At 45.5% G+C, this 72,089-nt stretch overlaps 1 long non-coding RNA gene across 1 annotated transcript; it reads left to right on the plus strand.

Annotated features, from left to right (window-relative positions):
- Positions 1-9,312: 9,312 nt before the first annotated feature.
- LOC138473774 (uncharacterized) lies at positions 9,313-47,880 on the plus strand. Its single transcript, XR_011268908.1, has 3 exons — positions 9,313-9,565; positions 46,786-46,940; positions 47,305-47,880. It is a non-coding gene; the product is annotated as an uncharacterized lncRNA (long non-coding RNA).
- The last annotated feature ends 24,209 nt before the right edge of the window (positions 47,881-72,089 follow it).

The raw sequence follows: 72,089 nt of genomic DNA on the forward strand, positions 1-72,089 counted from the left end.
TTCATATGTAAGAACTATGTTCCAAAATGTGTTAACACTCTGTGTTAGGAAAGATTTCATGTATGTGCAATTTTCCCTCCATTTATGGACCCCCGCAAACTTGTTGCTTTTGTTTGGCTATCCTAACCTAACTTGTTCCAGTGGAGCCCAGCCTTGAGCGGAACTTCCCTGGGCTTTTGCTCACTTGTTATAGGGAAACTGAAACGTCCTTCAGACTGTCAGTACTAGGAAACTATGTTTCCCTTATAATTTGACTATGTTGCAATTTCTTGGTAACTTTCTTACTGTACACAATGTACCTTGCAGTACCATGCAATGGGGTCCCTTTTTTTATGGCCCTGGACACTGTCAGAGGATTTTTTGATGATTGCACGAGTTTGCCTGGGACAAACTAGTGGTAGTAGTTACTTTTCATAATCTTTTACTTCTTTTCACTGAGTTAAACCGTGTTTACCACGTTTGGCTCAAGACTGTTGCCAGGTACGAAAATGGCTGAGCCAAAAAGTATTTTGTACTGTCCCATGGCCATTTTGTCCCTTAACTTCACCCAGTTGAAGCAATTTGGGTTTTCCTTATTTGGTCATGTAACCTCCCGTGAAAACCACTTTAGTGGGCCTCTGCCTGTCATGTATGTGTGCCCAGGAAGAGAGCTGGGACTGTCTCGTCCCAATCCACACTACGGGTGCCAGGATGTCTGGAGTGCCTGTATAACTGAGACCACAGTGGGTCGTGATTGGTCCACGCCTGGAATGCCTGCAAGAGAGCAGATCTTCTTATGGAAGTCCTCTATTTTGGCACAAAGCTAATCTTGGCTAAGAGAAGGGGCACTGCAGCCATTTCAGGCCGATCACCTGTATTCTCACCAAACTACAGAAGGAGCCAAGCCTCCTACACAAAGAAACAGACTTGTGAAACCAATGAAGATGCTTTGAAAGATGTTGGCACCCTTTGCCCTCTGCTGTCCTGCCGAACCCCTGCTTTCTCCTTTGATCTAGAAGGCCTGCCAAGATGCTTCACCTCTTTGGGTAGGGGGAACAACTACTCTTGGTGCTCCCTGCTTACCCACCGAACGAGCCCCTTCGGAAGTGTTCCTGGGCCATCCAGCAAACTGTCCAGCTCTACCTCAGGGTAATCTGCAGAACCGCCACCATCTTGAGTGCATACCCGAGACTTGGGACATCACTTGCTTTTGGTCCTGTGCACTCTCTGCCAAATTTCACAGGCCTAGCTTCTCTGGGTCCTGAATAAGGAGAGTGCATAACACTGCCTGCATCCATGATTCCCGTGCCACTACCTGGTGGTGACGGTCGCTACAGATCTCCTGCTGTTCTGTTCTCCTGTGCCCTGAAGCCAGCTGCAGTAGAATTTTCTTTGTGCCTTCTTCTGAAGCTGAGAAAAGGCAACTGTCCACTGCAGCCACTGAGAGCCAGAGTGCCACGAAACTGCAGGACTCGAACCTACTAGCAACCTTGTCTAAAGTAGCGAAGTTTGGTCCTGACTGTGCCAAGGGTCAGTGAGTACTAGCATCACTTAACGGTGTCCCCCTCGGACAGCCAATCCTTTTTACTCATGATTATCCCTTAAAGGTACTGGAACTTGGCTGGGTTAGCCTGTGCTCCGTAGCTATTCTCCCCTTTTGAACACTGCTTTGTCACCAATGGCAAGGCCTACTCGAATAGTGGGGACCATTTTTTCATCACCTCAAGCCCCTCCTGACTTTCTACAGCCCCTACAAGAAGAGCCACTTTTTGTTAATCAGCTCTATTGTGCGCTTGTACGCACAACTGTACTGTTGAGCATAATCCTCCCCACTTCTTAGGGTTGGACTCAAATTTTAGGGAACAAACTCTGAAGAATTATATAATGCCAATTGTTTACTAACTTAACCCTCTCTTCACCGGTTGTGGTTGTACCCTGTAACTTAATTACATTAGCAAATGTGTTGTATACATATTGTTCAGTGTAAGGATTTGTGTGATAACTGTTTTCTCATTGCTAAAGTTCCTTGTGTCTATTTGGTACGGCCAACAATAAATGTATAGATATTTTTCATATACACTTGTCTAAGAGTAACTTGTGTTTCGTTGCTGTGTGTGCTCATTGTGGGCTTCCGATCACTCGCACCCATTTGGGATTCAGTCTTGACTGCCTGCCAAGATCTCTAGATTGGTCTGGCTTGTCCAGAAGGTTCCAATGTTTCACTAAACTGAGGGTGGTCTCCTAAACTTCTGTCCACCAGGTCAGAGTTTAGAAATCCATCTTAACAGTTTGTGAGCTAGGCTAGCGTTCAAAAGGTTGCAAGGGCATTCAAGTTCAAGTTAACGTTAGGCAATTGGTATGTGCCAAAAACCTTCATCTGAAGCAATTATGATCACACATGTTTAGTGTGTCAATAATATTAATGTTACCTGTAGTGGTGAGTGAATTTCCTCTGAGGTCCTGGTTGATGTCATATATGGAACCGTAGGTGGCATCTTCTGAGATAGAGGTTTCATGAGTGTCAGTTGACAGAGAGAACCTTAGATAAATGCAGTCTAAGTGGTGGGCACTGAGTTCTCTGGTGTCCGAGCTTGTACCCGGACAGTTGGAGTAATAAAGACTGCATACCTACACTGGAACGAGTAACTGTCTTTCCTTGACTCCTGCCTCCACCTCTTAAAAAGTTACCCAGGTACAGCCCAACCGAGAACGTAATGTATTGACAACGAGAGGTTTGAGCCCTATGACCACTGTGGGGGGAGTGGTGAGTGAGCCCAGAGAAGACCCTCCCCAAGAAGAAAGACCCACCAACACAGGCTGTAGTGTTGGGGCAGAGTGACAGAGACTGCAAGGGGTATGTTTATAAAGAGATATTTATATTTATTACAGTTATATGTACATAAGTAATATTGATTAGGGAATAGAGGAGGTAGGCTGCTCAACCCTGCATAAGCTGGAAGAAGTTACCTTTCAAGCAGAGTTCTCTATTCCAGAACACAACAGAGGGCTCGTGTTAACTCCACCACCAATGAAGTGTGACACGTGGAACCATGATAAGGTCAGGCAGGTCTCTCTTCCGTCAGGCGCGCTTCCTTTCACGTCGCTGTGGAGATTATTTCTTGTATGTTAGGGAGAGGGTGTCGATCAGGAACGACACACTTGTTCAATTCACGCATATCTACACATATTCTGAGTTTCCCAGATTTCTTTCTTATGACGACAAGTGGCGAAACCCATTCGCTAGCATCAATGCTTTCAATGATTTCTAGTTCCTCCATTCTTCTTATCTCCTTTCTGACTTCATCACGCAAGGATAAAGGAATGTTCCTCAATTTCTGGGCTACTGGATTATGATTTGGTCTCAACTGTATTTCGTGCACATAACCCTGAAGACATCCCACACCATCACTTCCATCCAGGCCGTGCAGGTGAGTGGGTGAGCCCCCCAGCCTCCTTAGGCCTTGAATCCACTGTCTGTTACCCCTTTAGAGACCCCAGCCCCTCCATACCCTCCAGCGCAGGCCGCGTCCTTCCCCGTGTCTTTCCTGCCTCCCCTTGCGCCCACCCTCGCTCGCTCCCACCATCCCTGATAGGCTGCCTTGATTATCGTGTGTTGCTGCCACCTCGACCTGCACGCCACTTCCATCTGGGCCGTGCAGGTGAGTGGCTGAGCCCCCCAGCCTCCTTAGGCCTTGAATCCACTGCCTGTTACCCCTTTAGAGCCCCCAGCCCATCCATACCCCCCAGCGCAGGCCGCGTCTTTCCCCACGTCTTTCCTGCCTCCCTTGCGCCCGCCCTCGCTCCCTCCCACCATCCCTGATAGGCTGCCTTGATTTCCGTGTGTTGCTCCCACCTCGACCTGCACGCCACTTCCATCCGGGCCGTGCAGGTGAGTGGTTGAGCGCCCCAGCCTCCTTAGGCCTTGAATCCACTGCCTGTTACCACTTTAGAGCCCCCAACCCCTCCATATCCCACAGTGCAGGCCGCGTCTTTCCCCGCGTCTTTCCTGCCTCCCCTTGTGCCCGCCCTCGCTCCCCCCCACCAGCCCTGATAGGCTGCCTTGATTTCCATGTGTTGCTCCCACCTCGACCTGCACGCCACTTCCATCCAGGCCGTGCAGGTGAGTGGGTGAGCCCCCCAGCCTCCTTAGGCCTTGAATCCACTGCCTGTTACCCCTTTAGAGCCCCCAGCCCATCCATACCCCCCAGCGCAGGCCGCGTCTTTCCCCACGTCTTTCCTGCCTCCCTTGCGCCCGCCCTCGCTCCCTCCCACCATCCCTGATAGGCTGCCTTGATTTCCGTGTGTTGCTCCCACCTCGACCTGCACGCCACTTCCATCCGGGCCGTGCAGGTGAGTGGTTGAGCGCCCCAGCCTCCTTAGGCCTTGAATCCACTGCCTGTTACCACTTTAGAGCCCCCAACCCCTCCATATCCCACAGTGCAGGCCGCGTCTTTCCCCGCGTCTTTCCTGCCTCCCCTTGTGCCCGCCCTCGCTCCCTCCCACCAGCCCTGATAGGCTGCCTTGATTTCCATGTGTTGCTCCCACCTCGACCTGCACGCCACTTCCATCCAGGCCGTGCAGGTGAGTGGGTGAGCCCCCCAGCCTCCTTAGGCCTTGAATCCACTGTCTGTTACCCCTTTAGAGACCCCAGCCCCTCCATACCCCCCAGCGCAGGCCGCGTCTTTCCCGTGTCTTTCCTGCCTCCCCTTGCGCCCGCCCTCGCTCCCTCCCACCATCCCTGATAGGCTGCCTTGATCCCGACCAGCTTTCCGATTGTTATTTTCCCACCCCCCACTGTGATTGGCCACTTGACAGACAAATCCGAAATCCCCAGGGCAGCCCTCTGCCCGGCAGCCCCCTGCGGCTAAGAGCCCGAAGGCCAAGGGCAGCTCATACATTGGCGGCTCCAAGTTGTGTCTGCAGGTGTCCGCAGGGGACGCCAAGGAAACCAGACACCAACAAAAACCGTGAGTGTGGCATGGGTGGGGAATAGAGCAATCACTCTACTCCAGAAAACCTCCGTCACTCTATCTTACCTACCAACAACATAGAGTGCCATAATACTAGCATGTCCACACTTAGATGGAAGTATGGATGTTAGCATGTCCACACTTAGATAGAATTGTGAATGTCAGCATGTCCACTCTTAGATAGAATTGTGAATGTCAGCATGTCCGCTCTTAGATGGAATTGTGAATGTTATCATGTCCACTCTAAGATAGAATTGTGAATGTTAGCATGTCCACTCTTAGATGGAATTGTAAATGATAGCATGTCCACTCTTAGATAGAATTATGAATATTGGCCTGCGTCGGATCTAGATGGAATTGTGAATATTAGCATGTCCACACTCAGATGGAATTGTGAATGTCAGCATGTCCACTCTTAGATGGAATTGTGAATGTTAGCATGTCCACACTTAGATGGAATTATGAATGTTAGCATGTCCACTCTTAGATGGAATTGTGAATATTGGCCTGCGTCGCATCTAGATGGAACTGTGAATGTTAGCATGTCCACACTTAGATGGAATTGTGAATGTTAGCATGTCCACTCTTAGATGGAATTGTGAATATTGGCCTGCGTCGCATCTAGATGGAACTGCGATTGTTAGCATGTCCACACTTAGATGGAATTATGAATGTTAGCATGTCCACTCTTAGATGGAATTGTGAATATTGGCCTGCGTCGCATCTAGATGGAACTGTGAATGTTAGCATGTCCACACTTAGATGGAATTGTGAATGTTAGCATGTCCACTCTTAGATGGAATTGTGAATACTGGCCTGCGTCGCATCTAGATGGAACTGTGAATGTTAGCATGTCCACACTTAGATGGAATTGTGAATGTTAGCATGTCCACACTTAGATGGAATTATGAATGTTAGCATGTCCACTCTTAGATGGAATTGTGAATATTGGCCTGCGTCGCATCTAGATGGAACTGTGATTGTTAGCACGTGAAAGTTGCATTTAGAAAGTGTGCCCTTTAGCCTCTCCGTGAATTTAGAAATGTGCCCAACAGCCTCGCTGGCAAATCGAAGTTAGAAGTGTGCCCAAGACCCTCTGTGAAAGTTGCATTTAGAAGTGTGCCCAATAGACACTCTGGGAAGTTGCAATTAGAAGTGTGCCCAATAACTTCGCTGTGATTTCAGAAGTGTGCCCAATAGCCTCTCTGGTAAATTGAATTTAGAAGTCTTCTCAATAGCCTCTCTGGAAAACTGATTTTAATAGTGCGCCCAGTAGCCTGTCTGTGGAAAATTTTAATTTAGAAATGTGCCCAATAGCCTCGCTATGAAAGTGACATTTAGAAGTGTGCCCAATGCCCTCTGTGAAAGTTCATTATAGAAGTGCATCCAATAGACGCTCTGTAAAAAAATGCATTTAGAAGTGTGCCCAATAGCCTCTGGAGAAAATTGAATTTAGAGCTGCTCCCAATAGCCTTTTGAAAATTGATTATACAAGTGCGCCCAGTAGCCTCTCTGTGGAAAATTGAATTTAAAAGTGTGCCCAATATCCTCTATGAAAGCTGCTTTAGAAGTGTGCCCAATAGCCACGCTGTGAAAGTTGCATTTAGAAGTGTTCCCAATAGCATCGGAGAAAGTTGATTATAGAAGTGTATCCAATAGACACTCTGGAAAGCTGCATTTAGAAGTGTGCCCAATAGCCTCTCTAGAAAATTGAATTTAGAAGTGTGCCCAATAGCCTCTCTGGAAAATTGAATTTAGAAGTATGCCCAGTAGACGCTCTGTGAAAATTGCATTTAGAAGTGTACCCAATAGCCCTCTGCCCAATAGCTTCTCTGGTAAATTGAATTGAGAAGTGTGCCCAATAAACCTCTCTGTGGAAAATTGTATTTAGAAGTTCGCCCAGTAGCCTTGCTATGAAAAATTGAATTTAGAAGTTTGCCCAGTACCCTCTCTGGGAAAGTTGCATTTAGCAGTGTGCTCATTGAAAGAGCATATAACCCATCATATCACACCACCACGCTTACTCTCTCCTTACATCACCACTCAACTAGAACACAGAGATACTAAGACACCATTCAATATAACTGTTTTCATACCAACATCCGCCGCTTACTCCACATCATTTTATGTAAGCACTGCTGGTATCACACCCCCAGCCAGGCGTTTTCCTCAGGCCTAACGCAGCCACATCCGTTCCGGATAAATCCTGCCAGAACGAACACATTCTCCTGATCTCTAAACCACCACATCTACCGCTAAGAAGCAGCTATTACACGAGTACCGCACGAGCTGCACACATACCCGGTGCTCACACGCACCTTTTTGACTCTCCGTTCTCTCTCTACTGATCTGAACTTCGGTTCCCAAGGGCGTTCAACCTACCAGCGCCTTCAGACCATACCAATGGTATATAAGGCACTATATAAGTGCAAAATAACATAACATAACATAACATCACGAAAACAGCTTGCATGATCTCCCTGGTGTTCACTTTAGTTGCCACACAACCACTTCCCGGTTTACTCCCATCATTGCTGATGGCAAAGACAGAGTCTTCAATAGTAGAGTCTAACTTGACTTGCAATTTACTCTGGTGAGTCCAACTCAGAAGTGGTGTCCTGCCCACATTAGTGATGTAAACTTTGCCCTTAGATCTCCTATCTTTAAACTTCAATTTTCCCCAAAACCAACCTATATTGTCAATTTTCACTCCACCATAAGCTCTGGGGTTAATATTGGTCTTGTGTAGATATTCATGTTTTTCCTTATTCCATAAGTGTTGTGGCAGCAGCGTGTACTTAGCACTGGTATCAATCATCATATTTAATTCTACACCATCAACTGAAACCATGGCTTTGGGACACTCCAGGACTTCTTCGTCATCATCTCCAGTTACGACAAATACGCATTCTTCACCTTCTTCTCCACAACTATGGCCACTGTCCGAGTTACCTCCTATACAATTTGTGGAAGTATTTCGAAATCTGCAGCACCTCGAATAATGACCTTTACCTTTGCACCTGCTGCAGATGATTTTTAAAGCCGGGCAATCTGGGTCATCGGCCTAGTGGTTAACGCTATTGCACCTGTAAACCCTTCCTTGGCGTCTCCTTCTAGAGTTTGTGGATTGCTTGTCAGGGCTATCTTTCCTGTTTCGGTCATTAACGGACCCCTTATGATTAGACTTGTATGTCCCTTTATCAGGTTGTGATGACCTATACTGCCTACTTGCCACCTTCTGTCTGACGGAGGTATTATTAATCATGGATACAGACTCGGTTTCTTCAGCGTTATTGCAGGATGCTTTGATAGGTTTAATGTTGCTATTCTCAATTTGCATATGTTTCATTTTATTTTCTAATTCGTTCACACATTCTTCGGTATGTTCCACTTCCTTCGCCACACGAAGTACTGTATCCAGGGGTGGGTCATTTTCTGACCAGAGCTTTTCTCTCACTTTTGCACTCCGGCATTCCAGCATAAACTGGTCCCTTAGTCTCTCCTCGACTGCTCATTGAAATTGCATGACTTGGCGAGCTTTCTCAAGGCAGTAATGAATTTCTCGACACTTTCTCCCTCTTCTTGTGTTCTCTTCCCAAATTTGTACCTTTCCAAAATAATACTTATCTTTTTTTCAAAGTGCTTGTCAATCTTCTTGACAGCACGCTCGTATTCACTGATGTCAGCACCTTCTTCCATTGACAGTTCTGGCAGGGTTTCTTATTTCTCCTGACCGGCCGGGCCCAAACAATGTAACAACAGTGATTTCCTTTTTTCTGCACTGCAATTAGGGCCACAGACAACTCCAGCATAGTGCTTAAATGACTTGATCCATCTTTTCCATGGAATGCTAGGTTAATCGGTACCAGGCATGAAAAACGCAGGTGGGGGAACTCTGCTGAATGCCATGGTACAATATGCTGAGCTGGTGATGGATGAACTTAGTACTGTATTCCAGAACAGTGTGTTCTAATTGTCCCGTAATATGCCTGAACAAGTCTTAACATTTATAAGACTCCTTATAATATTGCTGTGAAAGGTTCAGCTCGTATTAGGATTTCTGTGCAACAAACTTCAATCATAATACATGGGTGCATTCCATATGTGATTACTATGAACAGTGCAGCCTGTGGTAGAGTTTTCTTTTTTTTTGCATCCTTCCGCAAATGTGTCCATTAAATTCTACATCCAACAGGCGTACCACTTCCCCACTAATATCTCATCAGCGGCTTCCCTTCGCACGGCACATGCTAGCGAGCAGCAGGAGCGTGTGTATGGCTTTAAGAGGCTTTGTATCAGTGATCCAAAGAAAACAAAGCAGTGCGCATGCGTGCGTGGCGGAGGACAAAAAGCGAAAGGAAAACTGCTGCGGGAACATTCAGCTTTGCGGAAAGATACGAAGAGTGGCGATCGTGCGGAAACACTTATTCAGTCAGTATTTGTTGAAATAATAGTGCGCGGAACGAAGCGCGTTACCTTGTCGATGTACACTCAGGGCCACTGCAACGCTCGGGCATGAGCAGAGCGGCTCCGTGTAAAACAGCTGCCGTAATGAATGTGGAGAAATCCTCATCGCCAATTGTAGTGTTGGGACAGAGTGACAGACACTACAAGGGGTATGTTTATAAAGAGATATTTATATTTATTACAGTTATATGTACATAAGTAATATTGATTAGGGAAAAGAGGAGAGAGGCTGCTCAACCCTGCAGAATCTGGAAAACGTTATCTTTCAAGCAGAGTTCCCTATTCCAGAACACAACAGAGAGCTTGTGTTAACTCCACCACCAATTAAGTGTGACACGTGGAACCATGATAAGGTCAGGCATGTCTCTCTTCCATCAGGCGAGCTTCCTTTCACGTAGCTGAGATGATACACAGGCCAGGGGAAAAGCCCTGCTTAAGAAGGCCTTTGGCGGTCACCTTTCAAGATAATTTTCGAGCCCCCAATCATTTGTAAGCAGTACCAGTCATGTTGCCATTGTATCACCCAGATACAAGCAGGAAGGGAGTATGTGCTGTCAGCTTACCATATTGCCAGAAGTGAGCTGCCATCCAGTGGCACTCATCGCATCCGTGTCAGCAGTTTACTGTGTAGCCAGGATTGAGCAGCAATCCAGTGACACACATAACAATTATGCAGGAAGCACAGACCTGTCATCTTGCCAGTGAGAGTGAGTCTTTGTCTGCTGTTGCAGGAAAGGGAAATGGCCGGAGGTCTGTTCAAGGCCAGTGATCAGGAATAATGACGTCATAGAACATGCAGGAGGCACGTTCGGAATAAAGTAACCTGATCGCGTGTATGCACGGAACGCTTACCACAGCAAGTTCCTGTTAGCGTACAGAAATGACAATGTGATAACCTCTCCATGCTGTTCGTGTGAAACATGAGAAAAGAACCATCTGCGTGCGAGAAGATTGTCTGTATGGATCGTTGAAATGAAATGGGCAACAGGAGTGTGTGCCGTTAAGAGCGCAGAAAAGGAACATCTTCAGGCCCGTTGACATGTATTGCTTTGACATGCTACTGTTAGGTTACAGCAATGTTAAGGACGTAATGCTGTTTTCTCTCGCACCTTGATAAGATCAGATGTCTGTTTATACAGAGGGCAATACGATTAGCTCAGATTACGTTTTTTGTGAAAATATTATGCATAACGTTTTTTTTTTTTTAAAAAAGAGAAAAGAATGAGTGATTGGGTAATTAATGAGTGCGAGATGAAATTTCATTTCTCCATGTGTGCTCTAAACATAGATGTTTACCAATTAAGCGTAATGGGGGATGAGTGAAAGGGAACCCGCTATATAGGTAAAGAGTTAGGTTTCTCTAATGTGATGTTATAGGTGAATTGCATTTAACACAGAAGGGCGAATACTGTGACTGGAAAAGAAAAGTTCCGTTCTTTGAAGCGCATTGGAGCGCATGGAAACAATTGCTAGGACTGATTTTCTATACTCTGGCCTGGTGACCAGATGTATACAAGGCCAACCTACATTGTGACAGGGACAACTCTGGGAAGCTGTAGCCAAACCAGTTCAGGTGGCATTGACAGGCGGTCTAGGCTAATTTCTTCAGAGGCGGTGAGCTTGTAATGGCTTCACAATGAGGTCACACAATGGGAATCAAATATTACACTTAGACAGGATGTATACAAATACAGTTCTTATGTATTGGTCAAAAACCCAATATGAAAAATGACTACTGGCAAATAGAGTTATCACAAAACACTGTTAAATTAAATACATGTATACAAATCAAAGGGGTGGGACGGTCTGGGAATCTCTCTACCAGCACAAACACAGCCCATTGACCTGTTCTTGGGTGGATGGCCCCTGGGAAAGTCTCAACCAAGTTTTTAGCTCACTGTCCCTTTCACAGAGGAGATATATCCCTGCATATCAGTCTTTGTCATGCCCAGGGGCAGTCCAGCACCGAAATGCTAGGCAATTCTTCACTGAACAAGAGTACAAACAGCATCCCTAGACACATGTTTCGGCCTAGTCGGGCCTCATCAGTGAGGTGGTGCTGTGCCTCTCTAAGAACAGTGATCAAGGGGCCCACGTCTGGATTCACCTGGCGACTTAGGGTGAGACACAAAGTTACTTAATATGCAAAACAAAGGGGGGTCTGGCAGTCTCTCTACCAGCACGAACACAGCCCATTGATCTGTTCTTGGGTGGATGGCCCCTGGGAGAGTCTCAACCAAGTCTTTAGCTCACTGTCCCTTTCACAGAAGAAAAATATCCCTGCATATCAGTCTTTGTCCTGCCCAGGGGGAGTCAAGCACCAAAATTCTAGGCAATTCTTCTCTGAACAAGAGCTCAAACATCAACCCCAGACACATGTTTCGGCCTAGTCGGGCCTCATCAGTGAGGTGGAGCTGTGCCTCTCTAAGAACAGTGAGCAAGGGGTCCATGTCTGGATTCACCTGTCGATGTAGGGTGAGACACAAAGTTACTTAATATGCAAAACAAAGGGGGGTCTGGGAGTCTCTCTACCAGCACAAACACAGCCCATTGACCTGTTTTCGGGTGGATGGCCCCTGGGAGAGTCTCAACCAATCACTGTCCCTTTCACAGAGGAGAAATATCTTTGCATATCAGTCTATGTCCAGCCCAGAGGCAGTCCAGCACCAAAATGCTAGGCAATTCTTCTCTGAACAAGAGTACCACCAGCAACCCCAGACACATGTTTCGGCCTAGTCGGGCCTCATCAGTGAGGTGGAGCTGTACCTCTCTAAGAACAGTGAACAAGGGGTCCATGTCTGGATTCCCCTGGTAACTTAGTGTGAGACACAAAGTTACTATGCAAAACAAAGGGGGGTCTGGGAGTCTACCAGCACAAACACAGCCCATTGACCTGTTCTTGGGTGGATGGCACCTGGGAGAGTCTCAACCAAGTCTTTAGCTCACTGTCCCTTTTACAGAGGAGAAATATCCCTGCATATCAGTGTTTGTGTTGCCCAGGGGCACTCCAGCACCGAAATGCTAGGCACTCCTTCTCTGAACAAGAGTACAGGCCTTATCAGTGAGGTGGTGCTGTGCCTCTCTAAGAACAGTGAGCAAGGGGTCCATGTCTGGATTCCCCTGGTAACTTAGGATGAGACACAAAGTTACTTAATAGGCAAAACAAAGGGGGGTCTGGGAGTCTCTCTACCTGCACGAACACAGCCCATTGACCTGTTCTTGGATGGATGGCCCCTGGGAGAGTCTCAACCAAGTCTTTAGCTTACTGTCCCTTTCACAGAGGAGAAATATCCCTGCATATCAGTCTTTGCCCCGCCCAGGGGCAGTCCAGCACCGTAATGCTAGGCAATTCTTCTCTGAACAAGAGTACAAACAGCAACCCCAGACACATGTTTCGGCCTAATCGAGCCTCATCAGTGAGGTGAGCTGCGCCTCTCTAAGAACAGTGAGCAAGGGGTCAACGTATTGATTCCCCTGTTATCTTAGGGTGAGACACAAAGTTACTTAATAGGCAAAACAAAGGGGGGTCTGGGAGTCTCTCTACCAGCACAAACACAGCCCATTGACCTGTTCTTGGGTGGATTGTCTCTGGGAGAGTCTCAACCAAGTCTCTAGCTCACTATCCTTTTCACAGAGGAGAGATATCCCTGCATATCAGTCTTTGCCCCGCCCAGGGGCAGTCCAGCACCGTAATGCTAGGCAATTCTTCTCTGAACAAGAGTACAAACAGCAACCCCAGACACATGTTTCGGCCTAATCGAGCCTCATCAGTGAGGTGAGCATATCAGTCTTTGTCCTGCCTAGGGGCAGTCCAGCACCGAACAGGTCAATGGGCCGATTAGTGCACTGTGTATGTCAGCGACTGCTGTGGTTGTAGCTTTGCTGCGGCTTTCAGGCTCTGAATCGGTTTACTGGTCCTAGGGTATATTGTGTTGCTAATGTATCTTTTGTAAATACATTTGTATGTGTATTTCCTGGTTGGTGACCTTTAGTTTCTGGCCGGTGTCCATCTGCGGTAATTCCGGTTCCAATGCCGGCACTTGTTTGGCATGTTTCATGCAATGGGTTGTGATTGCTGGTGGGAATCTGTGCTGGCAGCATGTGTGTAGATGTGGGATGTTGAGGTGTTTTCTCACACCTGTTTTGTGTTTGTGCTTGTTGATGTGTGGGATGTTCAATGTGTATTTATAAGCCTGTTGGGGTATATTTGTCTTGGCAGCTCGGTTAGTGAGTTAGTCATTGGTGGCGATATCAGATGTTCCATTTACAGGGCCCGGCAAGTGTCTTGTGATTTGTTATTAGTGGTGTGCACTAGATCTGCTGTGGTGGCTGTTGGTGTCATTGTCTTGTTCGTTTTTGTGTGTATGGTATTTTTGTTTGTGAGCTTTTGGATTAATTGGTATATTTAAATAGATATAAATTGCTCAGTTAGCAATTTGGCAAGAAACTGGTAAGACTCATTACTTGAGTTATTTGTTCTCTTTTTAGTGCCTTAGGGGGAGAGGTGTTGTGTGGGAGTTAGTGCATATAAGAAGTTTGTGATTTTGGATGCGCATAAATGCGTGTGATGCTTGTGATGTCATGTAAGGATGAGTTGTAAGAAGCACTCAAAGCACTTACATAGAACGTGGTTGTGCATTACAATTTGGCCCCTCTTTTGTTGATCATCGTGGTAATGTGTTCACCATCAAACTCCTTTGTTCAATTCCTTAAGGAGGAAGGTGTGTTGTGGTGAGTGAGTGTGCTGTGAGGTCATGGTTGATGTCATGCATGGAACCTTAGATGGCATCTTCTGAGATAAAGGTTCCAGGAGTGTAAGTTGACTGAGAGAGCCTGAGATAACAGCAGCCTGGGTGGTAGGCACTGGTTTCTCTGGAGTCCCAGCTTGTATCTGGACAGTTGTAGTAATAAAGACTGCAAACCTACACCGGAACGAGTAGCTGTCTTTCCTTGAATCCTGCCTTCATCTCTTAAGAAGTTACCCAGGTAGAGCACAAGATAGAACCTCACATTAACCTTAAATTCACTATGGCATTTACAAGAATATGTTGGTGTTTGTGTATCTATAAAATGTATTAGAATATCATAGAATATACACAGAACTGTTTCGGAAACCAACTGATAAAAGTACACAACTTCATTTCATGGGTTTTCCCCCACAGTGCCTACAATGAAATCTACCAAATGGCCAGATTTTGAGGGTGGAAATAAATTGTACACATGCGCAAGGTATTGATAATTACGCAGCTGAGACTTACAATGGGAGGATAATTGTTAAAATGTCAATCTGCGAAATCTGCCTACAAAAAAAAGATAAAATATGCTTGATAAATTATGTTGTGTTTCGACAGTTACCCCCATCAGTTGGTGATTAAGGGCATGGACAAAGAACTGGCACGTAATCAAACAACTTGGTGTTCTATCATTTAAATGTATCGTTGACTTTAAGAAGCGCTGGAATTTGATACAACATCTACTTCATGCTAACCCTGCACAAAAGATGGATTCCACCATTACAGAAATGTGTGGTTTACCATGACTCATAGGCAAGTTCAGATGTGACAACTTAAGTGTGTCCGTTAACTGACAACATCAAAAATATTATATCTTAAACGCTTCAGATGTAAATCTTTTAAACATACAAGTGTCATTGTAAACAAAATGTCATCTGGTTGGTTTTACATGACTTTGTTTTGTTATTCCGAATATGGTGAGTGCAGCAGAATCAGTAATGGCGCAGTCTAATTGGGATATCATTTATTTGGAATTAGAAGATTATGTAAGCAGGAAATTCTGTTTGTCCGCAGCAAAAAGGGCCTCATGATTGTTTTCACCTTACCTTATTATGTTAATCTAGAATTTTTATGTGGGCTTGAAAGGGTATTTTAAGACACTTTTCTTTGTTTTGTTATAGGGGGTGACCCCTGTGATGTTCCAGGTAAGCATGGCGCATGCGCGAGCCTCGGTTGGGCCCGCGCATGCGCAGTTGAATAAACGGCATCCGTGCGGGCAGTTGCCGCCGGGACGCGTAACAGGCAGCCTCGCGTCCTGCACCTCTCTGTGTAAGTGCATGTATACATGCATGCGTGTGGGCCGCCTGAGGCACGGGTGGCCACATAACAACCCCCATGACCCCCTTCTGATCTGATGCCTACTACTTCCCCATTCCCTTACCTCCACACAACAGCTTTATCTAGGTGTGGGTCATTCTCAAATCGAATGACTAGGATGTGGTAGATGGGTTAACACAAAACACCTAGTTGCACTCAGATTAAATTCCATATTAGTGTCACCCAATCAGGATGCTCATATGCGAGCAATACTTTCTGAGAGTTCACCACAGTTCAAAGATTCCCTTTGGCTGTATTGCACAGTAGACTCCTCTTGTTAAATGCATGATACTGCCACTGAGGAGTACTGGCATTCTACTTTTTATCTCATCCTGCACAACCACTGTATGACTGTCACCTAATTTACCATGTGTTCTGCTCCCCCAATGCTGTTATTCTTATTGCTTCCACTTCTTTTCATGGTTTTGCTCCATTTTGACCATTTATTTTTAACCAAAAATAGAACTGGGACTACTGCCTTGCCCCAAGCCTGCTAATTATTTCCAAAAACAAGGCTGGATTCATATAGTGTTTTCTCCTTACATTTCATAGGCTCTGTCACTGGTTTTCAAATTGGTGTGCCGATCACTCAGTTTTTGTTTCATAGACATAGGCATAGCTCTTGACATTTTGGGCCTGATTCATGTAATGTTTTCATCCCTGCAAAGTGACTTTGTGGCTAAAAAGAGCAGTTTGTGACGCGCAAAACACCTTTTCCCAATTCATGGATCAGACTTTACGTGACTTTGAGCATGCACATCCTGCCTTTGCGTGGTGGTGAGCACTTTCTGAGACACGCCGCACAAAGTGTGGGAAGGACCTGTGCAAAGAAACAAATAGGGGGCGGAAACATGCATATTCCCCATTTTCACTGCAAAATGAGAAAAAACAAGGAATAACATGGGTGTGTTGGGGGACGCACCAGAGAAAGAAATTACACACCCAGTAAAGCACATTCCTAAACAAATTAATGGATTACAATGCACAAATCCACGACGGGAAAAGGCACATGCACTCCTTTTGATCTTACCGCCACATGATATCAGACACAACGTACAAGGGAAACATATATAAAGCACACAATGCACACCATTCAAACACCACTCTACCATGATGAATCCAGCTATGGTGGCACCAATCATACATGTCCGTGGAAGAAGGAGGAGATGGAGGGTGAGGAGCATGATGTACAACATTCTTTGGGAGGCCAGATGATGAAGTGTATACAAGGTACAGATTCCCTCCCCATATCATCCTAGACCTGGTCAGGAGTTGGAGGAAATCTCTGCATCACACACAATCTGCCCCCATGACCTCACACCCCTGGAGAAGTTTCTGACAGGCCTACAATTCCTAGACACAGGCTCTTTCCAGCACACCTCTGCCATTGTTGGGGGCATAGTGCAGACCACACAATCACAGTGTCTACACCAGGTATTGCACTGCATTGCATCATGTGTGTGTAGGTACATATGCATGCCACTCAGACCACAGGCAAGGCAGTGAGTGTGCCAGCAGTTCTATGCCATTGCACACTTCCCACCGATACTGGGTGCCATCGACTGCACGCATGTTCTGCTACAGAACCCCCCCCTCCCCACTGACGATGCATATTTGCTGCAACTCAGAGCATTACCATCAATCAATGTCCAGGTCATCTGCGATGCAAAGGGAGTCATAATGTATGTCAATGTAACTTTCCCTGGAAGCACAAATGACAGCTATATTTACTGCCACTTACTACTGTACCGGGCTCTGGCATCGGGAACATTTGTCAACACCTGGCCTATCGGTGAGTTTCAACTGTCATGCACATGCATGCAGTCACGTGACACACTGAATAACATACCTTGGGCCTCATTACGAGGTTGGAGGCAGCCATGGAGCTGTTAGCTCCATGGCTGCCTCCAAAACCCTTCCGACGCCACCCTGATGAATGGAGCAATTACCGGTCCATTCCGAGGTCGGAGGGACCGGTAATTCCCCATTCACCAGGGCCATTCCCCATTCCCACTTGAGCCCCCATAGGGCTCAATGGGAAAGGGGAAGGCGCTAATAACCGAACCGCAAATTGCAGTACCGTTATTAGCTCTAGAGTCCCTTTGCAAGTACCGTCCTTAACTCCTGCAAAAAGCAGGCGTTAAGGAAGGACCCGCAAAGAAAACTCGTAGTAGGGAGGTAAGGGATTACCGGCACCAGTGCCCTTACTGGTGCCGGTAATCCCTTACCTCCCACCTCGTAATGAGGCCCCATGAAAATCAATGCTAATTACAATCATTGGCACATTTGCAACAGACAGTGCCCACACACTCTCACCATTCCTGCTCACACCATTTCAAAATCCTACAACAACAGTTGAAGTATTTACAACGCAGCAGATATAGCAACTAGGGGGACAGAGGAGCACACATTTGGGGTGCTTGTAAGGGCCCATCCCTGTCTTACTACATGCAATACAAATAAATCAGACATTCCCCAACGGGGAATAAGGCTAAGAGAACAGGTTGCGAGAGTTTGGATCTTTTATCGAGAATTGGCATCCAGAACACTCTGCTGCCTGAGAGCGCTCTGGCAAAAATTACAATTACATGACAATATAAAGTGAAACATCGTCATAGATAACGCAACTAACATAGGGTACTAGGTCAGTGCAGAATTGGATAGGCAGTATAGATACACATGGTCCACTGGGCATTGCTCCATCCGGATTGGATGTCCAGTTGGTGGGAGGGCGAAAGTCATGAGGTCGATCTGCGAGTGTCCGGGCGGGGTGAGGGTCAGGTCGCTGTGAGGCAGGGTGGCCCTAGCTAAGCTAACGTAATACAACCTAATAAAACATGCACTAAATAATAGTCATCACAACTCCTTTGAGCAAATCATTGTAAACCTATATATTTAATTTGTGTATTTGCATCATCACTTATTGGGACTTATATGGGGTACTAGGTTAAGGGTCTTGACCAGTGTGATAACGTTGATTGCACAGAGGGTCTGGACTCATCAAAGAGTCTGAGGCAGGTTGACGTTTGTTAGTAGTGGGAGACAAGGGCAGGTTTGTGGAGGTGGATGAGCTCAAGCCGGTTCACACACGGGACAGTGATCTCAGAGGAAGAGTGAGATGTTACATTTGTTTTTGTTGCAATTACCTCCGACTCGAGCGTGAGAATGGAGCTGTGAAGCTTTCAGACACAGTGAGAAAGGGTGGGGGCCTTGTGCGCTGTGTGCGCGGCACTGCTGAGGGGAGATAAGCCTTTCCGTATTATCGTAGTGAGGCCTAGTCAAAAAATGGAGTCGAGGGTGCACAAAATGAATGCCACATGTCCTGCACAACAGCCCCCTCAACGCAAATGCCAGCCGATGCTGGTATTACATAAGGGCGATGGAGGCATTCCCCACCATTGGAGGCATATGGTCCAAGTTGGCCTGAATGCATTTGGGGGTCCTAAAGACCCCTTGCTCCCACACATTCCCCCTTTCGTTACATCTAAAGTAACAAACTATTGGCTCTTTTGTTCTCACTTTGATAATACTCAGCTTCAGCTATCACTTCATCCCAAGCTGGTGTATCTTTAATGGCATCCATGCCCTACATAAGCTTTTCAGGCTGTAGCCCTTTCTTGCGTATTCATCTGGGTTGCATGTCATATATCCCTCCATCCCCGTCCAGGTCCACCCACACTCCCCTGTACCATTGCAGCTCGCTTGGTTCTTTCATGGTGGTGTGGTATAGGTTATCAACCCTGTCCCCATTCTGTCGGTATATAGCTGTCATGCAATACTTTGGTGAGTTAGGCTCTCCAGTTTGCATTTGTGCGTCTATCATAGTTGCTACTGTTGCCTGTCGGCCCATCGGCCATAGGGAACCAGGCTGCACCTCACTGAGGAGGTCCAACAAGGCCGAAACATATCTGGGGTTGCTTGGTTTTCTGTGCAGAGGGGACCTGGCCTAGCAGTTCAGGCTGGGCTGCTACCATTGGTGGCGGCAGCTGACTGATTTGCACATGGCTGGACCCCTTTTGCAATGGCGCAGACGGGCTAAAAAACATTGGTGTGGAAGGTTGCCCAGAGCAATTGCCAGCGGTTCAGATTCATTTGAAACCTTCCACCCATCACTTTTGTGGTCACAGTTTGTCTCTCCATGTGAGAGAGGGTATGCCCAGACGTGGGTCCCTTGCTCGCTGCGCCAAAGGGAACCAGGCTGCACCTCACTGAGGAGGTCCAACAAGGCCGAAACATGTCTGGGGTTGCTTGGTTTTCTGTGTAGAGGGGACCTGGCCTAGCAGTTCGGGCTGGGCTGCTACCATCGGTGGCGGCAGCTGACTGATTTGCACATGGCTGGACCCCTTTTGCAATGGCACAGACGGGCTAAAAAACAGTGGTGTGGAAGGTTTCCCAGAGCAATTGCCAGTGGTTCAGATTCATTCGAAACCTTCCACCCATCACTTTTGTGGTCACTGTCGGCCCATCGTTACCATCATCATAGTTGAGTTAGGCATAGATTTTGCACAGCATCGGATACCTAGTTGGCACACACAGAAAAATAGCAGAATGAAAACGAGGACAGGTACAAAAATGTTCATCACGACGTTGAACCAGGAAGGTACCCAGCTGAACATATTGTTAAACTAGTTGCTTGGTTCTATTCCTCCCTCTTTCGACATTCTCTCCCAGGCTATGTACTGCTGAGATCACGTGGGAGAGGGTCCCATTATCTGCATCTTCAGAGGGTACGAATGTACAGCATGTGCTCATGATTTTTCGGCAAACACCGCCATCCATTGCTTTGAGAAGATCTAGGATGTACTGGTTCTGCATTGTCATTAGGCTCAAGGCACGAAGTTCCACTTTAATCACATTGAATGCCTCTTCAGTGTTGTTGGCCAGTTGGATTAACTCGTAGCTGACAATTTGTACCCACTTGGCGTTAGTTTGAGCTTGGAGTCCTGGCTTTAAGAGGGAAGCAAAGAATGTCTCTGCTGAGTTGAAGAGTTTATACTTCGGCGGGATCTCGGCAAGAAGAGCAGATGATTCAGTAGAGATATAGTTTGATGACCTCCTTTTGCGAGAGAGTCTGTTTTTTAGTTCACTTTCTGACAACAGGTCATATGAAGGAGGCTCTGTTATTGCTACTTGGGGCGCTGCCGATGTGCCAGCCGATTGCCCTGCTGCCGATATGCCAGCCAACTTCCCTGCTGCCGATAAGCCAGCCGAACCTTCACCTCCTTGGATATGACTTTCTGGGATTACCATCAGAGCTGAATGTAGAGTGGCTGGGGCACAAGTATCTCCCCATGATGCCAGGAGATGCAGGTAGGCTTGTTTACCACAGACCCAGTAAATGTCCATGAGTGAAGCTCTGCCTTTCATGTCTGGAATTATAATTGTTTTGTTGCATTGCTTGTTGGGGCCCACTGGCAACTTCCACTCTCCATGAAAACCAAGCTCATGTGGTATTTCTTTTTGCGTCTTGATGGGTTTTTCTAGTGCGGTGACCCAGGTGAGTTTTGCAAGGTGCTGGGACCAGACAGGAGCCCACGTTTCTTTGACCCATTGGAAGTTTTATTTGGTGAGTCCTCTAAGTGCCTCAGCTTTGCACTCGATCGTTTCGTCATGCCACTTTTTTTCTGAGAATCTTGTTCCTTTTATGATGAAGAATGGTTCTTTAATCTTGGCGCCTGCTTGTGCATGTTCTCTCGTTCTGCAGCAGTTCTATTGTAGCTGTGTGTGCCTGGAAGGTGCTCCGAATTCTACATAATACAAGATGAATCAAACACTGAGCGTCTGACAAGGATACTTCTTATGGTACTAGTATTTTGGGTGTGCCTGATGTGTGCGGTATGAGAGAGCCGACATAGCAGCTCTCGTCTGTGGCTTGTTTTGCAGTGGCACTCATATCTGAGTACCATTTGTTTGATTAGTCGGGGTGGCAGGGATCTTCAATTTCATCTAATCCCAGGCCATGGTGGATATCATATCTTTTCCCTTCCACCCCCCTTTTCCGTCTCTTTCTCCCCCCTTCCTGGTTATTGATTGGTTTTACTTTTCGATAGTATATAGGAAACACACTCCTGCCCATGTTGTGTCATTAAGTTCATTCACAGTGTACCCAACTGATAAATCTGGGGACACTTGGGTAGCAGCAACATGAAAGTGCATTATTGTTCCTTGTGAGGTAGGTTCTCTGGTTGTCTGTGCATTAACATTTATCATGTTAGGTTTATTTACCCAAAAGTAATCACCTTCATATTGGTTTGTTTCATTGTCATTGCTCACACTTATAGCAAGTGGAAGGAAGGGGGCTGTTGCGGTGCCATTAATGTGCAACGTAGTGAGGTTTGTATTGGCAGAGTAATCATTGCAGAATAATTATCTCTCCACATTATTTTTACCCCTGCCCAAATATGTACTGACCCTTCTCGTATTAGCTGTGCCCCACTGCCCCCCCTCTTTCATATCTTCCACAATGAAAAACATGGTATAGTACCACTCCTGCCCATGTTGTGTCATTAAGTTCATTCACAGTGTACCCAACTGATAAATCTGGGGACACTTGGGTAGCAGCAACATGAAAGTGCATTATTGTTCCTTGTGAGGTAGGTTCTCTGGTTGTCTGTGCATTAACATGTATCATGTTAGGTTTATTTACCCAAAAGTAATCACCTTCATATTGGTTTGTTTCATTGTCATTGCTCACACTTATAGCAAGTGGAAGGAAGGGGGCTGTTGCGGTGCCATTAATGTGCAACGTAGTGAGGTTTGTATTGGCAGAGTAATCATTGCAGAATAATTATCTCTCCACATTATTTTTACCCCTGCCCAAATATGTACTGACCCTTCTCGTATTAGCTGTGCCCCACTGCCCCCCCTCTTTCATATCTTCCACAATGAAAAACATGGTATAGTACCATGCCATAAAAAATAGCATTATAAAAAACAATATTGCGGAATATTTCAGGGCACACACACAATTATAATATTTATTCATTCTATTAGCTACCCTATTGCTAACTAACATTGCGCTGGTATCTGTGAGTGCACTTCTTTCGGCCATTGTGCTACCTGGAGGGGCGATATAAATTGTGAAGTGACACGCAAACATTTAATTTCTCATATGATATGATATGGCATTTATAACGCGCCTACACACAAGTGTTTCAAGGCGCGACGAGGCAGGGAGTGGGAACAGAGGGAAGACAGACAACGATCTTACTAGGCCAGGTGTCATTCAGATTGCGCAAGTGCATGGGAAGGGGAAAAGGAAGAGTGTGAGGGGGAAAGGAGCAAGGAAAGTGCAGTACATGTGATAGTAGAATAAATACGATAAATAAAACGACCAGCTGGTGGTAAGTGCAAGGAAGTGCAGACATAAGTGCTGGTAGGGGGGACTGTATGGATACAGAAAACTGTCCCCAGGTGCAGGGGTTGCTAGGGAGGCAGTGCAGGTGTGCAACTGGCAGGGCCTGAGCCTGAGGTCAGAAAGGGTGGGCAGGTAACCAGCGCAGTTTCAACCAGGAATTCGGCAGGGGAGAGGGGGAGAGAAAGCAGAAGCAAAGAGGAAGGTTTTGAGGTGCTTCTGATCCGGAGATGGTTCTCCCCAAGTTTCAGGGAAGCAGGAAGGTTGTTCCAGAGGGAGGCCCCAGCAGAAGAGAGAGATCTACCACCAACTCGTTGCTTGGAGAAGCGACTGACCCTGAGGGAGTTGGAGGCGGATGAGCGAAGAGCTTGAGAAGGAAGATATATAGGAAGAGCGAGTTGAAGGTATTTCGGCCCCAGGCCCCAAAAGGCCTTGTGGACAATGCAGAAGGTTTTGAACTTAATCCTTGCAGCCACTGGGAGCCAGTGTAGAGATTTCAGTCCTTGAGAGATACGATTCTTGGGTTTAAGGCCAAGGACACGTCTCGCAGTCCTGTTCTGGATAAATTACAGAGGGCGGAGAGTGGAGGCAAGCAGATTTAGATAGAGGCTATTACAATAGTCCAGCCTAGAGAGAACCATGACTCTGGAGACGTTGAGCTTCTGGGGGAAGGAGAGGAAAGGAAGAATACCTCTGAGGAGGTGCAGCTGGTAGTGTGACTTCTTAGAGACGTCAGAGATGTGAGGAGAGAAGGAGCGTGTGGAGTTAAAGATGACCCCAAGGCTTTTTACGTTGCAGGTGGGAGCAGGAAGAGGGCCAAGAGAGGCCGGCCAGAGAGCTGCAGGGACAGAGGGAGTGGGTGTGCTGATGAGTAGAAGCTCAGTGTTACTGGCATTTAGGCAGAGGTCATTGGCGGCACACCACTCCTGGACAGCAGAAAGACAGTCAGAGATGAGGGAAGGAGAGGAGGAGGCCGAGGGAAGCCTGAAAATGAGCAGGGTATCATTCGCATAGCATAGAAAAATGGGGCAGAGAGCGGCGATGCGGTGGGCAAGGAGTGCCAGCTATTGATTGAACAGCCAGGGAAAGAGGTTAGATCCCTGGGGGACACCACAGGTAGAGAAAAAGATATCATAGAGGAAGGACCCAAGTTGGACCTGGGAGGGTCGGTCCGAGAGGAAAGAAGTCAGCCACGCCAGAGCCTGACCAGTGATACCCAGGTTATCACGGAGACGGTTGAGCAGGATGGCATGGTTGAGAGTGTCAAAGGCAGAAGAGAGATCAAGCAAGATGAGGACGCGTGGGGTGTTTGAGTCAAGGTTGGAGAGCAGGTCTTCACAGACGTTCAGGATAGCAGTTTCTGTGCTTCTGGCAGCTCTGAAGCCAGATTGATGGTCATGAAGACAACCAACAGATTCAGTGTGGATCATACATTTTTTTTTTGTTTCCTTTCATGTTATTCATTAATCTCTTTTTGTTGTTAGGTTATGCTATCTGCAGTGTGCACATCTTGATACTATTTTTCTATATTTCTTTTGTATGGCTTTGCTTTTATACCGTGACCACAAAAGTGATGGGTGGAAGGTTTTGAATGAATCTGTACCACTGGCGTTGCTCAGGGCAACCTTCCACACCAAGATTTTACTAGCCCGTCTGCACCATTGTAAACGGGGTCCAGTCATATGCAGATCAGTCTGGTACTGCCACCAATGGTAGCAGCCCAGCCCGAACTGCTAGGCCAGGTCCCCTCTGCACAGAAACACAAGCAACCCCAGACATGTTTCGGCCTTGTTGGGCCTCCTCAGTGAGGTGGAGCTTGGTTCCCTATGGCGCAGCGAGCAAGGGACCCACGTCTGGGGTGCCCAGAGCAATGCCAGTAGTTAAGATTCATTCTAAACCTTCCAGCCATCACCTCTTTGTTTTTGCTTTGTCGCTCCGAGTGGGACGGGTATGCCCAGACGTGGGTCCTGTGCCTGCTGGGCCTAGAGACCTAAGCTACTCCTCACTGATGAGGCCCAACAAGGCCGAAACAAGTTTGGGGATGCTTTTGATCTAGTGCAGAAGGGATGTGACCTAGCAGTTCAGGCTGGACTGCCCCTTTTGGGGTGGGACCAAGCCTGATTTGCATATGGTCTTTCCCCTTCTGTAATGGCTTGGCAGGCGAAGAATGATGTTCTGGAGGGTGCCCAGAGCAATGCCAGTGGTTAAGATTAATTTGAAACCTTCCAGCCATCACCTCTTTGTTTTTGCTTTGTCACCCTGAGTGGGATGGGTATGCCCAGACGTGGGTCCCGTGCCTGCTGGGCCTAGAGACCCAAGCTACTCCTCACTATTCAGGCCCAACAAGGCCGAAAAATGTTTGGGGATGCTTGTGGTCTCGTGCAGAAGGGATGTGACCTAGCATTTCGGGCTGGACTGCCCCTTTTGGGGTGAGACCAAGCCTGATTTGCATATGGTCTTTCCCCTTCTGTAATGGCTTGGCAGGCGAAGAACGATGGTCTGGAGGGTGCCCAGAGCAATGCCAGTGGTTAAGATTCATTCTAAACCTTCCAGCCATCACCTCCTTGTTTTTGCTTTGTCACCCTGAGTGTTACAGGTATGCCCAGACGTGGGTCCTGTGCCTGCTGGGCCTAGAGACCCAAGCTAGTCCTCACTGATGAGGCCCAACAAGGCTGAAACATGTTTGGGGATGCTTGTGGTCTCCTGCAGAAGGGATGTGACCTAGCAGTTCGGGCTGGACTGCCCCTTTTGGGGTGGGACCAAACATTATTTACATATGGTCTTTCCCCTTCTGTAATGGCTTGGCAGGCAAAGAATGATGGTCTGGAGGATGCCCAGAGCAATGCCAGTGGTTAATATTAATTCTAAACCTTCCAGCCATCACCTCTTTGTTTTTACTTTGTCACCCCAAGTGGGACGGGTATGCCCAGACGTGGGTCCCGTGCATGCTGGGCCTAGAGACCCAAGCTACTCCTCACTGATGAGGCCCAACAAGGCCGAAACATGTTTTGGGATACTTGTGGTCTCGTGAAGAAGGGATATGACCTAAGAGTTCAGGCTGTACTGCCCCTTTTGCGGTGGGACCAAGCCTGATTTGCATATGGTCTTTCCCGTTCTGTAATGGCTTGGAAGGTGAAGAACAATGGTCTGGAGGGTGCCCAGAGCAATGCCAGTGGTTAAGATTCATTCCAAACTTTCCAGCCATCACCTCTTTGTTTTTGCTTTGTCACCCCGAGTGGGACGGGTATGCCCAGATGTGGGTCCCGTGCCTGCTGGGCCTAGAGACCCAAGCTACTCCTCACTGATGAGGCCCAACAAGGCCGAAACATGTTTGGGGATGCTTGTGGTCTCGTGCAGAAGGGATTTGACCTAGCAGTCAGGCTGGACTGCCCCTTTTGGGGTGGGACCAAGTCTGATTTGCATGTGGTCTTTCCCCTTCTGTAATGGCTTGGCAGGTGAAGAACGATGGTCTGGAGGGTGCCCAGAGCAATGCCAGTGCTTAAGATCCATTCTAAACCTTCCAGCCATCACCTCTTTGTTTTTGCTTTGTCACCCCGAGTGGGACGGGTATGCCCAGACGTGTGTCACGTGCCTGCTAGGCCTAGCAATCCAAGCTACTCCTCACTGATGAGGCCCAACAAGGCCGAAACATGTTTGGGGATGCTTATGGTCTCGTGCAGACGGGATGTGACCTAGCAGTTCGGGCTGGACTGCCTCTTTTGGGGTGGGTTCAAGCCTGATTTGCTTATGGTCTTTCCCCTTCTGTAATGGCTTGGCAGGTGAAGAACGATGGTGTGGAGGGTGCCCAGAGCTATGCCAGTGGTTAAGATTAATTCTAAACCTTCCAGCCATCACCTCTTTGTTTTTGCTTTGTCACCCCGAGTGGAACAGGTATGTCCAGATGTTGGTCCTGTGCCTGCTGGGCCTAGAGACCCAAGCTACTCCTCACTAATTAGGCCCAACAAGGCCGAAACATGTTTGGGGATGCTTGTGGTCTCGTGCAGAAGGGATGTGACCGAGCAGTTCGGGCTGGACTGCCCCTTTTGGGTGGGACCAAGCCTGATTTGCATGTGGTCTTTCCCCTTCTGTAATGACTTGACAGGCGAAGAACGATGGTCTGGAGGATGCCCAGAGCAATGCCATTGGTTAAGATTTATTCTAAACCTTCCAACCATCACCTCTTTGTTTTTGCTTTGTCACCCCCAGTGGGACGGGTATGCCCAGACGTGGGTCCCGTGCCTGCTGGGCCTAGAGACCCAAGCTACTTCTCACTGATGAGGCCCAATAAGGCCGAAACATGTTTTGGGATACTTGTGGTCTCGTGAAGAAGGGATGTGACCTAAGAGTTTAGGCTGTACTGCCCCTTTTGCGGTGGGACCAAGCCTGATTTGCATATGGTCTTTCCCGTTCTGTAATGGCTTGGCAGGTGAAGAACAATGGTCTGGAGGGTGCCCAGAGCAATGCCAGTGGTTAAGATTCATTCCAAACTTTCCAGCCATCACCTTTTTGTTTTTGCTTTGTCACCCCGAGTGGGACGGGTATGCCCAGATGTGGGTCCCGTGCCTGCTGGGCCTAGAGACCCAAGCTACTCCTCACTGATGAGGCCCAACAAGGCCGAAACATGTTTGGGGATGCTTGTGGTCTCGTGCAGAAGGGATTTGACCTAGCAGTTCAGGCTGGGCTGCCCCTTTTGGGGTGGGACCAAGCCTGATTTGCATGTGGTCTTTCCCCTTCTGTAATGGCTTGGCAGGCGAAGAACGATGGTCTGGAAGGTGCCATGGGCAATGCCAGTGCTTAAGATCCATTCTAAACCTTCCAGCCATCACCTCTTTGTTTTTGCTTTGTCACCCCGAGTGGGACGGGTATGCCCAGACGTGTGTCACGTGCCTGCTGGGCCTAGAGATCCAAGCTACTCCTCACTGATGAGGCCCAACAAGGCCGAAACATGTTTGGGGATGCTTATGGTCTCGTGCAGACGGGATGTGACCTAGCAGTTCGGGCTGGACTGCCTCTTTTGGGGTGGGTTCAAGCCTGATTTGCTTATGGTCTTTCCCCTTCTGTAATGGCTTGGCAGGCGAAGAACGATGGTGTGGAGGGTGCCCAGAGCTATGCCAGTGGTTAAGATTAATTCTAAACCTTCCAGCCATCACCTCTATGTTTTTGCTTTGTCACCCCGAGTGGAACGGATATGCCCAGATGTTGGTCCTGTGCCTGCTGGGCCTAGAGACCCAAGCTACTCCTCACTAATTAGGCCCAACAAGGCCGAAACATGTTTGGGGATGCTTGTGGTCTCGTGCAGAAGGGATGTGAGCTAGCAGTTCGGGCTGGACTGCCCCTTTTGGGTGGGACCAAGCCTGATTTGCATGTGGTCTTTCCCCTTCTGTAATGACTTGACAGGCGAAGAACGATGGTCTCGAGGGTGCCCAGAGCAATGCCAGTGGTTAAGATTCATTCTAAACCTTCCAGCCATCACCTTTTTGTTTTTGCATTGCTCTTATACCAACATAATTTTATCTTAGTCTTAGGCATCATTCCTGTATTCTTCATTAAGTTTAGTAAAGAGACAGAGAGATAGAAGAAGAACATAGATACGAAACAGAGGGAGAGAGAGAGAGAGAGAGAGAGAGAGAGAGAGAGATATTCATATGTAGATTCTGTATTCTATTTTTTGTTACTTCTGCTCTTGTCATTTTATAATATTTAAATCATCACTTTTCCTGCCCAGTTGCTTCTTCACTGTTGGTTGTTCACTCACATTGAGGGATTGCACTATCGCATGCTCTTCTCACATCTGAGAGATGCATCCAACATTTCAATCCTTTCACTTTTACCGCTGTGGGTGTGCAATAAATCACCTCATTCGGACCAAAGAATCTTGGAGAGTTCCACCTCCGAACAAAACTCCGCACATACACATTTTCTTCTGGCATCAACGGTCCTTCTGGACTGTCTTGCGCTGGCATTGCTGTATCTGATGCAGCATTTTCTGTAAAGGGCAGTGGAATTTGTCGCGCTATGCTACTCACTGCGCGTGTCAACTGTGTAAAGTATTCCTTAAATTCTTCCCCCAGCACTGTGGCTGTCCTGTGCGCATCTGATGCTTTTCTTGCTGGGGATAGTGGCATACAGATAAGCCTGCCAGTCACTATTTCGTGAGGGCTCAAATGATGGACCTTGCTTGGCTGCGTTCTGAGTTGGAACAGTGCTAGGAGCAGGCAATGCACCCAATTCTTTTTGATTGTGTTGCACAACTTTGCCAATTTACTTTTGAGCAAGCTGTTGATTTTTTCCACCATCCCGTTAGCCATTGGGTGATAAATCAAACACAGTTTGTGCTTAACCCCTAGTAACGATGTTACTTCCTTAAAGAGGTCATTCACAAAGTGTATGCCATTGTCTGACCTTATCACATCACAAATGCCCCACCTTGAGAACACTTTCCGTACCAAAAATTTTGCTGCCCAACTTGCGTCCGGGTGGGGGCATGGTCCAGCTTCCACCCATCTGGTAAATTTTGACTAATGTTCCTGTAGGTTTGGAACGAACCAATGCTCTTGTATGTCTGCTGCAATATGTTGCTTAGTTACATGTGTCGGGAAATGCAGCTGCTGAAATGCTACTTCCATCAATTCCACTGGCATTACTACTTTCCCAGTTAGTTCCTGTCTCCATAGTAAATCTGTTGGTGACTGTTTGCACCCTCTTTTGACCCACAACTCTTGCTCTTCTATCCGTGCTCTCCTTTGCAGTTCTATTATTTGTGTTAATGGTGTATTGCTGTACCCCTCCTCTAATGTGTCTGTATTTGGTATTTTGGCAATGCATCCAATTGTTGGGATGCATTGAAATATGCAGCATCATTTGCTGCTGCGTCTGCTGCGTCTGCTGCTGCATTTCCCAATGAGATTACGTCCGTGTTGTTTGTATGGGCACGGCATTTCACCACTGCCACTACTGATGGTTCTGCTAATGATTCTATTAGTTAATTTAGTAATGTAGCATCTTGTACTGGCGACCCATCTGCCCTTCGGAACCCTCTTCGCCTCCATCGTGATAACCCTGAGTGTACCGTCGTTGTGGCATATGCTGAATCTGAATATATCGTCACTGTGCACCCTTTGGCAGTGCTTCAATTATTGCTACCAATTCTGGCGTGTTTGTGGAGTAATGAGAAGGGAGGCGATTTTGTATAATTTCTATTGATTTCATATCCTTCTTCTTCCATTCTTACAACTGCCACTCCCACATGCTTTTCCCCTGTTTCACTATCTATTGATGCTGAACTGTCTATGAAGTATATTTCTCCTTATTGGAGTGCGTTTTCACTTGCTTTGGCGATGTCATCCTCCTCTCTGTCATGTGTAGCACCGTTGTGTTCCTGCATGTCTTCTACAGTGCATGGTTCTGCAATTAATGTGGCTGGGTTTACTGTTTTACATCTGACCACATGGCCATTTGGGCTGGAGATTTTTATCTTGTATGCTGTTGCCCTTTGTGTTGTTAATGTTGATTTGGATCTTACTAGAATTGTAAAGAGTGAGTGCTCCGCGTACAGTGTCACTGAGCATCCCATCACAATGGTGGCATTTGTTTCAATGGCGAAGGCCACTGCAGCGAGAGCTTGTCCATATGCAAAGTGCCCTTGCATCACTGAATCCAATGTTCCGCTGTAATAGGCCAATGACTTGTGTCCTAGTGACATTTTCTGCATTAGCACTGCAGTCATTAACGTACCATTGCAGTGTGAAAATAAATAAAATTCCCTGTCATAATCTGGGTTCGCGACAACTGGTGCATTTGCAATCACGTCTTGTAACTTGAAGTACTGCGTCATCATTTCATTTGTCAATTTTATGGGACATTATTCTTTTGTGATTCTTTTAGTGCTTGCAGCAGGGGGTTTGTGTATGCATCGTAATCAATTATCCATGCGCGGCAGTAATTGCAGATATCGAGAAACTTTGGCATGTCCTTTACTGTTTTTGGTATTATCATATGGCGTATGGCAGCTGCCCTGTCAAGCAGTATCCTCTTGCCATCTTTGGAAATTGGTTGCCCTAATTACGGTACTTCTGCTAGGCAATATTGCAGTTTTCCTTTATCTACCTTATACCCTTTCGTGGCCAACAAATTCAACAATTTTATGGAGTCGGCCCTGCACTGCGTACTGTATTATTGTGCTTTCTACATCAATGTTTCTGAGATCTTCATGCAGGATCCTATTGAAAATGTTGGTACTTTCACAATACCCCTGCGGTAGCCTGCAATGTTCAAATCTATTCCCCCGTAGTGTGAACGCTGTGAGGTACTGAGAGCTTGGGTCAATTGGAATTGAGAAGAAAGCATTCTTCAGATCCACTACTGTAAAGCATGTGGCGTCTTTAGGTATGCTACACAATATTGATGCTGGATTTGGCACTAATGGGAATTCTTTCTGGATGACGTCATTGAGTGGGCGTAACTCTTGTATCATTCTCCACGGCCAGCATTTTGCTTTTTTGATTGGAAAAATCGCTGTGTTACATGGGGAATTGGATGGCATTATTATTCCTTGTTTTAGTAGTGCATACTGCTTAACTCTTGGAGGTATGGCGCCTGGTTTCAATTTTATTTTTATTGGTGTTACTTCGTGCAATAAACCTACATCATGGGGGCCTGTGGCCCATACCTCTGGAAGGACCCTTTCCATGTCTTTCTCAAATATTGTGGGTGGCACGTTGACAGCAGCCATGAGAGGATTATGTATTTCCCTATGTTGAATCATGATGTCATATGGTATGCTTATTTCCATTATTATCTCCCCATTACCCTCATTGTCAGTGAACAATTCTTCATCAGTTAAGTTGTGCAACATTATATTTGGGTCTATGCACAGTACTGTTCACCACTCACACCCATGTGTGTCCAGTCCTATCACTGTGATATGTTTGTTCGAGACCTGAACCCCCTCGAAATCAATAGACAAAATGGTTCCTGGCATGATGGTACCTTCCACTCTTTTCTCGTTATCTCTGGCACCACTTGTGCCAACACCCTGATACTATAAATGAACATGTCCATGTCAATGGACACTCCTCTTACCGCAACTTCGTTTGTCATGGTGCTAATCATCAACATCGCTCATATGGGGTACACTCCTCGTGTTGAGCACACTATCCCCCGTTCAGTAAAGTAGATTGTCATGTTTAATTTGCTCAAAAGGTCTCTTCCTAGCAAATTTATTGGCTTGTCTTCGTGGTACAGTAAAGGTGCGCACACTGTTTTCCCTCCCAGTGTTATGTGAAGGTCTTTTGTGTAAGGAACTTTTAAAATAGCCCCAGAGAACCCCTGTGTTTCCAAATCTTTTCCCGAGAGCGGAAATCAAAGTTCCATGAGACATGATTTTTGGGCTCCTGATCTACCATGAAGATAAACTGCTTGTTTCCTATCTCTGCTCCCACTAGTGGTTCCTCTTCTGCACGTAGGGTAGTGGATAGGACTGGACACACAAGCGCTCTCTGTGGGCTGTCCTAGTCTGCATACGTCTCAGTTCCTGGCACTGAGAAAATGTTATCTCCTACCACCACTGCACTGCGAAATGGCACAGGTGCGCCATTAGCAGATGTTGCAAAAATGTTATTGTTTGCATTCCCTACAGTATTCTGTCTTGCCATTTGTTGTTGGACACCCCTCTGTTGTGATTGCTGCTGGGGCTGCTGTCTTTGTTGCATCTGGGGTTGATTGTAATATTGCTCATTTTATCCACCCCTTCCAATAGGTATCTCGTAGGGACTACCTGGGTGTGGATGACCGTATTGTTGTTCATTTCCCATAGGGGGCTGTCCTTGGAAATAACCCATAGGCCACATTCTGCATTCTCTTGAATAATGCCCCCATCTTCCACAGTTGCAACATGTCCCCTGAAATCCTCCTCTCATCCCAGGTCATCTAAATCCTCTATTTCCCATTCTTCCGAATCCCCCTCTTGGTCCTCTGTACCCACCTTGCCCTCTTGCTGGTCTTTCTTGCCATTGGGGCCCTCCGTATTGTTCTTTGCCGTCCCACTGTTCTTGTCCTCCTTCTGTCCATGTTGCGGCCATTCTGGCTGGTGTGTTTCCTACTCCGTCATCCCCTTCACTGTTCCTATCAGTTGATGTTGCCGCATTCAGCGCTGCGACCTTCACTAACTTATTCTGCACTAACGTTGCTTTGTCTGCCAACCTTTTTTGTGCTATCTCCTTTTCTCTCTCTTTGATTCTCCTACAATGGTGCACAATCATGCTTTGGATCTCAGGCCAGCCATTGGCTTCTATCCCAGCTATTTTATCCAAGGCCTTCTGTACCTCCTTCGGGAGTCCTTTTTTTAATTATGAAATAGAACAAGGTGGTGGATTGATCCCACGCCGTACCCGTTTCACTTCTCCACAGGTCTTGCACCCAGAGGATGAATTGTGTAGGCTCCTCCTCCTCTCCCATCGCGCACTGCATCACTAAGTGTAAATCTGGAATGTTTGGAAACTTTCTCCGCAATGCATCCCATACCTGTGCTCTAATGTTATTGAATGGCGATCCATAATGGCGGTCACAGCTCATTGTCACTCCCGGGAACCCCGCCTTCACCCACACTGCGTCTGCTTGATCACCAACAGCAAACACTAACAAACTTTTCACATCCCCTATTGCTAATGGATCCCCTGCTGTATTCTGTTCAAATGCGCGTATCAATTTCCCCGCCCCACCCGAAAGTGGGGGAAGAAGTTTCAACAATGTACTCTTATCCATTTGAGCCCATGTTATGTAGTACGGCCTCCCTGCCCTTTTATGTATTAGTGGCATTTGTAGTTTGTGTTTTCTTCCTTTTTTACTTACCGTTTCCTTCTTTGTCTTACTCACCAGCATATTTCCTACTCTTTGCCTTAACCTCCCTTGCCACCTGGGAATGGCAGCAGAGACACTGCTGCTGCGAGTCCTTCTTCATATTCATCTAAATCGCTCCATACTTCTTCTACTTCTTTCTCTTGATCCCTTTCTTCTTGCCCTTTCCCTCGCTGGCTATCTGGGATTGTTGGTCGCATTATTCTTACGTGCTTACCATTTAAATGGAACTCACCAGATTGCCACTCTTGGTCTTGCCCTCTTTGTATTGGTGCTGGCTGCGGGCGTGCTGGCATGGATTCTCCGGAGGCGTGAGGATTGCCGCCGCCGATGGTGGCTCTTCCCCTCCCCATGGCAACATCTGGCTCCTATCGCATAACACTCTGAATCGTGTTATCTCCAACTGTGCATGTGCAAGTTGCCTGTCTAAATCTGCAGTTAATCGTGCTAAATTCACTGGAGGGATGCTAGTTGGACCGTAGAGCCCTCCCCTGTCATACGGGATTGGTGCGGTGGCCGAAACCGTTGCCAGAGTGGTTGGGGTGGGGCACATGGGCATGTACTGGGGCTCACTGTATCCCACCGCTGTTCTTGTCATCAGCGGGTATATTTTAGTAGTGTCATTCTCTGTGGTGGTTGTAGTGCATTCTCCTCCTCTGGCCCCATTTCCTTCTTCCAGTACGTCTTTCTCAACTATCGTACCCTTACTTTCCTCACTTGTAGGTGCTATTTCTTTGAACATTCGCCAGAAGTCTAACACTTCCCTTCTGTTCTGCAGTAGTTTTCCTTTATACCTCGCCAACAAATGTGTAGACACTAGATCCAGTACCCTCTTGTCAAAAGACTCTCCCTCCGGCCATATGGGTGTTCTGCTGTCTCCTATTATTTCCGCCACCCACTGATCATCATATTTCTGTATCTTCTCACTGTACAAAGGGAGGTGTTGACAAGTATGTGCTAGTAGTGTTGCCCTCCCCCATAATAGTGTATTTAATACTCCTATTTGTGGTCACTTAATCTCCTGCGTGCAGGTAAACGGACACTCAGTTAACAATTTCTTTGTTGTTACACTTCTTTTCAACTTTCTTTTTAGCTTTTGCTACCAACAATATTTGAACAACCTTCCCACTTACACCACTTTACTGGGACTGTAAATTATTTCAACTTGAAATATTAATTAGTTATCAATGTCCAAAATATTTCTCATTTACTTACACATTTCATTGTCAATTTTCTTAATCAACCTTAATTCTTTTCAGTTTACAGACACATAGGTATTTACTAACAGACCAACATGTAACATTTTGACACACATAAAAACATAAAACATGATAAAGCATGTAACATGTAACATGAACTGTCTGCGCGCTTAGCTCCTTCTTTCAATTACTTCAGTTTGTTACCCCTTGCTCTAACTGTCTCATGTACTCCCCAACCCCCACTCCCTTCTTGCTACCTCACCAAGAATTCTGCTCATACGGAAAAATAATTTTCTAAATTACTACTCTGAGTCTACTACATATACGAGACTCCTACTGTTTTCTCTTTATCTTCACTTATTAACCAGCACTGGACGAGACAATGCTATGCGGCGCCACCTTCTACCCCTTTCGGGCTAGGATCCCTTACTCTTCTTTTACCTCGTTTATCTCCACAGAACCTAATGGCCATATAAAGGATAGATCAGAAAAGCCTCAGTATCATTCACACAGACCCTAACTTTTTGTCATGCCCACTCTATTACCTGTTCCCTTTTACCCAACCCCTCCTTTACCTCTTGGCAACTTTTGGAACCGGTACTCACATTTTCAGTCGGGTGGTCCGAGAATCGCCATTCACGGTCTATCCACAATCTGGCACGCACCCCAACCAAGCCATGGCCCGCCTCGGCGAGCAGCTTTTTAGTTGGGTATTTGGTAACCGGGAACCCTTGGACCCTTCTTGTTGTGCGCATAGGCTGGTCGACTGCAGAGGCGATGGTTTTGCTGGAGGGCGTCCCGGATCTCCACGCATGGCACGGGGCCTCGCGGCACCTGTCCCAAATCATGTTGCGGGGGTCACCAAATGTAAGGGCCCATCCCCATCTTACTACGTGCTATTTGTATTTGCAATACAAATAATGAGACACACCCCAACGAGATGAGAGAACAGGTTGCGAGAGCTGGAATATTTTATCGAGAATTGGCATCCAGAGAACTCTGCTGCCCGAGAGCTCTCTGGCAAACATTACAATTACATGACAATATAAAGTGAAACATTGTCATAGATGACACAACTAACATAGGGTACTTTGCCAGTGCAGGATTGGATAGGCAGTATAGATAGATACATATGGTCTACTGGGCGTTGCTCCATCCGGATTGGATGTCCAGTTGGGGGAGGACGAATGTCATGAGGTCCATCTGCCTGTGTCCGGGCGGGGTGACGGTCAGGTCGCTGCGAGGCAGGGAGGCCACTAGCTAAGCTAACGTAATACAACCTAATAAAACATGCACTAAATAATAGTCATCACAACTCCTTTGAGCAAATCATTGTAAACCTATAAATTTAATTTGTGTATTTGCATCATCACTTGTTGGTACTTATATGGGGAACTAGTTTAAGGGTCTTGACCAGTGTGATAACGGTGATTGCACAGAGGGTCTGGACTCATCAAAGAGGCTGACGCAGTTTGACATTTGTTAGTAGTGGGAGACAATATACTGTGACAGAGGTCTGATGTTAGCTAAGGGCATGCTGGGGTGGGCATCATGGTGGGGTCACATATCTGGTACATCAAGAGAATACCTTGCAGGGACACAAGGTTACACTGGCAGTAATTTTCCAATAGTGAGGGTGAGGGGGCATGGGCAGGTTTGTGGATATGGATGAGCTACAGGGCCTGGCTCAAGCCGGTTCACACACGGGACAGTGATCTCAGAGGAAGAGTGAGATGTTACATTTGTTTTTGTTGCAATTACCTCCGGCTCGAGTGTGAGAATGGAGCTGTGAAGCTTTCAGACACAGTGAGAAAGGGTCGGGGCCTTGTGCGCAGTTTGTGCGGAGCTGCTGAGGGGAGAGAAGCCTTTCCGTATTATCTCAGTAAGGCCTAGTCAAATAGATGGAGTCGAGGGTGCACAAAATGGATGCCACGTGTCCTTCGCAACAGCCCCATCTACGCAAATGCCAGCTGATGCTGGTATTACATAAGGGTGATGGAGGCATTCCCCACCACTGGCATATGATCCAAGCTGTACTGAATGCATGATGGGGACGGGGGGGACCTAAAGACCTCTCGCTCCCACACATGCTCAAGCCACGTTAATTGTGCCTTGACCACTCGGGTTGGCTTATTGCTTTATGGCCCACCAGTAGTATGCAAAATCATCATAGCATCTTGTGTCCTGCACAATGTTGCCACACAGTGTGACATACCAGTAGAGAGGCAGGAGGGACATTGCCCTCAGGCACAGGCACCATCCATGCCCTTGGTCGGCCAAAGGGCACAGGGACAGGATGCATGCAATAAGCATATGTAAACCTGATTCACATGAACACCAGCACCTGTGGTGCACACACAGTGAAGCCACATCCCCGGTGCCCTTCACTGATGAATCTGGGCTAATGCGCCTTGCCCATATTAACACCAGGAGAATGTGTGTCTGGGTGAGGCAAACTGTGTGTGTTCACAGCCATAAAATCAACTGCACCCATCACTGACACAGTCATAGCTAGTGGAAACAACAGTATAAATGTTTCTCACACAAAAGCACAAAACACAATCAATGAAATCCCCTACCACTTTCACATGCTCACCACCAACAATTGTCCACGCAGACCCCCTACAACACATAGGCGAATACAAGTATGAAGGCACAGCATATGATGTAAGCAGTAACTAACACTTGTGAGGACTGCCCTGGCCACCCTCGGCTTGTCTCACAACAATGTACAGGTGGAGTGGCCACCCATTCCACGACAACAATTTAGCTCACAATACACATCAAGATCTAAATAGTCATACAGACTGAAAAAATTGCAAGTTCAGTTGTTCAAGATAGATGCCTATCTTACCTCACATCTTTCCCCATGTGAGCCTGCTCCAGCTGTACCTAGTCATGTATCCATGACCCCCTCTGTAGTCACCAACCCAGCCTACACCTCCAATGTGTTGTGAGTAGGCATCCCACAGCCCTGTGTCCTTGCATAGCAGCAACCATCACCCCTAGCAGAATGCATCTTAAGAAAAAATAACACAAAACCAGAGCAGGTAACACATCCACACACCCATTGACACCACACCCTGTGCCCGCCCTGAGTGCCATGCAACAACTGCAAGCAATGACTCACCAGCCTCACAACCTTTGTCCCTCAAAACACATTGGCCCTCATTACGAGTTTGGAGGTAGCCATGCTGTTTTAGCAGTGAACATGGGCACATGGACATCAGGGCACAGGTGGCAGAGGTGGCATCGGTGGACTGGGACTGCCATCCTGTAGTGGATCCTCAGGTGGTGGCAGAGGTGACAGTGCATCCTGTCCACTCAGTGCCAAAGCCTGGTCTTCATTGGCTAGGGCCACCCATGATACAGATTCAGGCATTAGCATCCGAATGGCAGAGAAGTCTTGATGAACTTCCTCCTGAGTGGCCACAGAGTCTGCATGTGCACTAACTAATGATGCATCAATTTGCTGGGATAGAGTCTGCCTCAAGGTGTCAATCTCCTGGTGGAGCTGGCACTTTTAGCTGAAAGTTCCTCATGCATTGAAGTCCTAAAGCTCTTCATCTCACGGCAATTGGATGACAACATTTCCTGCTTCAGACCTTTTCTGTGGGTCACTGCATCTTGATGCAGGGAGTCCAGTTTTGGTGGATGTTGTGTCTAGCTAGGAGGACTCCCAGCGGCTCCATGTAAAGATTGAAGGTCACTGGGGAGAGGATGGAATCCTGCAACACTCCACCGGTAACAGGTGGCATTGGCGATCTCGAGGAGTCCATCTGAACAAACTGCCGGTAGTTGGTGAGGTAGGACTGGATCAGCATAGGACAAGTTTGCTGATGCTCATGCGCCGAAGTAGGCTGTCCATAAGTGCATGGGGGTCTACTATGTCAAAAGCAGCGGAGAGGTTGAGTAGAAGCAGGAGGCAGGGGTGGTAATAACCAAGGATGTTGAGGTCATAGTCGACCCCCTGTATGGTTGCTGTATTCCTGCTGCATTTGGGTCAGAACCCAGATTGGTAGGTTTGGAGGAGATTTTTGGTGTCAATGTGTTGCTACAGTTTTGCGGCTACCACTTTCTTGATGATTTTACGTAGGAAGGGAAGATGGGTGATGGGGCAACAGTTACCTAGGTTGTCGGGATCCAGAGTGGGTTTCTTTAGTAGAGGGGGGATTTATTTTTGTTATTATGGTTGATGGGAAGGTGTCTTGAGTTAGGGAGTTGTTGATGATCTCCAGGTAGGAAAGGAGAGCTTTGCAGGGGGGGGGGTCTTCAGGAGAATACTGGGAGGATGTCATCTATATATACAATGTGGCTTTGAGGGTGGCCAGGGTTTCTACCAGGTCCTCTGTCGAGATTGTATTGAATGTTGTCCAGGGTGTAGAGATTTTGCAAGAAGCGATGTGTGGTGGGTTTGTGGATGCAGAGCTGGTGTCTATGTGCTGGCAAATCAAATCTATCAAGGACATCTGTAGGCTAAAAACATGCCTCAAATTGATCCAGTCTTCAATGTCCAGTGCATACTTGAATATCAACCCCTCCAAGACCAAATTCCTACTCCTCACCAACAACACCAAACACTCATACATGCAGACCTGACTATCAACCATGAACTCTGAGGGATTCACACCTGAGCTAACCTCCTGTGTCAAGTTCCTCTGGTTCCACAGCAGCAAACACCTTTCCTTCATGACACACATAGCAAAGAAAACTCAGACACCTTGTCATCCGCTCTCCCTCCAGTGAAAGTTCATGCCCTTCCTCCCTCCAGTCAGTTTTAGATCCACCTTTTGAGCACTGGTCTTATCACACCTGGATGGGGGCAATGCAATCCTCCAAGGCCTCCCATCAACCTCCCTTGTGCCCCTGAGAAGTGTCCTACACGTTGTTGAACACCTCATCAAAGGCCTATGCAGATACAACCACATCACCCCGGCACTCATCGACCTTTACTGGCCCCCACTGCATGCACAAATCACCTTTAAGTCGAGTTGCATCATCTAAAAGGCAGCCGTCCTCAAGTCACCCGGCTACCTTGCAGAGAAACTCAACATATCCAGCGGACAGCACACCACCAGAAGCCAGGACACATGAAGACTTGAAATCCGCCACTGCAAAAAGGAAAGAAACAGAAAACAAGCCATCTCTGCCTATGCCCCAAGACTATGAAACCTCCTCCCTGTCAACATCCGACTTACCCCCACGCTCCTACAATCCAGAAAAGAACTCAAGACCCACCTCTTCAAGGAATCTCTGTGTCTCAACACCTAGGCCATCACATTGCTCCTTGCGTCACCAGACTCACTAGATGCTGCCTGCCCCTCTATTCCCTGCCACCCGGTACCGCTGTACCCCTCGTCTATACCCCTCTATATCCCATCCCCCACTGTATATCTGTTCTGTTACCTATGCAAAGCACTCTGTTATGCAGCTGTACTGTTGTGTATCTCTGTAAAGCGCTCTGTTATGTATCTATATTGTTATATAGCTCTGTAAAGTGGACCATTGCTTCTCAAAGTCAGGTCCATGTTCAATAAATACAACAACAATAATAATAATAATAATAATGATAATAATAATAATAATAATAATAATAATAATAATAATAATAATAATAATAATAGTAATGAGACCTCAGATCAGCTTGTCAGCCCTTGAGGTTGGTCTCCATGCCCAGTTTGTCGGAGAACCTTGAGGACTTTGTCTTCTACAGGCTGACCAACAGTCACTTCTGATGTTCCTAAGAGGCCAGATGCTGTGCATCCTGGGCATCGGGTGAGGAGATGTTCTCAGCCAGGTGATGCATGCTCCTGGCAATCCCATGCAATATGTCATCATGTCGGATAGTCGCAAGCAGCATCTGCTGCTCCCATTGATGACTCTGCAGCATACACAGGTCCGCCATGTGTGCTGGCCCACGACGGTGGAATGCTGGGGTCAAGGCCCGTCGCAGTGGGACCCTGTCCTTGGCTTCAGGTCTGCATCCCTCTTTTGAACATCAGTCCCTGGACCTGATCCCATCTCAGGTGAAGGCGATCTTGCTGCCGTAAGAAATGTGGACACAGGCTTACCACTGACTGGACCTGTGACTCCTGGCCCAGCTCCTCAGACTCAAAGACCCCATCCAGACTGCTTATTCGGGCACCCTCCATGTTCCTGAATGTGTCCTCCACATCTGAAGCAGCATCTTCAATTGCAGAGTACAAACAGTCAGAAGAGTTGGAAACCTGACTGAGGAGTGTCTGCAACACCTGTGGATTTCTGTGGTGTATGAAATCCCAGCCTCCAATGGTGGCCTGTTGTACGACCGCCTCCTTTTCCTCCTCCACCTCTGCATCCACTTCCTCATCACCTTCACAAACTCAGACAACAACATTTCAAGGCATGAGTACCTTGCAAACATGGATATGTGCATAACAATGCATACAGACACAACATGGCTGGGCATACATACATCACACATTGTGACTGTGCACACTGTACATCTCAGATAAATGGCATTCGCTGACAAGTGCAGTCATGGCTGGGCATATCAGGATTTGCAAAAAGGCATGGTTTGCGGGTGAAATTGTACATACATACACCCGGACATGATTGGCGGTGATACCCATCAGTAGAAGGATGGAGGTCAGTGCATCATCAGTGATCCCATACCCAACTCTGATATTTACTTGTTGCAACATGTGGAAGTGTTACCTGATGACCGATAATGTCATGTTGGCATATGCGTTGCCATGATATCCCAAACTACCATTGCAACATTGCCTCCCGCAAGATACATGGCTGTTTGCAGTCACATTCCTTGCAAACATGTGTGAGGAGACTGTAATATGGAACTGACAAAGGCACGCTTGCATGGCCACTGCTCCATTGACACTCCATATGTGGAATGTACTAAACAGGGACATGCGTCTATGCACAGACATTGTTGGTCAAGCATGTGCACTGGATGCCAGGGACAGGCAATTGGTTACCGTGAAAACATGCACACAATTCTGTGATGCAGCGTGAATCATGATTGTCACACCCACTGGACGATACACATGCAAGGCACAGTGATTTTGTACAGTTACATGTTTTTTCTCATGGTCCAGGCAGAGGTGGAACTTCTCAGGGAGCAGAGCTCAAGGTGCGCATGGGTGGCACAATGAAGGTTCAGACCCAGAGAGCTGACTCAGAGTACACCGCCGGTAAAAATTCATGCATTGCAATGTATAAAAAAAAGAGTGAATGTTGAGCCACTGAGATGTTCTTGATACACACACCTTCTGGCATGGCCCCCCCACCAGTGTCCGGCTCATGCTCTTAGTGTTGACAGATTCTTTAAATTGGGGACAATTCATGACTGATGACTCATGTAACACACCTTTGCTTTTAAAACCCAGGGATAAGTACTGAACATATGGCATTTTCATTTTGAAAGCCAGCACAAAGCATCATTTAGCTGAGCAAATCTACATATTCTGACAAGAAAATTAATATGCCACACTTAAAAAGCTCGAAACAATGTACTTTATTTCACGCACAAAAACGTATCATGAATATCACTTCAAATCTACATATGGCGCAATCCTGAGAATGTTAACTGTGACAACCTTGCCAAAGTGCTCTAGTGGCTCCATTGCGACATGGAGTACATGCATCCCCTCACCGTCAAGTTACTCTCCATTTTCTAAAAAATGCAAACCACTGCCAGATGTGTCCGCAATGTGACTTTCCACCTAGATTGGGACAGCAAGATCCATTGTGTCACTGTGCAGACTGGAGTTTGTGTGCAATCAATGCCGTGACAAGTGTGCCCAAGTCACCACCATGTTTGTCAATGCCTCCATGTTCTGTTCCTATATGTAAAGGGACATATGACTGTTTCTTTCTGATGTGTCACATCAGTGTCAGCCCTAGGTCTACCAGCACCCTGTGTCAGATTTCTCAGGGGTGTGAATTGTACCCGGCACAATTCATGAATCGGCGGTGTCACTTTACATTGTGTGAGCTGGCAGCACCTTTTACATGACACTGGCATGTAAAGTGTCAGTGATTGACAGTCATTGAATGACGCTTTACATGACAGTATCATGTAAAGGTGCTGCCAGCTCACACAATGTAAAGTGACAGTTTGCATTGTGTGATCTGGCTGCACCCTATATGTTCGGTGGTCTTGTGTAACTGCACCACTTGATCATCCCTTGAGCCAGCTCTGTGTCACTTATCCATACAATAGCACACTGGAAATGGTGACATATCCATCTAGAACGAGTGTGCCATATCCTCTCCACACAAACACATGCAGTTCCATCAAATTGAACCTCCACTGGGCTGAAAACCCTTACTACACTGCCACACCATGATATTCACTGGCTGCAGGCCACCACTAATAAGAGATTCTAATGCCAGCTCTGTCAGACAAAGCATGGTCCTGCTCTTTTTTGCAGGAATAACTACTGAGGCATGCACAATGGTGAGGAGGCAGCGGCTGGGGAAATGTGAACCCTATACAACATTTCAGAAGCTGGTTTTGGTAAAAACGGTTCATCAGCTCATTAATGGTCAGGCCAATGTTTGTGAGCTGAACAATCCTTCAATACAATTGTACCTTCTGTGTGTGTGGTTCTTGTGGGGCATCTGCTCCTGTCTATGAACATTATGCACAAAAGATGTTTCTATATTGGTGACTGGGCATGCTCAGTCTGTGAACCAGACCATCCATTTCTGCAATTCTCCTGAAATAAGGAGCAACTGAGCCCCATAACCCATCTGAGTGGCTGATGGAGCTGCCATTTCATTCCATAATACAATTAATTTAGATATCTGGATTAGTATGCATGTTTCATGGTTACTGACATTTCAATTTTAGGTTGAGTGTTGTGAACAGTTTTGTGAGCATTACGCCATGTGTCTGTCATGTATTCAATGATTCAGACATACAACCTTTTCATTACAGACTGGTGAATTGAGAATAGAGCTCTCTGATCATTGTTTCAATTCCCAAATGCATGCTGATTTGATGCAAATCAGACAAGAACACTTGTTGGTGCTTTTCATCTCCCTACCCTTTCTCATAGGGTTATCTTGATACAGTACATTAGCAATGGGCCAGACTGTCCACCTAGGAATGATGACCCTCTATTAGCAAGTAATCTGTATGGTTGGTCTAGTGGCACCCCTTTTGATATTCAAGTGAGGTTGTTTAAACATTATGCTTGCAACACAGGGCAGTGGTCATGGGCACTCAGACCCCGGCAGGCTAGTCACAGCACAGTGTGTCTGTACGGGCAGCTTGGAAATGCATTCTGGCAAGGCATTCCCTAAGAGCAGGCGAAAGAATACACCTGCATTTCAGGAGCTACAGCTTTGTTTCCACATCAGATATCCTTTGTAAAGTAGTTGATGTACAATGCAAAGAGACTGTCTCCATTAGTTTAGCAATGATTCATTGATATTGAGGTTGTTTTTTTGCGTGACAGAGTGGTGTGGCTTGGGGATCATATGTGCAAGTCAGGTGGGCAAATTGTAGGGTTTTGCAATGGGCACCAAGTTGGCTAGAAACTGATCTGCATACGAGTACTGGCACAACTGTGAAGGCCAGCAGCCAGTGATGTGTACTAAGACACCAACATGTACCACGCATGGAAATCACACAACCACCTCCCAGAACGCAGGTCATGTGATAGAAGTGTACATGGTAACAAACATGCACTGGCCTTGGATGGCTGTTGCAGCCAACTGTAAGCCAACACATATATGGGCATGTCATCCATAATTATCTACACATACAGTACATACAAACACAACTCACCAGATGTGCCCACATAGGCGTCTATGCCTCCCATTCCTTGCACCTGATCACTGCTTTTGAGTCCAGCAGGAGTATGGGTGCTGCCCGCCGTGGGGTAGAACTCGACATGGTGTCCTGTCACATATGTTGTGAGGAGTTCAAGCTCTCCATCAGTGAAGTGCTTCTTCCTCGACAGACCCTTGCCCTTTGCCTGTGCCTGATCTTGGGTGGTGCCTCTTCCTACTCTGCAAGGCATCCCCTCTTGACCCTAGTGGCCTTTGGTGGTACTGGCCCACATGCAGGCTTTTCACCATGCTCAAGTACAGGTGCAGGGTCACCTGTCGGCTGAGGCTCACCAAGTCCTCCTGGGGCTGGGGCACATGTGTCCTCATCACATCCCCGTCTTCTCCCCTTCTTTTTTGAATCCTTTCCACTCATGGTGCACTCAAAATGGAAAGAACCCACAATAATATCACACACCCAAAAAATATTACTTTGCATTATAGACTATGTAGATGAGTTGTCCTGCAAGGGTCCAAGGCACCCCAAAATCAGAAAATGCATATGCCATACTCAGGAAGCGTCCTACAAGAAATAAAGTGGTACACGGTATGCATAGGCACTCAGAAACCAAAGAAATACATACAAGATACTCAGAAAGCTTCCAAATAAGAACAATCAGTATACGTGATACGCAGACGCACCCCCAAAACCAAAGAACATTATAAGTGAAACTCAGAAAGCCTCACAATAAAAAAATGTAACATACGTGTAGGCGCAGAGGCAACCCTCCAAAAGAAAAGTGTAGTAAACGTTACATGAAGGCAATGGCTTGCGAAGCACCCCCAAATACGTGACAGAAAATCTCAATCATCCGTCTTTGTACCTTCTTGCGCACACCCAGTGATGTGCATCACAACTTTTAAATATCACTGTTACTGCAATTTGTCCCATAGGTGAACAGGGTGTAAAACATGAGCTACCCGCTGAGGCCCTTTCATCTCATCTCCACGCTGCCTTGTGATTCTGATACCATGGATCGCCTTTCTCCTACCTCCATGCCTTATACTTTGCCACCTCCAGCTCTGTATTGCCTCCAAACCCCACTATTTTCTGCTGCGTACTGTTTATGAATATCTGCTGCCCACCCACACTGTCTTTGAGTGCCTGATGTTCCCCCATTTCCTGTTTGCCTGTGGATCACTTGTGAGGCTCTGTGACCACCTCTACTGATGACAAGGGACTTCCACCTCTCTTATCCTCCACCAACACTGCTCCACAGCATGTCAGGATCTAGCTGTACCACACCTGCCTTTGGGGTTGCCATGTCTGTCCCATCTTCCCCTCCTTCGAGCGCCAACACCAGGGCAAGGCAGAGGGTTGCAAACTTCACCTCCAAACAAGTTGGCATCCTGGTGGATTAGGTCCTGACCTATTTCTATGCCCTCTTCAACCCAGAAACTCAGGTCGGGAAGGGTGGACGAAAGAAAATCTGGGAGGACATCACAGCTGCCATCAATATGGAGAGAGTGGTGGACTGTTATATCTACACTGTGAAAAAGTGATGGGACAACATCAATCACCAGAGCCAAGAGAAGGCCTCCCTCAATGCAGCTGCAAATGTGGATGTACAGAGCAACACACTCTTTTCGGGTGAGGTTGACCAGTCCTGCCGACAGAGATTTTCGTAATGTTACGCGGTCACAGATAGCATAGAAAGGGAGAGAAAACCAGGGAGATGGACATTGTGTTCCCTCCTCCCCCTCTTACATTCCCTCCCATTCCGTGTCTCTCTCTCTCCCCTCTAGTTCACTCCAGTATGCCGTCACATAGTGCTGTGAAGCACTTTTGGCTAATAGCCGCTCCACAATGGACTCAAATGTTTGACAGCACATGGTGACGCTGACACACCATACCAATATTTGTGGCAGCCAGAAATTGGCATCTTGGCAGAAGCCCATACTGGAGGAAGCATAAAGTAAAAACAAGGTAGAAATTCTATTGAACAGTGATGCACGGCTGTACGGAGTAACCCACAACAGCATGTTAACCGCTTTGCTTTGTATTTGCTCCACAGTACTCCCCGTGGGGCACTTGCGGTTCTTCCCACACCTACTGAATATCATCGGCTTTCCGCACTGAATGGGAGGACTATAGGCTCGCAGATTGTCCACCCGCATCCCCACAGAAAACCATCTGGAACTTCAACAACGGTTACCAGAAAGGCTCATGGTAAGAAATGTACTTTTTGCCATCAGACCACATGTATTACAAGTGCCTACAACTAGAGGCACATAGGCTCTTTTGCCTTTTACCTTTGGAACAACTTGTGTGTAACTAACCCTAGATAAGCCCTCTGGGGCCCATGAAGCTGCTGAGGGAGATAGGGAGCATATTACAACTCCTTTTCCATTTGGGCCTCGCTCTTTCCTTCTCATGATGTTACCTACTACTGCATGCCCATAGGGCCATTTAGGTTCCCTCTTTGGTACTGGCCCAATGTAATGTCGGGTCACAATTACACTGTGTTGATTCACGGACTTGTGTACAATAGACAAATGGATATTGATCCCATTGTCTTCTCTATTCTTTTCAGGTGATACTCAGTGTTACCAGACCAGTGGCCACCTTCTGGCCACAACATCAACCTTACACTAAGAATTAAAGGTTCATGAAGTGTTCTCTGTATGCTAATTGTATATTCAGATTGTATCCTGAGTAGACAGGACATTTTCCTGTCTGGTTTAACAGGTTGCACATTGATTATTACAGTGCACTCTATTTTGTTTTCCCCTGACAGTCCCTGACAAATTTCCTTGCATCTTTCGCACTTTACGTTTTGGAAAGAAACATGTTGGAAGTATTTGCTAGTATGTGGATGAATGAGTGATGGAGAGTTTTAATGGAGTGTTGGATTTAGTTTACATGCATATTTGAACAGCACACAACACTTTCTTTACACCGCTGACATTTTAGGGCAATTGATTCACAACCCTTGACCTAACTATCTACTGTCTGTTACAAATTTGCACTGTCCTTATTGGTTTGAGTATTTATCTCTACTCTAGATGACTTCAGCTTCTGTTCTTAACATTTGTGTATAACCATCTTAAAATGTTTTAACATTGTCACCATTTTATGGTGCTGTTTTTTGTATACGAATAAAATTGTTTACCTGTTGATATACCTGATTGTGCTTCATAATTTAATGTACTGGAAGCACAAACTTGGTTGAACGCCTTTGGTTTCTCCCCAGCTATCGCCTGGCAAAAATAGCATTGGTAACTCCTCTAACCTTTGTGTCTGTATTTAAAGGTGAAATACCTAAATGAGGGTCGGTTAGCAGTGGGCATTGTTACTCCCTCAACCTCTTATTGTGTTTAGTGGCAAATGTGATGTGCACCATGTGGGCGGACAGCAGTTATCACCCCTTGAAATCCATGTACTGAAGACTTTTTACCCAGTGCTCCACTCCCAGAGCCTTCAGTGGTCGTCACATCTGGAAGCAGCTGGTGAGTTCCCATGTGGTGCACTGCTCTACAGTGTGTGTATGCTCTGCATGGGTATGTATGATTGCAGGTATTCCCTCATGTACACAGCAAGTGTGCTACACTGCTCTACACCAGAATGAAGCCTCTTGCTGATGTTGTGTGTATATGATGCCAGACATCTGGTTATGTGGCCAAGTGTGGGCATGTGCACTATCACTTTTTGATGAGTTGGTGCACTAGTGCACATGCAATGTGAGTCGATGACTACATGTACACATATGGGTATAGAGCACAGATTGCAATGTTTTGGGCATGTTAGGGACCTACATGCTTGTCCAGTCATGACCATTGAGGCAGGCATCAACATGCCACCTTGTTGTGACAGTATTGACTCGGGAGGATGCCCCCTCTAGGGAGGCAACTTACATGGGGGGTGCTCCCATCCAAGCAGTTTAGAGGCAGGGGAATGCAGCAGGGACCCAATAGTCATGTGAGAGTACAAGCATAGTGTGTGCACCACAGGGCCTGTCCAACACATAGTGGTTGTGTGTCCATGAGAGCCATGCCCTTGCACCTCTCAAACCAACTAATTTGACAAATGCTATCTAAGCTGATGACAGCTCCATAGAGTGGCAGACCACCCTTCCAAACACTGGTGGGGTGGGCATGTGTAGCAGTCACCCACTTCTTGCAAGACTAGTGCCTGGGCCCAGACTCCTCCTCCCACCGATCCAGATGGCCCGTTGGCACTTGATTCACCAACAGGACACCCCATCCTTCAGCACTGGGCCATCCACTGACACCTAGGTCACACAGACAGGGCCGAGGGTATGATGCCCATCCAAAGCCCAGTGACCTGGGCTGCGGTCACATGGATGCACACTCATGTCAGACGTGACAGAGTGTGATGTTCAACCGAGTTGCTTGAGTGGGTCATCATTACATGTCCAGGAGTCCCTCTGTCACCCTGAGTGTTGTGGGGCATACACAGTGCACAGTGCTAGTTTCACAATCAACAGCAAACATGTGGAATGTGGTGGAATTTAACCTACATCCCAACAACGTTCAGGGGGCACTAGCCATTTTGATGGAGCTGACCCCACAGTTAGTGTCATGCCACTAGAAGACACTGTCACAGTGCTGGTGCTCCAGGATGGACCTGGGTTTACGATATCCTCATGGGACAGGCTCTTTCTAAATCTGCCTGCCTCTACTCTCTGCCCTCTGCAACTTATTCAGAACAGGACTGTGAGAATTGTCCTTGGCCTCAAGCCCAGGGATCGTATCTCTCCAGGACTGAAATCTCTGCACTGGCTCCCAGTGGCTGCGAGGATTAAGTTCAAAACACTCTGCATCGTTCACAAGGCCTTCTGGGGCCTCAATACCTTCAACTCTCTCTTCCTAAATATCTTCCTTCTCGAGCTCTTCGCTCATCCACCTCCAACTCCCTCAGGGTCAGTCGCTTCTCCAAGCAACGAGTTGGTGGTTGATACCTTTCTTCGGCTGGTGCCTCCCTCTGGAACAACCTCCCTGCCTCCCTTAAACTTGAGGAGAAACATCTCCAGTTCTGGAAGCACCTCAAAACCTTTCTCTTTGCTTCTGCTTTTTCTCCTCCTCTCCTCTGCTGACCGCCTGGCTGTAACCGGACCTGCACTGGCTACCTCCTGGCTGTAACCGGAACTGCACTGGCTACCTGGACACCCTTTGATCTTGGGCCCAAGTCCTTCCCCCACCAGCGTCACACACCTGCACTGCCCATCTGGCAACCCCTGCACTTGGGGACTGTTCTGTATCCCTACAGTCCCCCTACCAGCCGTTGACACCTGATGCCCGCACTTACCCATGCACTTGCCACATGCTGGCCGTTCACTTACTTATTATCATCTTTCCCATGTACAGCACTGTCCCAGCCCCCTTCCCACACACTTGCACAATCTGAATGACACCTGGCCTAATAGGATCTTTGTCCGTCCTCCCTTTGTTCCCCTCCCTTGCCTCGTCGCAACTGAAACACTTGTCTATAAATGTCATATCAAATCATATCATGGGTGTCCAAGGCTTATGGCCCCACATCCATCTGTTGCTTCAGCCAGTTCCTACTGCCAGGTCCAACTGCACATGTGGCTGGAACTGGACCACCAGATGCACTGAGTCACAGCTGGTCCAGCTGGGAGCCACATTTGTTGGCAGCAAAGCTTCAAGGACACCACTAGGTGCCTGCATTTTCAAATGTGGTAGGCATGTTTGCTGTGAGAGTGGATTGCCAAGGCCAGCACTTGAATGACCAGGCAGGGTACGTGCTCGGTGCATCGACTGAGGCAGGGGGTCAGGATCCATCTGGATAACCTGCTGCTGGTCAGGGTGCGGTGTGCAAGGCACCTGGAGGTGGAGAGGCAGCAGGCAAGGGATTTTGCCATTCAGAGGGTCCGGACTGAGGCAGATGAGCAGCTGGCAATGGGGTTGGTAGCCATACTTAAGAAACCTTCTTGATGGCAGAAGAGGCGAGAGAACATTTTGGACACCCTGCAAGCCCTCCAAGACATACAGAGGCCCACCCACACAGAGAGGAAGTTGTAGTTGAGTTGGCCCTGGTGAAAGCCCTGGCAGACATCCCATTGGACTAGCCTGCTGACATTGTACATAGTTTATTAGTGTTAGGTTTGCATTTTGACTTTCAGTTTTTTTCCTTCCCATTTTTTATGTGCACATAGTTTTAATGCAAGTTTTAATGTCATTCATAACACACTTGTTGCAGTCTTTTTGTCCATGTGAACTTTTACTTGTTCCATGTTCTCAGCGCACATGGGTACACTGGCAGTCATACAGCTTGGGGCCTCACTTTGTGTGTCATGTTACTGTGATGTTTGCTGGCTGACACGTGCGCATGCTCCATGTCTATGATCGATTTTGCATCCATGGTTAATGTACATGGGTGAGTTATTTTAGATGTGGGGAGGTGCTGTGCTTATTGATATCATATTTTTGACAGGTTTGTCATGCATATGTGTCACTTGATATTTGTGTGCTTTTAAACATGTGCAGGTTGTTATTTTGGGTACATGGTGTGAATGTGTGTGTCATAGTTGTATGGCATGTTTGTGTTTGTACTCCATTGGTGAATGTCTTCATATGTGTTTGTTGATGTTGTGTGTTTTGTCAGTGCTTTACATGTTGGCATTTTTTTGAGTGACTTGGACATGTGCTCATGCATTTCACATGTCGGCGTGCAGCCTTCAGACGGCTTGAGGTGGCAATAGTTGTTTATTTCTTCTACTTGTGCAAGGTTACTGTATGTTTGTTGTCAGGTTTTGGTGTTGTTGGAGTTAAGTGTTTGTGTGCGTAATGGTGTGCGTACACAGTTGGTTGTGTTAATGTGTGAGAGATGTAATGTCTGTGTTTGTGCTCTCTCATTGTGGACATTGACTCACTTTTTCATGTGTTTGCCACATGTTCCACTCTGTTAACTGGCTTATAATAAACCTTCATTCTAGCACTTTTGGCTTTTCCAATGCTTGCTTGCGCAACACTTCTGAAAGTTGGGGCTACTTCTGTTAGCTAGTTTAACTTGTACTCTAACCATAAGAACCCTTCACTGGACCCCAGACACCCTACCTACATTATTTCCTGTTTCAAAGATTCAGTGGAACCTTTACCTGAACTATTGGGCAAAAGGCCCCAGACAACTTAGGGATGGGCAATTTTAGTTAGGGATCAATCTCTGTGGAGTGCATAATACTTATTTTACCTTTCTTTTGTAGGAGTTTGTGATATGTATTATGCCCTATAATAAGTGAATGTATATATGTATCTATTGTATTCAGTGTTGTGTGATAACTCTACTTACTAGTAGTCATTTATTTTTCTATAGTGTGTTTTGGCCAATGAATTATAACTGTATTGTTATACATCCTGTCTAAGTGTAATTTGTGATTCCCATTATGTGACCTCATTGTGTACCCTTTACAAGCTCACCGCCTCTGAAAAACTTAGCCTAGACCACCTGCTACTGCTGTAATAGCAGGTTACTTACTGGGGGATATGATATAAGTGCTGGGTGGGGGTTTTACTAGCAGGGGGCTTCCTTGGGGTTGTGGTGGTGGTCAGCGATGTGTGAGGAGGGAGGTGTACTAGCATGGGAATGCATTAGGGTTGTGGCTGAGGTCAGGGGTGTTGGGTAGGGGAGTTTACTAGCAGGGAGCTGCCTGGGGTTTCTGCGGAGGTCAGAGTGGTGTAGAGAGGGGTCTATGAGCAGGGCGCTGCCTGGGGGTTGTGGCAGAGGTCAGGAGGTGGTGGGAGTGTCAGGACTTGAGGGGCTGCTGTGACTTAGGGGTGTAGGCCAGCGGTTTAGCTGCCTTGAAACTAGGTGTGATGCCCGCAGTTTTGCTGAGGTGCTGCCTTCAGTTATGGTGGGATGGCACACAGTTTCACTGGGGTGCTGCCTTAAGTTACGCGGGGATGGCACACACATTTGCCAGTGTGCTTTCTTGAGTTACGGCAGACGGCACTCTTTGAGGTACGGGGGACAGCAGTTTTGCTGGGGTGCTGCCTTGAGTTACGGGTTGATGGTCCACAGTTTCGCCGGGGTGCTGCCTTGAGTTACAGGGGGACTGTACACAGTTTCTGTGGGGACAGCATGCCGTTTTGCCGGGTGCTGCCTTGAGTTACGGGTTGACGGTTTCTGCAATTTTTCTATGAATCTGGCCCTTTACCCTTGTTAATGGACATTGCTGCAGTTGAGACCATCAACTTGTGTTTCAGACATTTAAGACATGATGAATTTCACTTCGCTCAGACTCTGAAATGTTAGGAATCTTAATGCAGGCCAGCATTTATTTGAAACCTACGTTAAGTTCCATTATCATATTCCATAAACGTGCATAAGGAATATTCATTTTTATTAATATTCAGCTTTTGTACATTGACTCCTATTCATGTTCACTTCGCTAAAGGTGAGGTTTTGTTTTTCCCAGTATCAAACTGAGCAGAAGTGTGGTATGTCCCCATCTCATATTTCTATTTTGATTGTGATGACACATTTGAAACAAATAGTTTCCATGACATTCCCCTGTCAGGTTCAACTCTACATAAAACAAAAGAGTACCTCACTGTAAAAACTGGTCTGACAATTTCTATGTCAAGTTGTTCTCCTATGTCGGTAACCCAGAATATAGTTTAGAAACATTTCAAGTTATTCCAGACTCAACAGTTACTACTTGATTTAATATTTCACACTCTCAGCATAATTCACAGCAGTCACAAATAGCCCATTAGGGTGGAGGGGGTGAGGCACAACCTCATTTCAGCCGCCACAGTAACACTGTTTTTTACAGGCCCTGGGCCCCAGGCATCACACAATTGTGCTTAAAGTGGCAATAGGGCCATAGATTGGGCACTGGTGGCTTGTAAACAAGTACTTATCATGGCATGCATGAATATTTTGGGTACAGACAGCATGAACATTTACTTCCACAGTCGCATAATGGCATTTATTGAGTATGCATGAACAATCATATGTTTCTACAGTGGCATGCTAGCCTATTTTGGGCACAGTCAGAATTAAGTCATGTTCTTTCAATGCCTTGCGAGTAGTTATTATGTGCAACCAGCAAGAACGTGTGTTTTTAAAGTGGCATGTTGGCATACAATGTGCACAACGAGCAGGACCATGAGTTCTGACAGTGGCAAGCTAGCATATATTTGGTAGAGGCAGCTTGAAGATGACAACAGTACTGGCATTTATTTCACAGAGGCAGCATGAAAACAGGTTTCACAGGGTAACTTTGGTGTCATAAACGTGTGTTTCATGAGGCAATAATGGCAGATCACCGTTTTCCTTTGGATACAACTACGGTGAAAGTGTTTTTCAAAATGTTCTCATACAAAACCATTTGTAAATGGTAGGGCTTATTTACTTGATTTTCTGAAATGTGGACTGCAGACTTCACTATTTTAAACTATTATTCAGAAATGTTCTTGAAAGGGATAAACCACGTGAAAATGACTCATGTTCACAAGCTGCACTGGCTTGACCAAATTCAAGATAAATATATATGTCGCTCTCCCACTTGAAAAATCCACCACTTAGTCTCCATACATTGGCCAAGTAAACTGACTCAGTACCTTTTTTGACCTTTCTAATTCCCCTTGCCTCTTTGAGCATTTGCATATATACATGCTTCTGTAATAGGAAAAGCAAAAGGTTAATTTTTCATTTGCATGTCAACCCCTAAAACCTTCAAATGAGGTAGTACAATGTTAAAAATGATTGCATCAGAATATATCACCTACGCTTTCCATAATAGAGAATGGACTGTGAAAACTACTATTGTCTCCTCCATATACGAAATTCACAAGGTGGCACGACAAGTAATGTTAACGTCCATTGATTCATCAAAGCATTTTCTTTGATACAATTTACAATATGTTTAAAGGTGGACTCCAATTCAATTATATGTTCACTTTATTTTCTCCCTACTTGCATACATTGTACCGTAAATCTGCCCTCTTTTTTATATTATTATTTATGCTTTGGGTTCATCAATGGATAATCATTTTTGATTTGACTGCTTCCATAATCTATGCACAATGCTTTGGGTAAAACACTTCATGAATAAATACAAATAGTGCATTCACCCTTAGGTACTGTCCAGGAATGCAAATAACTCTTCATTCTTTCATGAATAAGGCATATGCCCAAATTGTTCAGTGCACAATCTCACCATCTTCTTGTATATATATATATATATTACATTGACGCGGTAGCGTCCATGTAGTTATGGTTCAGTTGGTGTTTCCATAGGAAGAGCACTTTTTGGGTGGCTTATAACTCCGCTCCCTCTGGACGAATCCTCACCAAACTTTGCATAAAAAAGTATATGGCTCACTCTGAATTTTTTTGCAAAGTTTGGAGAGGTTTGGGCCAGGGGGGGCAAAGTTATAGGGGGGTCCCAAAACTTCAGTTTTTTCCTATAGACATAATGGGAAAAAACTTTGCGCATGGCTACAGCCCGAACCGCTGGATGGATTTACACCAAATTTGCGGCAGGAGCGGCGGCTTGGTCCCGAAAGCGTGCTTTTGCAAATTTGGTGTAAATCCGTCCAGTAGTTTTTTAAAAAATGACCAAAATGTAAGGCACAAAAATTAGTGATATCTGTGTTCGCTTCGCGGACGGACTTCCCTGTTCGCTCCGCGGACAGCACCCCGATTGGCCCATGGGCTTGCGTCATGTCCGCGGACATGCGACGTGTTCGTTGATTGGACAGCGTGGGGCCTGGAGCGCATCAGATTTTCTGTGGCATCCGCCATCTTGTATTCGCCGTCGACCGCGTACAGCGCAGTGAAACTTGGATTAAAAATTGTATTTAGTGGAGTGTGTTGGTGTGCAAGAGTGTTTGGGGAGGGTGGCGGAGTATGAGATAGGTTCAATGTTTTGTTTTTTTATGTGCTATACGCTTTTGTTGTGTTCGATTTGTCCACGGAGAACACGGCTGTTCTGACATTTTGTAAATAAACTAAATGCTGGGGTGTTCAGAGGACGGAGTATGTGTCCTTTTTGTTCGCAAGGAAGGTAAAATTGAGCTAAACACTTGCGGTGTATTTAAATGTTCGTAAATACACAAACTGGGGGTGTCCTGAGGATGCTGTCCGTATTGTAATCTGTCAAGTTGAATGTGTTCTAAGAACACTCGCAGTGTCCCGAAATGCTTGCAATTACACAAAATGGGGGTGTTCTGAGAACGTTGTTTGTATTGTTCGTTGTCAGGTTGAAAGTGTTCTACGAACCCTCCTTTTGTCCGCTGATAGTACAATTTCCTATGGGCCCCACCTGACTTTTTGTCCACTAAAGAAATGATAAATCAGGCTAGTGTGCGCCGACATTATGTGATAATCCTATGACTGGCGCTATTGACCTGGCTGACTTGCTTTTGCGACAATAAATCATATCTCCCGCCCCTAAGCCTGACATTATGAAAGCATTCATATTCCCCGCCTCTCTCCGTGACATTACAGGGTGCGTCATCAAACGCGCCCAGCCGTCTCCACTCCTACGCGACTTTACACAAAACCTGGAAGACAACACACATTATGTCACAACAGAGCGCGCCACAATTCGGAATATGAAACTGTGATTTAAAAGCAAACAGCAAGATTGTACATTTTGTAAAGTACATTTATTTGACATCAAATATTTAGAGAATATTCAGCGATTTGCATTTGTCTTTGTTGTCGATCCGCAAAAGTTCATGTTGAGCCACGCGATGTTCCTTTGCGGTACAGGGGGTGTTAGATCAGCTTAGAACACAGTGCACCACAATTCGGAATATGAAACTGTGGTTTAAAAGTAAACAGCAGGATTGTACATTTGGTAAAGTACATTTATTTCACATGAAATGTTTAGTGAATATTCAGCGATTTGCAATTGTCTCTGCTGTCGATCAGCAAAAGTTTATTTTGAGCCACGCGCTGTTCCTTTGCGGTAGATAGGCTGATGGTTTATGATAAAAGCAGTAAATGGTTGCACTGATAATCGGAAGGTTGCTCCAACAACGAGGCATTAGACCACCATAATGGTTGGTATGTTGCTTCTAGCTGCTAGTACTGCGTAAGGGCATATTGGTTCTTGGCGATTGTCCCATAAAATGGTGAGGGTCATGAAGTTGCTTACATGGAGCTGCACCTGGCAGTTGAAAAATCCAATCTGCTGGAGTCTGAAAATCGTGACATTGGCAAAATGGGGCAACATACCTGTTTTAAAAAACATAAATTATTCTCACCAGCCAATCTTTATTAAAATATTCATATTATTTATTAGGGCGTTAAACTATTTGCTAGCGAAGATAGTGCCACAGAGTATGTTAATAATAAAATAATAATTTTTTCGCATTTATATAGAGCTAAGAACCGTCAGGTATCTCAGCGCTGCTTATTATTACCCACGGTGTGTGGTGCTCATTTATCGACCACGGAAGGATGAAAGGCTGAGTTTGGTCGTGCCGGGATTCGAACCTGCGTTAGTAAGCTGTGCACAGATGTCAAAGCGTGCGCTCTACTCGCTGTGCCACTTGACCAGCTACAGTGAAGTGGCACAGCGAGTAGAGCGCTTGACCGGCTACAGACCGGTTAAATTATTTCTATTAACCCACCCTGTGTTGTCTGCCTTTTTCAGAGCCCTCTAAACGACAGGGGATCAATTCGGCGGTGATAGTGCGCGGTAGAAAACAGTATGCCACATTGAACGAACAAGTACAACTTGACCGGGCTTTAATGCCACGCTATTGTTATTATATTCCGGTATAAAATAATCTAACGGGTTACTTACATTATAATTGCTTTTTCCATTGTCCAAGTGTAGTGCAGTCCCAAAATACGACTCCGCGTGTGCCAAAGATCTTTCTCAAAGTGATATAATATACAAAAGTGGTTTCGTTTTTAGAAATTTCATCTTTATCGTGTCTTACGTTTTTGCTACACTTCTTCAAAAGAAGTCTTTCAGCACAATCTCTGTCTGTCATTTGTGATGTCATCTTTGATGTCCCGGGTGTTAGTCTTAGCAGTGCACGGTGGTGGCGTGAGTTATGGTTGCTTAGCTTACCATAACTGGCGAATTTCAAGGGTTTTTCGGTTTTACTTGGAACCATAACGTCCCTTTGACAAAGTTTTTTCACTGAATTTCATAGGTTTTTAGCAGTGCAACTTAACGATAACGCCCCTTTAACAAAGTTTTTTCACTGAATATATATATATATATATATATATATATATATATATATATATATATATATTATATATATATATATTTATATATATAAAGTTTAAAAAATGAAGGGTTCAGTATTGTTCGAATCATAAATTGCCATTTACGCTAATGCATCCCACGTCTGTTAGACAACTCGGAGAGCTAAACATTCGCTGTTGAGACCTCCGTGTTAAAAGTGTCAAATGGTACTATTAAAGCACAGGGTTACCTCATTATTATTGAAACAAACCTTAGAGGCCTGATTCATGGAAAAGTGCGCATAGATCCCATGAAGCCTGCACGGCGACAACAACTCTGCTTGAGCCTGCGCGCATATGTTTTTCTGCGCTCTCCACATATTCATGGAATTGTTCCTGCAAAGAAACCCTATACACAAGTGGTGGCCACAACACCCACGACACGCTCCCACGTGAAGCAAATTCAGCCACATATTCCTATGTTTGTGGGCTCCCCAAGTGCAAACTCATGCACCCTGGTAGAACTGCGTTGTGTCTCCCACAACCAAGCCAGCACTGCAGCAACACTGTATAGGGTCCCCCGTAACTTCTTCCGACACCCCGACAACATGCATACAATTTTCCGTAACTCAGGTATAACTCCAGTCAATCTGCATGCAAACCCTGTAAACCATTCCTGCACCCGCTGCACTGCGTATGCGCACCCTTAAATTAAATCCCAGTCTGCAAGTACGCACCCATAAATCCAACTGTGATATCACCTTTGCTTGATGATTTCTATGCGCAATTGTCTGTACGCCTGTTTTCAGGGGGTGAATAGATCGAGCTCTACATGGGCATTTCCACGACGAGAGGTTGCACTGTCAAATCCATGAATACACTTGGTTGTACGCATTTGGGGCCGTGCAATGGACTGCCTGTGGGCCGTCCCTAGTAACGCCCACATTTTCCATTGTTATTCCTCATTTTGCATGTTCCGCCCCCCTACTCAGGTCTCTGCGCAGACCACGCCCATGCTCTGTGTGATGTCTTGCGCAAGGCACTTGGCTACAAGCCGAGACGTGTCGAGTCTGCCCGAAGTCCATTTAAAGTACGAAAAAGTCTCTGGCAGTTGATTCCATTAATCGATGGAGGGGGTATCGCGCGTGGTTTGACCTGCAAAGTCCCTGTTTAGCACACAAATAAATCCATTAATCGGGCAGTAGATGTGCTTGTATTAATTAGTACAAATATCTGAAGCACATGTTCTTCACAAATTGTTTAGGATGCCGCACAATGTATCTGTGGAATTCTTATATCTAGAATTCGACATGAATGGGATAGTAGCTGATTTTATCACCAGAAAAGTTAGGTGTTATAAACATTTGTGGATACTAAACAATGGTACGATTATGGGATGTTAAATACAGGCATTTTTGAGTATAGATCGATGTATTACTATGGGAACGTTGAGGAAAATACTGTCGCTACATTCTAAATGGTTTGTTGGCCCTGAGTGAAGAGCTCCATGTGACCAAACGTTGGTTGAAATTGAAAGTGACTAACTATAGTTATGAGAACAACTTAGTACCTCTGTCCACCAAGACCAACAGTAGACCTTTTCTCCACTATAGAATGGTTTGTACTAGTAAGCCTCAATATATCATGGCCTACCCAAGTTTTATCATTATTGGGCAATACTTATTATTGAAGTTCAATGTCTGTGATGTTCTTGAGATTAAAGGGGTTAAGGTTGTTTTACTTAGAGTTCAGAGAATGTGCCGCCTATGCAGTGAGAATACACATTCTAGTCCATTGCGAGAGTCTTCTCTCCATTTGGGACAGTTTTGTAAAATCTTACAATAACAAATCGGACTGTAATGATGTGCCCAATATCTGGTCAAAATTTATGGAGGGTGATGAGGTAAATTTTATATTTTTATGGTAAATTTTTATTGGAAGTGTAAAGACATTTTAGATGAATTGTCATACGGTCTGTTTAATTGATTTTAAGTGTATATATCTGACTGACGTATTTTTAAAATGTTAGGTTTTAGATGCTTTTGCTAAATTTGGTTGTTTTTAAGCCTTACAGCATCTTAGATTAATTCTGTTATTAAAGAATGTGTTGATTGTGTCTTTGTATTTTTGTATTTTTTATTACGTATGTTGTATTATATACATAAAGGCGTAAGGCTACATGTATATTAAATCAAATAAATAAAAATAAGATTTTTCATAAACATTTTACACGAAACAGATGTAAAATTACCCTTGCAATTAAAGTTTGCTAATGCATGTGGTTTTGAGCAATTCCATGAATTACGTTTCAGCATTGCAGTTCCTAAACATAGCTGTTTACCCTTTGGGAGCACTCTTAAAACCTAGTGCAAATAAAAAGTCTGAGAGGATGTGCTGTTTTTTTTTTTAATTTAGAATGGAGCAGGTGACCTTCCTCTCAAAGGTGACCTACACATTTCATGGGGCTGAATAAGTGCAAAATGTTGTGCTTGCATACACCTCTGGCTACATTCGTTTCAGGAGAGCACCACCAGAATTAATGTATTCATAATTCCAAGCACCGGCATTTGACAGTGAATGGCCCTCAATGCTAAAAATAAACAAAGAAGAATTTCTATCGCTGTTTGAGGAGTTCAATTGCAAGGGCAACAGCTTGACTAGGTCATGAATGACCCTGTCATGCAAAGTGTATGCCCGTGCACCTGTTCCAAGCGGACACGGGGAAATACATTTATTTTCTGCACATTTGAACGTGCATTTATTTTTTGAATGAAGGATGACCTTAAAAATGTGCAGAAACTTCTAGCGATGTGTGCAAGTGCCCAAAGTTGGCCTTCAGAAATGGACGCACAGTAGATGAGATGCACTAGCACACCCCATAACTTTAGTCGATACATCAAGGATGTTCCCATGTGTATAAAATTGATGCAATGATCACACAAAGAAATCATTCCAGTGCAGCCTCTGTCCTTGGTCTTGGGCACAGCTTCGAGTTTGGCCATTCGTTGTCTGCTGTAGTGCTATTTGTTTACGCCTGACTGGACTGATGCTGTGCAGTCCATCTTGATGTCGACCATAGAAGTGCCCTGGGTCACCACAAATGTGTTTGCTGCATGCCATGGTTCAACTGAAATATATTGAGCTGTCGGAATGATATTCTGATTCCTATGGCCATTTCTTCATGAGAGGAGGAAAATCATGATGTAAAACGCTTGTGGGGATTAGTGCTGAGGGTGGAAAATCTGCATTAGCAAAGATTTAGAAAGGTATTTCTGTTGGGAAAATCTGCGCACGTGCTGCAGAAAGGCAAGCGAAGATGTATTAGGTTGCATTGAGCAGCTCCAATGATGACAACTGCAGAATACTAAATGAAATGCTTTAAAGACTGCTACAGAATCACGTCCTTTATCTTTTATGTAACACGTAGCTTTGTGGATGCCATGACTGAAGTAATCTGCCTTTCAAATAAAACCACACATGAGGAAAGCGATTTCACTCTGTTTCAGAGAATAATTTTAAAGGACTGCTTAGATAATATGATGAAATTGTCCAAAAAAGCAAAGCAAAAATCGCAGCTGGAAAAGACAAAGAAAAACTGTCTATTAATGTTTTCCAGACATTACATGTTTTCTTTAAGGACCAATGCGGTATTAAGATACTACGATTTTTTTTTTGTTTTTATTACTGCAGTGAATACAGAAAGACATGCATGGGAACATTGCAATCGGTGCATTTTGCATCAGTAACCACCTACATATCACAATGAGCCTACCCTGCTCTCTGCCCAATAAATTGCAGGTACTACTCAGGGCATGCAAGAGAGAACTTTAACCCTCTTGCAGGAGTGTGAAGACGGGGCCAGGCGTTAATTAGCTGCTCTGTTTTGCAGACAGTATGCATCATGGTCAAAGCATTTTACAGCATCAGACTTTTTCTTTTTTTGTAATATAAGTTATTGAAACGTTATACACTGGGGATTTGTTGAATATAGCTTTTTTAGATATAAAGTTTTATTAAACGTTTATGAAAAACATAAGTGAGCAGACTTCTGTTCCTCCCTAATTTCTACCATCTCCAACCTATTGCACCTGGGGGAATTCAAAATTTACTTAGATTCCCCGTGCACAGCAAACTCCCTCTTCATCGACCTATGCTCCTCCCTATCTCTCACTCCATCCTTCCCTCCGGTCCAACCCACTCTGCTGGACACACACTGGACACCATTATTCACTCCAGTCTCCTTCTCACTGCTCCCCAGGTCACCCCTCTCTCATGGTGACCACTCCTCAAAAAACCCTGCCAACCTCGTACACGAACATCTTTCTGATGAAACGAGTGTCAGCTGCTGCCTTCAACTCCACCTTCACTCCCCCAGACGCTCCCAACTCTGATGTTACTGCTGACTCTGCCCTTATTCCCTTAGCAACCGCTACCTCTCCATTACCAACTCCCTCGACATACTTGGCCGGTCATGATGATCCGCCTGAAACCTGCCGCCAAGCATAACACCTGGTACGACTTCGAACTTGCAGACCAAAAATTTAAGTGCAAGGCTGCTGAATGGAAGTGGCACACTTCAGGCACACTCTCTGCCAAACTGGCCTGCCGCATGATACAGAGACACTGCAGACTCCATCTGTGCCAAAAAAGAGCCCACATTCAGGCACGAGTGTCAAGTGAGTGCAACAACACAGATGAACTGTTCAAAATCTGCAGGGAACTGGTCAACCCGTCTGCAGTATCTTCTGCCCCTACTCCTTCCCAGTCCCTTTGAGATGCACTTGCCTCTCACTTCACCTTCAAAACTCAGGATATACTGAACAGCCTTGTCACACACACTCCTCCAACCAATCCCTCCCCTCTCTGCATCCCCCAACAACTCATTCTCCTCCTTCCTCCTTCTCCTCCTTCACTCATGTCACCCCTGAAGAAGTCACCAGAGCTGTCAACTCTATGAAGGTCTCTTCAAAGTAGGTTGCCCCACGCTCTTCCATAACCATCAAGGACATCTCCTCTCTCGCCCCTACTCTTGCTGAGCTCTGCAACCACTACTTTGCTACTGTTTCTATTCCATCCTGCTGCACACACTCCCTTGTGCACCCCCTCCTTAAAAAACCCTCTGCAGACCCTTCCCACCCAGCCAACTACCACCCCATTTCCATTACCCCTTTCCTGGGGAAACAGCTTGAGAAGTTGGCCCTCCCCAACTCAACTCTCATACCGAACTTCTTGGTGGTCTCGATGACCACCAGTCTGGATTCAGAGCATCCAGAGTCACGGAAACTGCTATTCTGAACACCCTTGAAGAACTGCTTGCATCCCTTGACTCCAACGCCCCTGCTGTCCTTATCCTCCTTGATCTCTATTCGGCATTTCACACAGGGAACCATTACATCCTCATAAAAATGCTCCATGAAACCCTTGGTATCTCAGAGCTGGCAGTGGACTGGCTTACCTCCTTCCTAACAGACAGTTCCCCCGAAATCATACTGGGCTCTTTCTCCTCCCCTCCTTCCTGCTCCACCTTCTTCACTCTGACTCATTAACATTTACCTTTCTCTGCTGGCACACATCATTTCCTCCTTCTCCCCCAACTTCCAGTGCTACGCTGACGACACACAACACTTCTGTAAACTTCCTACTGATGCCCTATCACCATCCTTCATCCTGGACTGCCTCGCTGCAATCGACTGGTGCACTGCTAATGACCTCTGCCTCAATGCCAGCAAAACTGAGATTCTTCCTATTGGGTCACTTGCACCCTACTTCTTCCCTGAACTCTGGCCTTCCTCCATGGGATCTCCCCCTCCCCCCTACTCTATCTCGTAGTCATCTTCGCCTCCTCCCTCTCTTTCATCGCTCATATTCAGGACATTATCAAGACGTCCCACTTTCAGCTCTTCCTTCTCTAAGGAACTCTTCCCTTCCTCACCGTCCCCCAGAGACTTAATGTTACCTGTGCTCTGGTTCTCTCCAGCCTCTTCTTTTATCTTCCTTCGTCCACTCTGCGATCCCTCCAGCTAACGCAAAATAGGGCAGCGAGATTTATCGTTGGCCTGAACCCAGGTACCGCATCTCCCTTGCCCTACAATGCATTCACTGGCTCCTGGTCTCAGCACAGATTAAATTCAAATCCCTTTGTATCATCCACAAGGCTATCTGGAGCCAGGGTTCACTCTATCTTCAACTCTTCCTGACCAAATACTCCCCTTCTAGACACCTGCGTTCCTCTGGCACCAACTCCTTGCATGTGAAGCGGTTTGCTAAACAGAGAGCTGGTGGTCGATCGCTTTCCTCGGCAGGCTCCCTTCTGCGGAATAGCCTCACTCTCTCCTGCATCTTGAGCAGGACCTCCTTAAGTTCTGAAAAAGCCTCAAAACTTTTCTCTTTACCTTTTTCTTCTCATCCCCTCTTCCTTGCTAACAATACAGTAGCATGACTAATGTGCGGGGCCCTTATGTATCCTCCAGGCTCTGATCCCCACATCTATCATCCTAACCACTGTCTATTTAGTGCACTTGCTTAGGCTCACCCTCCTCACTGGAGGTTGCACTTACATTTGTTCTCCTCTTAGCACTTCACCCTGAGCACTTCCCCATGAGCACCACAGCACCTATCCCTTACCCCCCTGCCCTCTGCACTTGCATGTTCTGAACACTCATATGGCATAGTAGGTTTGTGTCCCCTCCCTATTATTCTTCTGGTGTGTTGTACTGTCAATTCAATTATTTATCTTTGTTGTAATTCATTGTCTCCCTGATACCACCATGTTGCCCTGTGGGCGCTTTGAAACCGTTTTGCTAATTGTATAAGCAACCAATACCTTTGAAATCGTTTTGCTTATTCTACAAGTGACCAATACATAAATAAATAAATAAATAAATAAATAAATAAGGACATCATAGTGCAGGTGAATTAGACAACAACTCAAAGCATGTCAATTCATTAAGTAAAATCACCAACTAAATTCCTAGGACTAATGCAACATTTAAAGTAATCAGTTGATGGCATCAATTTAACTTATCCAGAGACCTAAACATACAAAGCGCTAGTTTCAGAAGTCGTCAGGACGCTGTACAAAACAAGCATACATTTTAATAAACCTAATTTATGCATAGGTCAAAGTCCAACAATGAATTTACATAAAAAAATGTAACCAGGTCTCATTGGCCATAGTGGCATATACAAGTTATGAGAAACACATAAGAGATATAGTAGAGAAGTGAATTAAAGAAAAAGGGGACTAAAGTAAGGTGGAAGGAAACAGAAAGGGGGAGAAAGATTAGAGGAGGAAAAACAACAAGGGATGCGGGTTTGCTGGGGCCTGACTAAAGGTCTGGAAACTTGGACTCACAGACTTCATCTGGCATATCTGACAGAGGTGGTGATACAGAGGCAATAATCTGGCTTCATACCGAGGGGAGGCTACATTGCACAACTTCAGAAAGGCTGTTGCATCTCCAACACTCTTTTTGGAACCATGACATTATAAAATGTTGAGTTAGGTGATTTGAGACACAGAAAGGTTTATACCATTTCCAAGTCAGTAAACATTTGTGTAGCAGTGATTTAGCTGCCTCTTACTAGATGATAACACCCAAATTAGGTAACAGCATAGACAATGGGTTAGCAGGCAGATTCTTCCATTAAAATAAAAAACCTTTGACCCAGGTAGCATACTTAAAACACTTACATAACCCTCCTCTGAGCATATGAGGAAGCAGGGTATTGTGCAGAGTCGAACATTCAAGTAGAACCTGTGTGGATATAAGTGCAATCCTTGTTTCAAACACCTTCAGTATACATAAAATGAAAAATCAAGTGATCCAGGACGGCCAACTCAGGAACATCAAGAATGATCTCCTTTCAGCTTCCAATTATATGCCTTGGTCATGGTAATGGGACTCATTTGAGGATACAAAAAATATAATAAGGAATGTTAGCAGTGACTGAATTTGGTGACCACAGCTACAATGAATGTCATCCTTGCATTGTGTTTGGAGCAGGGTAGAGGTTTCATGAGTGATAGCTCAAGTCAGGAATGTATAATTATAAGAAACCTCTAGCCGTTTCCTAGATGGATTAATAGCATTAAACCCAGGATTGGTAGTGGTGGGGGTATTTGGGATTGCAGCCAAAATAGCAATTTTCAACTGTTTAACTCTAAAGAAGACTTGATAAAATCATGGCCAATTTAAACCTTATAATTGTACCTCCAAATAAGGTATCTTATTATCTCATCCCCCACAAAAGCATCTGAAATTCCCGAATTTCTGCTTTGGAAGGGATACAATTTTATTTCGTAATAACTTTGTATGTTTGGGAACAACATTTATCCCATCATTGAGAGGGATGAAACGCATTGATAACCAGAATGTGAACATGGTTCAGGCTTTAGAAGCTGTCTCCCGCTTTGCAAACTCCTTTAGACTTCAGCCCACAGACATACTGCTAAGCATTAGCAATTTACAGCTTTGGTTTATAGGCAAACGTGGATATAGCAAATCTCCAAAATCAGAAAAACTGTGTTTTCAAACAGCTACTTGGCCTCCTTTTTTCTCTGCTAACCACGGACCGTGAGTTCAAGACAATTTCCCAACAAACAACTCGTGCACACATGCTTTTATCCACTAATAGAATAGCGTATTATCTGACTGTGACTCATAAATGTGAATGTCCTCTTATTTAAAGGGCAAAATGTAATCTTCTGTCGTTTAGAGCAGCAACAGGAAACTGGTCTCCAAGTAATCTTGATGTAGAGAGAGAATATTCCTGTTAGCTATGTAACACCCCTTGTGAAGATATGATATATTTTTTTTTTTTTTATATCCTATCATAAGGGAGAGGACCTAAAGAGTGTTGTTACGGACCATCCACCTTAGTCAATGTCGGCCTGCTGTGCATTGTATCCTCTTAGCAAATACCAAGTTGTGGCATGGACCTTACTTGCATATCTTTGAAGAGCTCTTAAGCGCAGAGATGTGTGATTTTGTTTTAAAATTATGCCAACTGCCCTTCTTTAAAAAATAAAAAATACAATTGTGATGTTTAATGTTGTGTATGCTATTGCTTTTATGGATATGATTTATCTGAAATAAAGTACATTCACTTTCTGACTGACTTGATTCTTCAAGTTAAAACTGCAAAGCTCGGACAAAGATATTGCCTGTGTAAATTAAATATATCCAGCAAAAACCTCATTCATATCTGCACATCCAAAATATGATGTGGACCTCATTGAGCCCTTTCTTTAGATTTTATTATTATTTTGTGGAACCTAATTATATTATGTGGTGATTTAGGGAATTATATTTATTTAGTCCTGGCCAATTAGGATTCATGGTGTAGTCTGTAGAAGGAAAGGGTTAGTTAATTGAAGAAATGTAAAAGTAGTGTCCACAAGAGGGGGCACACGTACCAGCTATGAAAATGACTTGGTGACATAAGAGTCATGTGTAGGGTGATGTCATGACGCATGCACATTATATCTAGGGTGCCGCATGTCAGGGAGTAGGGCGCGGCACAGAGAAATATAAGCGCAAGGGAATAAAAGTTATATGTAGTAGGTGTATTTTGTTAGGTAGAAGAGTTTGGCTTCAGTGGGCAAAAGCCACTGTGTAACAAAAGTTATATATATATGCTTTCATTCTGTTTCTTTCTGTTTCTATAGAGCACCAATGCAAACTGATGGGGTAAGTGCAAACAAGTGCCTTCAATCTGTTTGCCTTCCTATTGGTAAGGGTGGAACATAATTGTTGCTTTGAGGTTTTATATTGTCTTTTAAAACACATGATGGTGGACACATTTACATGATTGTACATAGATAGATAGAGGTGATAGGAGTAAAATAGGAGTCCACAGTTCGGCCATGTTCTTGAAGGCCACAGTTGAGAAAAACATTCTCCTATCCATCCTATGTTAAAAGGATGCAGTCTTCATTTCGACTGTGTTGTATATTTTGCAATTTGCATAGTGAAGGGAGGACAACGTGTGATGCTAAACTAATGTTGTAAGGGGAAGATGTACCTAAGAAGAATATGATCCAGCTGGAGCCTTTTCATGCAATATTTTGAAGACCACTCTGCTAGTCACCTGGAGGCTCAAGCAAGATTGGGAGTCCAACATGAATCAAATACAGTAAATTCACTTTACAGCACAGTGCTGTTATTTTTTCCAGAGCAAAGTTGGCACAATGCAAGGCAAAATATGTGAAGGAATGGTAGATGCTGTAGGGTGAGGGAAAGGCAGCCAATCAGGAGGACAGGATTGCAATACTCATGGCCTTGCTCACTCTGTGTTATCTTTAAACAACGGAATCCTGTTAGAACTTGTAGTAATTTTGTATGTGAACTATGCCAGCCAATTTGGTCAGCTTAATTATGTAACTAAGTGCTGCTGCGGGGTGGGATTATGACAACATAAAGGGGTGGTAGAGTGATGTGTTCCAGGACATATCTAACTACCACAACCTATGGAGAAATATAGGGGCCTAGTAATGTTCCACCAATCCCTTTTTGTGGCCTGCCCCCAAATGTAATTAATGTGTGTTTTGTTCTCCTGTGGTTTATGTTTATAAAGGTTGCGCCTGCCGGATGCGCTATTGAGAACCTTTTCAACCAGTTCAGCTTGCACAGCTGTTTGAATTTCTGTCTCTTAGCTTTTGGGAAGTTAATACATTTGTGTTTTTCCTGCATGGTGTCTACTCTTCTGTGAAGTATCTTTGTGCACTTTTCAGGAGTACTTTTGGCAAGTAGTGCCCCTTTACATATGGCAGCAGAGGATGGTGGGCCATGCAGGATGAGATAATGACTCGTCTCATGGCCCTTCCACGACCCGTAGTGGGATGCAGGACTTTTGAGGGGGAGAGTCAGGTTCATAAATTATGTGAGCATGTATTATGCAGACAGGAAACACAATGTAGATAGTGAGATTTGTGGGTGGGTTTATGTGTGGTTGTGAATTGTTTATTGTTGTTTTAAGTTTAAAGAAGAGATTAAAAGAGATGGAATGCTCGCAAGAAGGGTCGCTCACGTAAGACCATGCCATAAGCTTCTTTAAGGGGCATAGATAAACAGAGGAATCTACCATATATACGGGAATAAAGCTTTACTTTTTTATGTTAATTTTGTTAGTGCCATTGTTTTGTTGTGGTATAAAAATGGGACATTAGAGGTGTTTTTGTAAGTATAGAATATGTATTGGGAATGTGTTAGATTATGAAATGTGGTTTTTAATTGTTGCCACTTGCATGTTCTTTGGCAGATTTGAAAAGGAAGGAGGACTGAGAAAAGCATTGTTAGTGGGATTTGAAGTGAGAAAGAACAAGATCATTAATGTGTTGTTGTAAAACCAAAATCTGATAACTGTACTATAAAAGAGATAAGACCAACAGACACAGAGATGAGTATAAACAAAAAAGTTTATTGGCTACAAGCTGACCCATGTTCCTACACAACCAGAGCTGTGCAGAAGTGATACATTTACAGAAAGAAAATCACATCCTTTTTTGCATCCCAGTTTACATGAGCTGTGCTGTGAGTGTGATGTCATAGATAGCATAGATAGTTTTAGCTACATGCTACGTTTAGGGCTTTCTGTGAAAACATACAGTGATTTCATGCCTGTACATTCTAACATTCCAACTTTTCAAGACAACATACTGTTATCACTGTTCTCACTGAAAGGAAACATTCCTACCAACATTATCTTTTGTTTTCATGACTGAGGCGAGGGTTACTGTGTAGCAGCATGTTTTTATAGTTTGTTTAGGATAGACCCTTTCTGGCACAAACAGAACAGAACAGAACATCACCTGTGTCATAAATTATCCTTATTATTTGTATGTGCATTTGTGAGACCCACGCAATTAACAGCTGCAGACGAGAATATCTTTACCTCGCTTGGTCCAGCCTGTGCAAGACCAAAGGCTGTAATAACAATTAGTTAACTCTTTGCAACAACATTCTCAGAACTCTTGTGCAGCAATTTCTTGCAGCTCCAAATAGGAGATTTTGCAATATCATGTGAGTGCATGAAACAAAATAGGGGAGCATAAGGGTAACCTGAATACATACATTTTCACAAACCCTCCTTTTATCATAAGCTAAGATATTTTTGTATGCATCCTCAAATGCATGTATATCGATATTCATACATTTCTGAATTTCCATGTACAGCATAATAAGTGCATTTGTTAAGCGATCAGGTTGTAAATGTCCCGGAGTTCTTGAACAGCACTGGCATAGCATAGATCCTAAAGTAGGTAAGCATTGTATGCAGCAACAGCAGCAGAGAATGGCAACAACAGTGATCATAACAAGGACAGAAAGTATTTTCCAACCCCATGTGGTAAACAAATTCCAAGCCCAAGTACTGATGTCCCAGCTACATTCTTTAACATGAATGTGTGTGTAACCTCTTAATAGCCCGAAACACAGTAGGGGAGGAATCTTTTATGAAAATGCAGCAAGATGACCAAACCATTTTGTAAACCCTTCCTCTTTCAGCTAGCATGGTGTCTAGTACCATCCTATTTTGAAGTGCTAACAGCCTAATAGCTCTCTGTTCTAATGTCATATTAAATAGTTATTAAATAGTATATCAGTCGTTCTTTCTAACACTCTTGACAACCTTCTGATGTCTCGGTAGTTAGGAAATGGGAGAGAATATATGTACCACCCTGACTCTTTCTCGCCGTGTTGTGGAAGATGGGAACATGACCAGTAATTGATTTTGTTCAGTATTGCATGAGTATCATTCATTATTCCTATGAGGGTGTTATTGCGATATCACTCTCGGTGTTCAAGATGAAGGGGATGAAGTGTGTATGTGTGTACATAGAAAGGAGACATAGTAGTGGTGCAGAGCATAGGCAATAGTGTGCTAAGGGGGTGTGAGCTCTCCAGAAACCATAAAACAGGCATTAAAATAAGTATGATACCTCTCACAATACCTATAATCAGACATTTATCTCTAGTCGATCATAGTCCTTTGGACCTGGTCATTCCAGTGTCAAAACTTACCCTTTCATTGCTTCTGCGTACCCCAAACAGAGCCATAGTCTTGCAGAGTCTTTTAAGAAGCCTCACTGATATAGGCTTTATAAGTTCATCTGTAGATGGCACCTGACCATGTGGCCTATCTTGCTTGGAGTCTTCTTTTGCCTGCCCCACTCTACCTACAGGCGTTTTTAGGGGGTATGGAGGGAATATTGTTGGTTTCTTGTGGGTGAAGTACATAAAAAATTCCACATTTTCCTACTTGCAAGAAGTCCTTCCCTGGCTATTTCCATAGTCGGAGATTGTAGCCCTCATTACAAGTCAGGCGGTGGACCATGGTGCTATTAGCACCATGGTCCATGCCGGATTCCGCCATGGTGGATGGCGGAATTACCGCCCCATTCCAAGGTGAGTGGGGCGGTAATTCCCCATTCACCATTTGCCCTTACCCATTCCCATTTTTGCCCCATAGGGCATAATGGGGATGGGTAAGGTGGTAATTACAGCACCGTAAATTACGGTGCCGTAATTAGCACCAAGGTCGCTTAGCGCCTTGGACTTTAACGCCTGCAAAAAGCAGGCGTTAAAGTGTGAATCAGGCGTTACGGGTTAACGGCGCCGACGGCGCCGTTAAACCCTTAATACCTGACTTGTAATGAGGGCCTGTATCTGGACACCCCAGGCTCAGAGTGATCCTCAAACAGTGTGTCAGTGGTTGGCAAAGGTGAAACATCTGGCAGCTTCAAATTTGGGCTAGTGTATTCTCCATCACTGAAAGGTACATACTGAGGAACATATTTGTGTTCTGAATCAGCTACCCCGTCCTGTACCCATCTGTCATAGGGCAAAGGCAAAGGTACTCATTTAAGAAAGATGTGCTGCATGTATCCAGTTCTTTTTGGCACCTACATGCACAGCAGTCTGGGTGGCCAATAGGACCTGGAGTTGCTCCTTCCAACATGTTTCAAGGCTGGATTTCCTCTGGAAGTCTTTCACCAGAGTGTAGTCGCCAGGCTGAATGGTGTGGCCCGGACCCTGGCTATTTGCATGGTCAAAGATCATATCTGGACACCCCAGGTCCAGAGTGATCTTAGAACAGTGTGTCGGTGGTTGGCAACGGTAAAATGTCTGGCTGCTTAGAATTTGGGTTAGTGTATTCGCCATCACTGAAATATAC

This window comes from Ambystoma mexicanum, chromosome 8 (genome assembly GCF_040938575.1).
Source record: "Ambystoma mexicanum isolate Mex_15411 chromosome 8, UKY_AmexF1_1, whole genome shotgun sequence".
Taxonomy (NCBI): Eukaryota; Metazoa; Chordata; class Amphibia; order Caudata; family Ambystomatidae; genus Ambystoma; species Ambystoma mexicanum.